We start from the raw sequence: 65,611 nt of genomic DNA, 5'->3' as shown, positions 1-65,611 counted from the left end.
TAATCAGGAAAGGTAAAGCAATGATGTTCAGGGTCAAAGAACTGGAACAGGACCCGTATCATGTCTTCTTCAAATTTTGAGGTAACCAAATGGAGTAGGTGACCATGCCTTTCGGTGAATTGAACATTCCTGGGGAATTCTGACACTAAGTTTTTTAGTTCAGATGGTACCGTTGAGATGTTGATTCGGATGTAATCTCGGGTGGCGGGAGCCATTACCTGCAAAACAAAGGTAAACTCTTTGATCCTTGAAGTGTTTTGTGAGAAAATGATATGCTTATGATGCAAACATGTGGCACACAAAAACAAATCAAACAATAGCCTTAGGTTTAAAGGCTTGCATGGAGCTGATAGGTGATACCCTCCCCACTGAAGTTGAGTTGGTTAAAACCTGTCCTAGAATAGTATTCGGGTTCTATGATCCTTGGAAGTAACATCTCAATACGGCGCTCGAGCGGCCGATGAAAATATTCCTCGAGGATAACTAACTTCGATCAATTTCAAAGCTAGCCACTTAATAGGCCATAAGTCAAGTTCAACTAAAAAGGTTCTAAGACAAATTAGTGTTTAATGACATTTCGGAAGCCTAATATACTCCTTGATCGTTTTCAAGGGACATCAGTATAAACCAAAGTATCGCACTAACGATGACTTCCAGATCAACCGTATCGGTACATGCCGTACAGTTTCCTTGGTCTATTGTCATATACTTAAGGTATCTCGAGATTCGGGTTAGAATCTTTCACACAAGCAAAATACCCAAACAAACCTTTGAAAAATAGAGCAATCAAGTCAAACAATTGAAAACATCGAAGTAATCTATTCTCTTAAGGTAACCCCTTTAGAAAACATTTTGTTTTTTGAAAGTGACTCCCCAGCAGAGTCGCCAGTTCTGTGGACCTCCGTTTTTCGGGCCATACCTCTGAGCGGGAGAGATACGTGAACTGACTCTTTTTTATCGCTTATGCTTTCGCATTTTTGAAAATTCACAGAGTCGCCACCGACCTTTTATTTTATCCAATTAAGGAAAGGTTTATAAAAGAAACAGAAAAAGACCTTTAAGAAATTCTGGGTAAGGGGGTAGGTTATACAAAGGGAAGGTGTTAGCACCCTTTGTATCCATGGTTATCCATGGGCTCTTAAGTTTGCTTAGCTCACTTGTTTTTCGATTACTTTTCAATTGCTTTAGAATGCTCATATGTGGTTTCAAATACCTTTGTAAATTGAATTTGTAATGATCCTTGTGCGGATGTATACAAAATGTTTGTTTATCTTTCGAAAGATGTTTTGAAAAGAACGTTAACTTTGTAATGATCCGTGTTTGGATGTATACAAAATATTGTCTTTTTGGAAAGTTTTGTTTTGAAAAACAACAGTGTATGAGAATTTTGTTTGTTTTGATTTGAGCAAGCAAACTAGGAGGTCTACCCTGAGTTGTAAGGTCTTTATCCTATTTCCTTTAAAAATCTATCCTTTCACCGGATACAAACAAAAGGTTCGATTTTGTACTCGAAACAGTAGAATTTTGACTTTGATTTTGAAAAGAATGAGAAGGGATTACCTTAAAAGGTGCAAGTGTGATTGTGATTGGATTCAGATATTTTATCTTTGAAGTTAGTGATCTAACGGTTCAATTTTATCTTTGACATACACACAGTTTATATTTGCTGGAAATTAAAATGCGGAAATGTAAAGTGCGGAAAGTAAATCTACGCTATTACATCGATTGTGCAGGAAATGTAAACTAGCCTATTTACATGAATTTGACATCCTATACATTTATCTAGGAATTTAAATTGCAATAAGATAAATAGAGAAATGCATGTTTTTGGATTTTTTATGATTGATTTTAATTATAATTAATGCATGATTAATTAAATTAAAAATGAAGAAAAAAGATGAAAATAGATTTAAACCTAGAAATTAAGTTTAAAATATGTACAAAATATTTGTCAATTAATTTTAAAACAAAACTAATTTTTTTGGAATTTTTTAAATTGATTTGAAATTGATTAAGCTAATTAATACATAATTATACAAATAATTATACAAATAATTAAAACTTAAAGAGAAAATTATTCAAAATATGTACAAAATTAGTCTATAATATATAAACAATATTTTATATAAAGAACAATTTTTTTTGATTTTTGATTGGTTAGAATAATTAAAAAGAAAATATATAAATATATACTAATTAATTATGCAAAATATTGAAATTATGAAGAAAAATAAAATATTTTTATTTCAGAAAATAATATATTATTTTAGAAACTTAAAAATATTTTTTGTGTATTTTTTGAATTTTTGAAACTATTTTTAATTAATTTTGCAAAGAAATTAAAACAGAAATAAAAAATAAAAGGATACTAATCAGATGTGGTTGATTATGAGGGAGTATGATGTTCATGCATGATCTGGCGCGTTGGATTAGATGGAAAGTGGATCAGAAGGCTCAGATTTTGAGGCGCATGGCAATCAGTATACCTGCAAAACACTCGATTAGAGGAAAATTTAAAAGAACGCGCGCGCTGGCTGGCCAATGGGGTGAGGACACGCATCATCTTCAACCTCCAGACACCACTTTTAACAGCGCTTTCTGGCTAGAAGCGCTGTAATAGATTAAACTCATCCCTGCAAAATAGCGAATAGGTGTAAACAAACATAGAAATCAGGCGCGATAGGACCATTAAATTCGTCTTGTTCCACTGAATGTAACCATGCCCTTAATTTGGTTTAATTTTGGCTCTAATGAAGAACCCTAAATTTGAGCTTAGAAACCCTAAAATGGTGGTTTTGTGCAAACGGTCATTAAAACTTAATTAAAGCTCCAGAAACGACCAGAGCACCAATCTAAACACAAATATATATCTACATCTTGTTAAATGTGCGTGTATGATCAGATATGAGTTGGTTTTTGTTTGAGCAAATCGTGACCTGTGTAGCTCGATTCAATGAGGTTTAAGACTTGCAATTGATTGGAATAGTTTCAGTGAAGCTCAGAGATGATGTTTGAATGTTTAGTTTGTATTGAAATTGACTGAAACTTAAAATTCGAATTTCAAGTTTCTTTGAATATTACAAGTTGTTACAAGAGTGATATATGCTTATGAATGCTTCTGAATTCGTCCTCCCTTTTGATTGCTGAAGTATGATAGCTCTTTTATAGGCCAAGAGCTGCTTGGAAGTGAAGCTAAGAAGCATCTTAGCTTTGTGGAATCTTGACTTTTTCAACATGAGTAGCTTTGCATTTAAGCCACCATGGCTTGATTTTCCACCCTCCTTCTGTTTGTACTTGGCTTGGGGCAGAGTTGAATGATTCTCTTGATGAGTCATGCTTGGTTTGTAAGCTATTCTTTATCCATCCATTTTTCCTTTTAATTTAATCTTATATGTGATAAAATTAAACCAAAAATGAATAAAAAATGTAGTGGGCCTTGTCTTGGTCGTGGGAGGCCCATAATATTATGGTAATGATGTTTGAACCATGAAAACTTGGCCCCATTTGGAAAAAATGCATTTTTGAGCAATGTTGTTTTTATGCATTTTCCAAAATTTAGCCAACTTCAACAAGGTGTAAATCCCTCAATTTTTGTCATATGAAGGAGTTCTTGCACTTTTTGGAAACCTCAAAGAGTCCTCTAACCAATGTCTTTGGTCTCATGTCAAAATGATTTTTGATGCTCCTTGTGTGTCCTTTTGAAAAAAGTGTCTTTTTGTTGACTTTGAAAATGACATGTAATGTCTTTGGTCATATTTTTCAAATGGTGAATGCAATGACCATGGGATCAATTGCATTTGAAAGATAATTGAATTTCCTTCAAAATGAGCTTTGGTTTGAATTTTTTGGATGAAGGATGAGAGAGTTATGACCAGTCAAAGTTGAGTTGACTTTTCAGGCAAAAACCCTAATTTTGAATCTTAGGGTTTTGTTGATTTTTGATCTTTCCTTGATGAATTATGATCATCCAATGATCAAATGATGAATCCTTTGACAAAATATGGACTTTGACAAAAAATTTCATTTTTGACTGTCTGTTGACTTTTTGGTCAAACGGGTCGTCTGTTGACTGTTTGAGCTGCTGACGGTGCGTCTGAGTGAATTGAAGTTTGAAAATTTGTATGATGGTACTTTGAGATATATGGATGTGCATGAAATCCATTTGAGGTCTCAAAAACTTGTTTCTCTTGTAAAAACAAGAAAACCCTAGTCAGGGATTGTTTGTGTAGGAGACAGTTAAGCGTACCTGATTTTTGTGCAGTGTTGAGTCTCTGCTAATCGCGTGATATTCAGAAGACTTCTAGAACAAAAATCTTGGAATTTTGAATTGTAAAAGATTGATTTGATTGATGGTACAAAACACTAAGAATTGTACTGCCAGCAGTTTGACTGTCGACTGACTGTTACCAGTACAGTCTGAGTTTCCTGATTCTGCGCCTGCAAAAAGATTTAACTCTGTACCAATTGTGTCAGTACTATTTATCTGTAAATAAATAAATAGCATGTGTGAAGTAATAAACAGTATTTGGCGTTTGCGTAAGAATAAATTCAACTGCAAACCAAATTATTGTATAAGAAAAATTCTAAAAACTAAGTATTTCATATGTCAGGATATTTGTTGAAATAAAAATCCATGATTATATGAGACTCTTAATTTTCAGATTGGAGTTTTCTTGAAAAAAGATGCGGGCAAATTTTGGGGTATAACATATCCAGTTTGGATCTTCTAGAGCTTGATCAACAGAAGTTGGCTCGATCAAAGAAACAAGACCTAATTGGCCCTTTGCATTGTTCTTAAGGAATGATCTGGCTCTGATAGGATCTTTTTTCTTTCCAAGAATGACATCTTCTGAGTGAGCAGAAGTTAGTCTTGAAGATCTTTTGATAGTTGGCTCTTCAGAAATTCTGAGATTCTCTAAAGACGCATCAACTTGATCTTCTGATCCATTCTGATACTTTGCTTCTTGGTTCTTCAGCTTCTGATATATCAATATCTAAATCTGCAAAATTCTCAAACTGCTTTGGCTTTTCAAGACCAAGCTTATCATCAAATCTGATATTAATTGATTCTTCTACAACCAATGTTTCAGTATTGTATACTCTATAGCCTTTAGAGCGTTCAGAGTATCCAAGAAGGAAACACTTATGTGCCTTAGAATCAAACTTACCAAGATGATCTTTAGTATTCAGAATGAAACAAACACATCCAAAAGGATGAAAATATGAAATGTTGGGCTTTCTATTCTTCCACAATTCATAAGGAGTCTTATTTAGAATAGGTCTTATAGAGATTCTATTTTGAATATAACATGCAGTATTTATTGCTTCTGCCCAGAAGTGCTTAGCCATATTGGTTTCATTGATCATGGTTCTGGCCATTTCTTGTAGAGTCCTATTCTTTCGCTCTACAACTCCATTTTGCTGTGGAGTTCTAGGGCAAGAGAAATCATGGGCAATACCATTTTCTTTGAAGAACTCCTCAAAGAATCTGTTCTCAAATTCGCCACCATGATCACTTCTGACCTTTATGATTTTGCACTCCTTCTTAGATTGAATCTGAGTGTAGAATTCAAAGAACACTGAATGAGACTCATCCTTGTGTTTTAAGAACTTTACCCATGTCCAACGGCTATAATCATCTACGATGACTAATCCATATTTCTTCCCTCTGACAGATGCTGTTTTGACTTGTCCAAACAGATTAATGCGCAGAAGTTCTAGCGGCCTAGAGGAAGAGAGAACATTCTTAGATTTGAATGCAGGTTTGAAAAACTTGCCCTTCTGACATGCTTCGCAAAGAGCATCTGATTTGTATTTCAGATTTGGGAGTCCTCTGACCAGATTTAGTTTGTTAATCTGAGAAATCTTTCTCAAACTAGCATGGCCTAATCTTCTGTGCCAGACCCATTGCTCTTCACTAACAGACATAAGACAAGTTACCTTCTGCTTCTTAAGATCAGAAAGATCAATCTTATAAATTTTGTTCTTTCTCTTGCCTGTAAATAGGATTGAGCCATCCTTCTGACTTACAGCCTTGCAAGACTTTTGATTGAAGATTATGTCATAACCATTGTCACTTAATTGACTTATGGACAATAAGTTATGTGCTAATCCTTCTACAAGAAGTACATTAGATATGGAAGGAGAGTTACCAGTACTTATGGTTCTAGAGCCAATAATCTTGCCCTTCCGATCTCCTCCAAACTTGACTTCTCCACCAGACTTAAGCACCAGGTCTTGGAACATAGACCTTTTTCCCATCATGTGTCGCGAGCACCCAGAGTCCAGGTACCATGATATGTTGTGCTTTGTCTTCTTTGCTGCCAAGGATATCTGCAACAGAAATTATCTTCTCCTTAGGTACCCACAACTTCTTGGGTCCTTTCTTGTTAGTTTTCCTCAAGTTCTGATTGAACTTGGGTTTAGCAAAATAAACAACAGGAGGTACAGCATGATATTCCTTAGGTTTAGCAGCATGATATTTTCTAGGTTGTGTCACATGCTTCTTAGTGTGTGTAACATGAAAGCTTTTGGCATGTGAAGTAAGCCTAATATCATGTGAGTGGCCAAACTTGAACTGATCATACAATGGCTTGTATGTGATTTTCATATCATCTACAGGTTCAAATTTGTGTGGGGTATCACCCTCATAGCCAACGCCAATCCTTTTGTTTCTAGAAACACCATATATCATAGAAGCAAGATGACTTCTGCCAATACTTCTAGATAAGAACTTTCTAAAGCTCGAGTCATATTCTTTCAGAATATGATTGAGACTAGGAATGGATTTTTCTGATTCAGAAGGAGATCCAATATCTTTGGATAATTTTAAAACTTTTTTCTTCAGTTCAGAATTTTCCACTTCCAGCTTCTTAGTTTCAGAATCAAATAGCTTTTTCAGCTTTTTGTATTTGATACTAAGATGAGCCTTGAGTTCCAGAAGTTCTGTTCAACTGGAAACTAACTCTTCTCTAGATAGTTCAGAAAATACCTCTTCAGAATCTGACTCTGATGTAGATTCTGATCCATCATCAATTGTGGCCATCAGTGCAATGTTTGCCTGCTCGCCTTCAGAGTCTGATTCTGATTCTAAATCTGAATCATCCCATGTTGCCATAAGACCTTTCTTCTTATGAAACTTCTTCTTGGGATTCTCCTTCTGAAGTTTTGGACACTCATTCTTGTAGTGACCAGGCTCATTGCATTCATAGCATGTGACATTCTTCTTGTCAGAACTTCTGCTTCCAGAAGATTCTCCTTTTTCAAGCTTCTTAGAACTTCTGAAGTTCTTGAACTTCCTATGCTTGCTTTTCCAGAGTTGGTTTACCCTTCTGGAGATCATGGACAATTCATCTTCTTCTTCTTCTTCTGATTCTGATTCTTCAGAATCTTGTTCTTCTGCCTGAAAAGCGCTAGTGCATTTCTTATAATTAGATTTTAATGTTATAGACTTACTTTTCTTCTGAGGTTCATTAGCATCCAGCTCTATTTCATGACTCCTCAGAGCACTGATCAATTCTTCAAGAGAGACTTCATTCAGATTCTTGGCAATTTTGAAAGCAGTCACCATAGGACCCCATCTTCTTGGCAAGCTTCTGATGATCTTCTTGACATGATCAGCCTTGGCGTATCCCTTGTCAAGAACTCTTAATCCAGCAGTTAGCATTTGAAATCTTGAGAACATTTTCTCAATGTTTTCATCATCCTCCATCTTGAAGGCTTCATATTTCTGGATCAAGGCAAGAACTTTGGTCTCCTTGACTTGGGCATTTCCTTCATGAGTCATTTTCAATGACTCATATATATCATAGGCAGTTTCCCTGTTAGATATCTTCTCATTTCAGCATGAGAGATAGCATTCAGCAAAACAGTCCTACACTTGTGATGATTTTTGAATTGCTTCTTTTGATCATCACTCATCTCTTGTCTTGAGAGCTTTACACCACTAGCTTTCACTGGATGTTTGTAACCATCCACCAGAAGATCCCATAAGTCACCATCTAAACCAAGAAAGTAACTTTCGAGTTTATCTTTCCAATATTCAAAGTTTTCACCATCGAATACTAGTGGTCTAGTGTAACCATTGTTACCATTTCCATTGTATTGCTCAGCAGAGCCAGATGTAGATGTAGGTGTTGGAGTTTCAACCATCTTGACTTAGCGTTTTTCTCTTCCTTAATCTTTTCTAAACACGGTTAAGTGCTTGCATCTTAGAACCGGCGCTCTGATGCCAATTGAAGGATAGAAAAACACTTAGAAAGGGGGGGTTTGAATAAGTGTGACTTTAAAAATTCTTAAGATAAAAACAATGAACACAATATTTTTATCCTGGTTCGTTGTTAACGAAACTACTCCAGTCCACCCCCTTAGAGTGATTTACCTCACCTGAGGATTTAATCCACTAATCACACAAGATTACAATGGTTTTCCACTTAGATACCCTCTAAGTCTTCTAGAGTATTATGATCACAACCTGATCACTCTAGGAACACAATGCTTAGATACCCTCTAAGACTTTCTAGAGAATCCGATCACAACTTGATCTCCTCTAGTTCTTTACAAATGAATGTAAACAAATTCTTACAAGAGTTATACAATGCTTCTTAAAAAGCTATAATCACAACTGTGATATTTCTCTTAAAGTTTAAGCTTAATCTCACCAAGATATTACAACAGTAATGAAGTGAGGTTGAAGATGAGGTTTGAGAGCTTTTGAATTTGACAGCGTTTTTGTATGTTTGCGCAAAAGTGTTGTATTCAGCTTCTTATCAGAACTTCTATTTATAGGCGTTTGAGAAGATGACCGTTGGGAGCATTTAATGCGCTGCATTATCCGTACAACATTGCATTTAATGTTTCACTCATTTGTCAACTACCTCGAGCTTTGCTTTTCCTGCTTTAACTGACTTTGCCTTTAATAGCTTCTAACGTTCCTTTTGTCAGTCAGCGTAGCCTGCCATCTTATACTTGCTTCTGATCTGATCTTTGTAGATACAACGTTTGAATGTATCAGAGTCATAACAGCTTGGTGCAGAGCATCTTCTTGTCTTCTGACCTTGAAGTGCTTCTAGCGTGATACCATGAGAACTTCAGTGCTTCTGCTTCTGATCTCAAGTTCTTTTGATGCTTCAATAGACCATGTCCTGATTCTGCTTGACCATCTTCTGATGTCTTGTGAGAGCATGTTTTGATGTTGCATACTTGAACCTTCTGAGTCAGTGCTTCTTGTGCTGATTTTGTGCATACTCTTTATATATTTCCTGAAATGGAAATTGCATAGGATTAAAGTACCACATTGTCTCAAGCAAAATTCATATACATTGTTATCATCAAAACTAAGAATATTGATCAGAACAAATCTTGTTCTAACAGAAGCCTTGAACAAGACTAACTCCTTAATCCTTCAGCAAATCAAAAGTATCGAGGCGTTGGAAGAAACACGCCAGACAAGGTCTCCCCTGTAGACACGCCAAAGGCATTCTCAGAGTCCTTCCCTGCGACCCAGAGAATGTCGTTCGAACCGAAGAAATGTAGAGGTTCCAGCAACCAAGTAGCGCGAGCGCAACTCTCCTCGCCAGAACCAAATGTCCCTGGCGCCTAAAAAGAATAAGGAGAATCCACGGGGAGAGACCCGACGAACACGTCCTAAAGATCTAACAAGAAGCTTTTGTATTTATTATCAATAATTATATGACATTATGAATTCATGCAATATAATTAATGTAAAAATTAAAATTAAAATAAACTCTAGTTTTCGTTGTCGAATTTTGTTAGTGATTATCTGGGTAAAAAATTTAGAGAATAATATTTTATTACAAAACAATATACACTCAAATATTAATGTAAAAAAAAACTAAAACGACATCTATTTTTAATATAATAAATTAATATACTACCAAAATCACCTAAAATGAATCACTAAATTAGTTTAACAAGCATTTTACATACCCCTAAACGTAATTTTATCTAACTAATTATTTTTAACCCTAATAGTTATTACAGTTAATATTTACGCCAAATATCCATTGTTTCTAGATTTTCCATATTCCTAATTGTCATTACAAACTGCTAATTAATTCTTACCATTTATTAAACCTACAATTAATTTTGACTGCAAAACCAATCATGAACTAACGTTTAGCTGTATTTTTGTTTTGAAAATTCTTTGTAAAGTTGCAAAATGTTTCTCATTCTACTTTTGATTTTCTCTATTGAAACAAATAAATTGAAACAAACCCTATTCTACTTCCAACGTGTTTTCTCAATTGACACAATTAAAGTATTGGAAAATTAAGTCAGACCTTTGTCATTCCTCTTCTATTCTTTCATTGAAACCAGATTATTCCATTTATTTAAGCAACCGTCTATATTCACGCGTGTTCTCATTCAATTTTCTTTCTTTCCATCTTCCACCCTCCTCTCCAAAAACAGATTCCTTCGATATCTCTTCCACCATTATCTCCAAAATAGGTTCCTTCCATCTCTATGTTCTTATTGATGTTTTGATTTTTTGTTTGTTCCATCTTCGTCTTCTGCATTTTGCCAAAAAATTGGATTCCTTCTTCGTCTTCTGTATACATTACATGTTTCTACCTTTAGGTTTTTTGGTCATTGTGTTTGCTAAATGGGATCTTATGTAGTTATTCAGAAATTATTTAAAAAAGTCCATCTTATTCACTTAACATTAAAAGTCTCTGCATTTTCATGTTTCTTGATGTTAGTTATTTGATAATAAACGATTTTTGTTTGATAAATTTATTTTTGTTGCAGTGACAATGAGTTGAAAATTTGACTGCATCAAGAACATTAACGACACCAAAGAAAGGCAATTGGAATCATTGATGCATGGAGTGTAATCAATAGTAAAGGAATTTAGCATATGGAGATGCTTTTAATGGATGCAGCTGTATGAAATTTCAATAATATCTTCTCACACCTGCAATGCAATGATCAAGAGTTCTCAAAATTTATATTTCTGACTTTTTACCACATTTATTTTATTACATTAACCTGAATGTTGATTCAATAATGTTGTTTGTCATTTACAATTTAAATCTTTTTACTACAAACGTATCTTATATTTTGTTTGTTTAATCACAATATTTATACTATGAAGTAGATATCTACGTCGCGCAATATCTTTTGGATTACCTCGTCATTTCTTTCCTTGAACGCCTTATTTTTTCAATATGCTTGTCATTCATGTTTGAAATAGTTATTAAAAACCTAATTAGTATTATTATTATTATTATTATTTATTATAAATCAATTAAAACAAATTTTTGAAAATGTGAGTGTAGGTTCAATATTTTTTTGGTAATGAGCATTAATTGAAAATGGGTGTATTAGATTTTTTTTAATGGAAAGTTATCAAAAATGAATTTTTGGAAACGTGTAGGTTAAATATTCTTTTTGTAATTAGAATTAATTGAAAAAATGTTTTAATTGGATACATTTAAAACATTAATTTTACCGAATACATTTAAAACATTAATTAATTCAATTTTATTTTGATTTTTCAAATTTGTTTTAGACTTAGAACGATTTTTTTGGCCACTTCTATAATAACTAATTCAATCTATTAAATATGATTTCTCTTATATTTTTCTAGATAAGCAAATATCATATGCTTAATAAAAAATGATATATGATATTATGACATGATACAATAAAAAATAAAATTAATTTGAAAAAATATTAGTTTTTTTTAGGATAAAATGTTAACATTTATACTAAAAAATGATGCAAATATTTGTTTTTATAAAAAAAACATGAAACAATTATGACTGATGAATACACAATTTAATTTTTTTATGAAAACATAAATTTGTTATTCTTTTAATATTTTACATATATTTTTAAACTTTACTATTTATAACGATATTGTGTGACCCATGTGAACGCACGAGTAGATGATTACTTAATTATTTTATTTATTTTTCTACTAAAAGATACATTTTCGACGGATCGGCACTACTTAATTTGTATATCTTTTATATACATTTCTTAACCATCATTATACTATATTTATTTACTATTTTTAACGATATTGCGCGATCCATGCGAACACACGGATAGATAATCAATCGATTTTATATATGTGTGTCAAGTGTAATACATCATATACTCATATATTTTTCAACATAATTTCTATATATACCGTGACAACTATTACAACTTGACAAATTTGTTATTGTTTTTATATTTTATATACATTTTTAAACATCACTATATTATATTTATTTACTATTTATAACGACATTGTACGACCCGTACGAACACACTGGTAGATGACTACTTAATTATTTCCTATATTTTTCAACTAAAATATACATTTCCGGTGGGTCAACACTACTTAATTTGCATATCTTTTATATACATTTCTTAACCTTCATTATACTATATCTATTTACTACTATTATCGATATTGCGCGATCCATACTAACACACGGGTAGATAATCAATTTTATACATGTGTATGTGTGAAGTGTACTATATCATATACTCATATATTTTTCAAAATAATTTCTATGTATATCCTGTCAATTATTACAATTTGATAAATTAAATTAATATTTATATGAAAATTATCATTGAAACCTTTTTTCTCTTCATTCGTATATATTTTTTATATATATTTCTTAACCATAACTATATAATATTTATTTATTTATATCGATTTTGCGCGACCCGTGCGAACGCACGGGTCCTTTACTAGTAAAGATAGAAAATAAAACAACAGACGTTGTTATTTGTGTACTGAATCAATATATTGATTGTTTGTATTGGCACAAGAATCATCAAAGGAGTAATAATATTATTCTAATATATTTGCTAGCATAAGAACCTTAAAAACAACACTTAGTAATCATGTAATAATAGCATACCTACCAGTAACTCTGGTCAGGGCTTTTTGGATGTATTTTTCTTTGTATAAATTAGCCAAAACTGCAGTAACAATCATATTATAACATTGTGGTAGAAATTTAGCCCATTCACAATAAATTTAGGATATAATACCTTATATCCTTAAATAGTTGAACCAAATAGCAACTAATTAATGGCGTAATACATAGTCTAACAACACTGTCAACATCGCTGTATAGTAACATATATCAAACATGGTTAAACCAAATCTAAGATGATAGAAAACATTGTAACATAAAATAAAATTTTTCGGTGAGAAACTTCGTCAGTACAAACAATTTCCAAGTTGATCATCAACTTAGCTATCAGGCAAAGACATGTTTATATCAGTATGGGACTTTTTGTGTCCGGCATGGCGTGCATGTTGTCCCAGTTGTCTTTTTAGAAGGCGGTGGAGAAGAGGTAGAATTTGAGTTAATGGTTCCATACTTTTGAAGTACATGTCCACATCATTTGGTCAAAGTAACATACCACATATAAACAGATATTCCCACTTAAAAAACAAAATATTGTATGAAAACCAAGTAATCAAATCACAATATGTATACTTAGTTATATCTTAAGACCAAACACAACTAAGTTAAGAAGATGGATTGTATCAGAGACTCTACTCATAGAAATTGATCATCTACAACGAAATATGATCAAAATTGTCCACAACGAAATCTGATTATGCTGAAACCACAACTCAAATTTCATTTTGAGGAAATCATATGAGAGAGGTTTAGTTTGACACAAACATGATAATGAAAATGAACAAGATTATAACCAAACAACGGAAATAAACAAACACTATTTGTAATAAAAGCTTCACACAAAATTTATACCATGCTAAAAAACACATCTAAAATTCTATTAATTGTATTGTCATTAGATATTCATCCTTGTTAGAAAACTGCTTGACAAAGAAAATGTATTGAAAAATCACAGTTGTAGATTGGTGGTCATGTGAAATACTATTGTTTGATCAAGCTTGAAAAATGAGAATGACAACAAATGTATGCAGGAAAAACATCATAGTGTACAACTATATGAAAAGTTAACTGGTAACACTTCGCTTTTTACACAATAGAAACAAAGAAAATAATAAAAAAGAGTTATAATGTTACACTATATGATCTCATCATATATGTGTATAAAAACAACCATACATAAATTCTATGTTAGTAAAAGCATATACACTTAAATCAACCAACAAAATCTAAATATGGTCAGAATTGTAAAATACCTTCGTTGTTGGGGTTGAGGTGGTGACACATTTACAGTCCTAGCTTCCTTAACTTTAAAGAGCTCATAAATCTTTGTAGTGTCCTTTGAGAAATTTCTCCCATTAATTGACACATCAAATGCACTTCAAAGTAAGAAAATGAAACACACGATTTAATTGATAATAATCTAAAATCATTGTGACATATCAATAAATAGTATAAAGTTTTAATAATGTCTAATGAGATATTACCATTTAGATATGTGATAAGCGTGATCATATTTTTCATAGTGAGAATAGTCATACAACATTAACTAAGATGATTAAGAAAAAGGTAACGATGGACATTGGTAAATATAGATGCAAAAAGTACCATATCAGTAATACGGATATACGTGCCATATCGATAAAGCAAAAAGTACCATATCAAAAATTTCCTAAAATAGGGATTTGTGGCGATTTGTGGCATGAGAAACTTCAACTTTACTGCAAACAAAAATAATTAAAAAAATCAAAACTTTCTTAATCAGAATCGTAATTCGAAGTATTTTTTTTTGCTTTTCGCACCGGTGTCGACCCACCACAGGTGGACCACTAATCCGGCTCGTGCGGAGAGGCATGCGCACTGACCAAGCAAGATTGTTCCGCCTGGGAATCGAACTCGGTATTCCCCGAGTACGTCCTTGGACGAGGCTCCTTGCCAATGGAGCTCAACCGCTTGGTTTAATTCGAAGTATTGATCGATCAAAGAAACTATTAGTGAGTAATGAATTGTGCACTTACCACGTCGAAATAAAAGTTGCTTCTCAAGCATAGTATGATTCGTATGAGATGAAGAAGAATAAAGTTTCGAAGTTGAAGAGATCCGAACGAATTTGAAAATATTGACTCATTCAACCGCCGTCGCCTCTATTCGATATACGTAACCACTTCTCTCGCCAGAGCACCACCGTGTTCCACCTCTTTCATGCACACTCAGACCTGACCGACTCATTGTCACTGTAACAAAGATACATGAAATAAATGACTAACAAAAACGGTTTAACATCAAATGACTAACATCAAGAAACGTGAAAACTCAGAGATATAAAACTCTTTGTGGAAGATGATCCTTTTTTAAAACAATTTCTGAATACTTTAAGCAAACCCATTAAACAAAACGAAGTCATCTAAAAACCCTAAAAGAAACAATCAAAACGCCAATACGAAGAGAGAGAGAGAGAGAGAGAGAGAGAGAGAGAGAGAGAGAGAGAGAGAGAGAGAGAGAGAGAGAGAGAGAGAGAGAGAGAGAGAGAGAGAGAGAGAGATGGAATGGAAGGGACCTATTTTGCAGGACCTGAAGGAAAAGGGAATGAAGGAAACTGTTGATGCAGTTGGTGGAAGATAGAATGAAAGGATGAAGAATGAGAGCATTCATGACTTCCATTTGCTTAAATAAATGGGAAAATCTGAATGATAGAAGAGAAACTCAAAAGATTTGTTTTCGTTTTCCAATGACTTATTCTCTCCACTTATTAGGGATATAAAATTATAATTAAGATTATTATATTTATAGTAGATAGGTTGCGGATTCAAATTATTCCCCCTATATTTTATAATTTAAATTTCAATTTACAAAAAATAAAAATACAAAAAACTTGTAAGAAAAGAGAGTAAAAAAACTCGTTTAAATGATATTTTTTAATAATGTAATTTTTTGAAGTATTTTAGTGAAATATTTCAAGGCTTTTTTATATGGCTAGCTCATTTGTTAAATTTTGATGATATAATATTTTGTGATTTTACTTACTTTTTTTAGCATTATTTATAATTTAAATTAAAAAAAGAATTTTTTGAATTTTTAAATTTGGTCTTACTAGATTCATTTTTAAAAATTACAACCTAATCTTCAAATTATTTAAAACGTCCCCGAACTTATATATTATTCAATGTTAACATAAACGTTTTAAAAGATAAAAGTTAATCAAATATCAAAATTCACCTCATTGCTTATTAACAAAATATACATTAAATAAAGAGAAATTAAAAAAATTCCACGTATAATTATTTTATTGGGAAACCTTATGAACACTACTAATATTGGTAATGTAATCAAGCTTTATCCCATTAATAAAAAAATAAAAACAAAGATTAATTGTTATGTATAAACTATTTTATATGGAATCCATTACAATCATTTACAAATAATATTTTAATCTAAATTTTTAGGTATAATTTATAGTATAAATTAATTAAAAAATTTAATTTATTTTTAAAATAAAATAATTTAAAGGGTAGCATGACAATTGACAAAGAATAATATTGTTTGATTGGATTGAGGCACCCGTACTCAACTAAATTCAAAGATACTAGAGTGTCCATCTTTATTTTATAGAAAATCTATTATTTTATTTTACAATGTGAAGCAATCACAATCATGTTAAATCATATTATTATTTTTAAATAAATTATGTGATATAAATAAATAATAAATTTTCATTTAATGATAATTTAAAACTATTTTACTCTCTCTCGGTGCACTATCTTAACTATGACCGGGGTATTTCAATTAAATTCGTAAAAATAAGTAAATACACTTTGATATAATTTCCGTGCTCACTCTTAATTTCATTTTCTGCTATAGTTCTCTCTCATACGATACGACTGCGTTTTCAGCACCAAAAACCTCTCTCTCATCTCAACCATGGTAACCTTACTTTTCTGCATTCTCTTTTTTCCTCTTCGTATTTTCAATTTAGGGTTTAGATCATGAACACTCCACCTTCAAATCAAGAGATCCACATTGTTATTCCGATTAATTCTTCGGATTTCGAACAACGATTCAACCGTAAAAATCATCGTGTTATTTTTGATCTACAATTTATCAGTATTAGTGTATTTTCATTTCAATCGGTTAATGTATTAGTGAATGTTTTGAATCATTCTAATTCTAATTGCGATTACGTATTAGGTTTTGCTTCAATTAGATCCGTTTCTCAATGAACTCACCAGCATGTTCGAGCGGAGCACTGATAAGGGTTCTGTTTGGGTTACTCTCAAACGATGTATGTATTGATTTTGTTGTGTTTGCTAGATTCAGTTAGGGTTTTGGGTTTTGTAGGTTCTGAAAATGACTTGTTTCTGTTGTCGCGTCTTTTTCTTTTTTATTTTGCAGCATCGTTGAAATCTAAAGTTCAGAAGAATAAATTGGCTACTGCTGGTGAACCAATTGAGTATAGATGTCTTATACGTGCCACTGATGGGAAAAAGACGATTTCTACTTCGGTATGTATCCTGTTTTGTTGTTGTTATTGACAGTTTCAGCTATGCTTTTCATAAAAACTTTGCTGTTAGATGAACTTTCGCGGTATTTAACTCGTTATTAAATTCTTAGGCACATTTTGATTGGCCTTTAGCTAATAGGAGTTTCTCGATTGAAACTAGCGGAAGCAGATACTAATGTGTGACCGTCTTTTTTTTGCTTTTCTATTGTGTGTTTTATGCATATTTTTTGCGTTTCATCAATGTTCATTGTTCGTTTTAATTTAACTCACTTGTTTCAGTTTCAAGATATATATTACCATCTGAATGTGAATTTATCTAAATTTCAGGTTTCATGTTGTATTTGTCTCATTCTAAAATGTGATTTTTTTTCTTTGTTGTTTGTGATGGTTAAAAGCCCTTGATAATAGACTGATTTTTCACTACAGAGGAATAAATGAAAGAGAAAAAAAGATTGATTGCATGGGTTGAGTCATTTGTTCATTAGGGAATATACTAGTGTTAGATGTTACCTTGTCTTGTCTGATATAATATATCTTGAGTGTGCTTTCCAAACTCCAAAAACACGATAAGTAGGTTACTGGTTGTGGTTTCAAGATCTTGTATGTTTGTCAGTTAACTACTCAAACTTGAAAATTCAGTTCTTTTTGGATCATTATTCACGGCAAAACGAGCTTAAATTTAAAGAAATCAATGTGTATGTATTTCTCTTCTTCCTATCTTTATACTAATTCTGAAGTCTAACATAGATTAACGTAGATTTACTAAACAATATTTGATATTGAAGTATTAAACTAGTTCTAAGACACATTTTATTATGAACTTCAATTCCCCAAAACAACTTTCATAGGGATTTACAAAACTGCTTTTAAGTTATAACATAAATATTGTACTTTAAATATGCCAAACATCTCCAACCAATCTTGATTTGTATATGTTAGAATTCATAACAAGATTATAATAATTCATATATTATAATAATACATCCTGCTTGTGTGGAAAACATTGCAGTTTGTTCATGCTGTGAAATGTGTTGTCCTCCTAGTATCTACCAATTTTTTAACTGCTACATCTTTTGGTTTGAGCTATACTGGTAATTCTTCACTTGAATGAATTTCCTGCCCCCCTTGTCTGATTTTCAATGTTGGTGAGGCTTATAAACATATGTAGCATGTGATTGAGCATTAAAAAGTTGCTTTTCAAAATATAAGTGACTGAGTATTATTTTTCATACACTATCAAGAATATTATCTCAAACTAATTTTAGATCAAGGCGTGAAATTAAAAAGGGCAATTGAAAGGATTGTCTCTTGACTCTCTCATTTTTCTGTTTGTTGAATAATGATCATAGGTGTTATGTATGTATAGTGTACATGGTTTATGCAAAGCCATTATTGGCTCTGCTTTTGTAAATGTTATTTGAGTTTATGAAATTAGGCTTGATCAATAGATTGAAGTTTGTTGTCTAGTTTGACACCTTACTTGGTTTTGGGCTTCTATAATTGTGTTGGTCAGTGTGTGTGACTTTGTGTTTTTGTCTAGCTAATTAACAAAAGGTAGAAAATAGCTGTTTGAGTGGAAGAGGTAGGTTTCTGAGCGACAAAATGGGAGTGTTTGTGGTTATTAGGAAATGTGAATGGTAGTGTTAATGGAAATGGCATTTATGTATGAAAATGAAGGGAGAGAGTTGGAGAAGAAAAAAATTAAAAAATGTGAATTATAGAATAAAGTCTTTCTGTTAATCTTTGACTCTGAAATGGCTTCCAATTTATTTGGTTAATGCATCCACCTTCACTCTTCATTTATTTTTTACTATATTCATTTAAAGTACTTTTAAACAGGTAAGGTCCTTAATTAAGTGTTTATAACATAAGTGTTTTTTCTATTTCTAATGTTTATTTTTACCGTATTCTCATTTGAAAGGTTGGACCAAAGGATCATCAACGCTTTCAAGCTTCTTATGCAACTATATTAAAGGCCCATATGACTGCTCTGAAGAAGAGAGAAAGGAAGGACAAGAAGAAGTCTGCAGAGATTGATAAAAGAGAAGGAACTTCTAAGAGGCCTAAGAAATCCTGAACTGATCTGCTTCTGCTGTTTGGTATTCTGCACAAACTTAGTTTCCAACTGAAGGATTGGTCGGCTCCACATACTTTTTTGAGTTGCGGGGGAGGAACCGAATGTAGGGGAAAAGACAACAAGGATACTTAAAAGATTCTCGCATTTCAAAGCAAGTAATGTAAAACTGTTATTGAATTGGCAATTTGTGAAAATTTTCCTTCAGTTCCTTCGGAGGTTATAAATTGAATCTTTAGGATAAATTCTTTTCCCCAATTGATAATTTGCTTGGTTAAACTCATTGAGTTCATCTTCTGATCCCAAAGATCTTGTTGAATCATTTTAAGATTTGTGCATGAGTACACAGATTTGCAGTTATTATCCTTTGTTAACAACTTTTGGCACACATAATTTTCCTAATTAGATAAATTCGGTTGATTCTTTGATGCCAATGACGAAGAGTGCAGTAGAGTAGGATTCAATCATCTGACAGTAGTCTTGTCGTCCTGGGATTATCACATTTTTCTTACTTTGAAAATGGATCGTCCTGGAATTATCACATTTTTCTTACTTTGAAAATGGATGGGAAGCTCACTGGCCTCTTTCATGCAATCTGCATAATATTTACAGCACTTCTGAGATGATGTGAAAGAGATCAGGAGGTTTATGTGCGAAACTTTTAGCTGAGAGGTAAGAAAAGTTTATGTATAGATTTATTAATAGAAAAAGATAGATAAGGGACTTGGATTAAACGAAGTGTATCAAAAATAAAGGTAAAATTTTGGTTTAGAAAAAAAGATATGGATTTCTATAATTTTATTTCATGAATGATATGAAATTTTATGGGACTCTAATAAGTTAGATCTTAGACAAGATGGTCGAAACTATAACTACTATTGACAGATACAAAAACAAGAGGTAAAAGAAACATTGAAAATGATGAGGAATAACAACATGGTTGGACCAAATAACATATATATTGAAGTGCGGAAAAGTCTTGGAGATAGAGGTATTGAGTGACTTATTAAATTATTTAGTGAATTAATGTGATCAAAGCAAATGTCATATGAATAGAGAAGAAACACTTGAATTCCGATTTATAAGAACAAATGAGACATAAAATTGTGTAAATTATAGAGATTAAAATTATGAGTCATACCATGAAGTAATGGAAAGAAAGTAATTGAACAAAGACTAAGAAAATGGACTTAAGTTACTGATAATCAAGTTGGTTTTATGTCTGAGAGATCAGGCATAAAAGCGACTATCTACTATGACATGTAGTGAATATGTATCAAATGGATCAACAAGACTTACACTCGATTTCCATTTATTTTGAAAAGACGTATGATAGTGTGCTTAGAGAAATTTTATGGAAATTGTTAGAGAAGAAAAATATTATGATTGTATCCAAGGGAGTCTCAATTAGTGTGATGACACATGCATAAGGTTTATAAAAATCTCAACTCCTCTTACTTATCGGCGGAGGCATAGAAATGATCCATATCAGATAAGGGAAGAGGTTAGGAGATTAACGACTATATTTTTCCTTGGGAAAATAAGCAAACTTGAGCGCACTTAAGTGCACCTATAAGCCTCTCCATGCCCTAACTAGTAACGTCGTCGCACATGTCACAAGAAGGATTTGAAATGTTTAAATGATGAGACTATCTTTATTGCGCCTGTTTCCCACTACTTTTTCAAACTAATTACAGGAGTTTCAGTTCTAAGCTCACATGAGACAACATTTTAAAGGTTGACCAACATCACTTAAGGCTTTTGTGAAGAAGATGTTCATCATCAATCATAGCTTGGTTTTGATGAAGACAAAAAGATTTCGTAAGAAGAAAAATCAAAGAAGAAAAAGAATGATTCAAGTTTCAAGTTTATATAAAGATTTGGATATCTATGATAATGGATCATAAACAAAGGTATATGCAATTCAATTCATATACACATCTTAAGTTCTCAAAAATCATTCATTCATTTCAAACCATTACATAAATTATTTGCATCTTTCAAACTCAACACAAGCAAAGATTTATCCTAGTGGTTGAGTAGATGTGTTAAAATACTCAATGGTTATGGGTTTGATTCTTGAGAATGTCAATTTTTACTTAGAAAATACTTTAAGAATTTTCATGTCCTAATTAATCGATTTATTATCGAATTGCCATGATGAATCAAAGGGTGCTTGTGTCATATAAATAGAAACCAAATTTTTAGATTTAAAATTCAACTCTTTCATTATTAATTTTTCACATCAACTCAAATAATTTTCTAAGTGTATCATTTAAACAAGTTTCATTCATATCATTTATGAGCACTTAAGTGTATATGTTTGTATTGTGATCAAAGAGAAAGAGAAGAGCCAAAACTTTCATATATCTTGTAATTCAAGCAAGTCAAAAGAGATACAAACTCAAGTGTTAAATCTATATTTTGGTGATCATCAAATTATTGGTGATTGTTGTAAAAAGGTCATTTGAATTGGTTTGATTCAAAGTTGTTGATGTTCTTGGAAATCAAAGAAGTGGTATGCTTCTTTGTTGTTGTTAGAAGATTGTAGGAGAAGTTTTGGCATGAGGTTTGTACAAAGATCTAACAATAGTGAAAATCTCTCATAGGGTGTGAGGGGACTAGATGTATCCTTGGTTGAAAAGGGGAGCTAGTATATATCTTTATGTCATTTACTTTGCCGCACTTTAATTTTCTACATAACTTTATTCTACTCAAGTTGCGACACTTAACTTATTTCTGGAAAAGTAAAAAAGAAAAGGAACTTGCATAAAAACAAGAAAAATCCAGCAAGTATAATTCACCCCCTAGATTACGCACTCTCAAAACTTACAAATTTCCCTGATTCCTTTAGTGTCCGAAAAAGCTTTAGGGACAATTTTCTAGGTCGCTCGGAGGCCAAATGAGCAAGGTTTAATTCACTTTAAGTCCACTCCACTTGATCCAAAATACATGATCTCATATTCACTTTTTAACACACTCATCTTGGATCTTGAACTTATTTGAGCGATGAAGTGCTAATCATGTAAGTCCATCCCGCGCAGCTGTGACGGAGATCTACACCACCGTTTAAAAATCATTAATTAATCAACTACATTCATTTTTGGTTCCTGAATGAAAAACACTCCCTCTCTCTCTATATTATATATATATATATATATATATATATATATATATATATATATATATATATATATATATATATATATATATATATATATATATATATATAGGGAGCATATCAAGTGAGAGCATTTTTAAGTGAGAGATGAGAGGAAGAAATATCAACCATTGGATTCATCAAGTGAGAGAAATTAATAACCTCATTAACGTAGTAACATTCTTTCTCTTGATGAATCCAATAGTTGATATTTCTTTCTCTCATCTCTCACTTAAAAATGCTCTCACTTGATATGCTTCATATATATATATATATATATATATATATATATATATATATATATATATATATATATATATATATATATATATATATAATTATTTAGTGGAACTTAAAGAATAATTGTGATTGAGAAAAAATATGAAATTAAAATTAAGTTTATTGACTTTTATGCCTCAAATAAATGTTATATTATATTTATTTAATAAATTAAACATATTATCAATTTTATATTTTATAATATTTCTTATAGCACTTATAACTTTGTCAAACGACTATGTTATCTTATAAGTTGATTTAATGGTTAAGATTAAAACAATACTGTTCTCTATCGCACCAAATCCATTTCCCTCAAACACAACAAATGAGTTTGAGTACCCCCTGTACTCTATATTAATATTATTTGCTTATCCAAAAAAAAAAACAACAAATGAGTTTGATATTTTGAGTAGGCAAATTTTGAGTAGGCAATTTTTCATTGCACCCTTATACAATGAGAGACATATCTAAAAATCTAAAAATGTTCTTAGGTAAATTCAGAGATACATTTCCGAATACACCAATTATTTTTTGTTTAAATTTGGTTCAGAAATGCATCTCCAAATTCATCCTAAGGTAAATTCGCAGATACATCTCCAAACTATGTGTGGAGTTAATTCAAAGATGCATCTCCGAATTATTGCCTATGTGTTTTTTCCAGAACTAGTTTACTAAGTTTATTTTATTTTCAATCCAAACTAATTCTAATTCGATTAAAATTGTTGTTATTTATTTCAAGTATTAATAAAAAGGAATATTATAAAACTGGGTAATGCGTTATTAAACCCGAATATTATTGAAATCGAATATAATAGTACAACAATTGTTCTCGTCGATGAAAAATAAACAAAATATAATCAAAAGCATAGTCTACTGAGTATGCCTAATCCTAACACCCCAACTCTTCCACTGTCTACGGTAACCTTAGGCATTCCGTGCCTCGGTAAGAATGGAACGTGCTAAGGAAACCGCTTCATTGCCACCTATCTCAAACAGTCCATACTCAATGCCCTTACATGTCATCTGCATAATATTCTGACAAATCGGCAAGACATCAATGACATGATCACCCATGGCCTGCTCATTCTCCAGGATCTCCTCATGAGCAGACCTAGGTGGACGTCCAGAAGCGTCTTTTGTCAAGTAAGGGTGTGACACGTTATAGAACCAAGTCATGTAACCCTCATCATAACTCCACTAAGATGTGGCTTCACGACTCTGATACTCCACCAGTACCAGACAGATCTTAAAATTCGCCAGGATGTCATCCAGATCTTTGCGGACAATATTGATAGGAACAACCTAGACGGGGGACCTCAGAATGATCTACACGTACCTAAACTTCCGCATGCACCATTTGGGCAGATACCTGCACATGATATTAGTCCCACATGCCAACCATCTAGAGTATAAGGAAATGTGGTCGAATGTAATTCTTTCCTGATGAGTATTGTATGGCATCTAGACTACGTCATCAGTCTGAATTTGGTCAATATACACACGAAATGACAAGATAGCATTATTTCCTTTGCTAGAGATAAATCGACAAGCAAATGGATAATCATCAGTATATAACGGGTCACGTATAAACCCATGAATACGGTGATAATGGGCAAAGATCCATCCCTGGAAACCAATAAGAAATAAAATTAGTAACAAGCGTGAAAAAAAGTTATTTGTAACTTAATAGTGGGATTTGGAAATTACCGTAAGCAGGGTGCATGAGCCTGTCATTTATTTTGTCGTCATTTATAACCTTCACTCAGATTGGAGTACCTTAGCAACTGGAACCTGCGGTGCGATTGAGGCATCCTCATCATGGTGCTGTTTACTGTGGAAATTGGTAAACAATTGCTGGTCCTCCCAAAGTCCTAAAACGAAGGGTTACTGATAAGTGTCAAATTGTAGTTATTTTGTGTATAGTTTTGCGGCACTTATCTTCTCTTTTTCCTCAATTTAGACGAGTTTTAGTGTATATTACATACAATACATATACTTTGTATTTAATCGAGTTTTTGATTAATTTATGTACCGACTAATAGTTTTTCATTCATTTTGTAGGTATTTGAGCATGTATGGAGCATTGAGTAATAAGGCTTCAAAGATGCATTTGTGGATCAATAAAGGAAGAAGCAAATGAAAAATAAAGTGCAGACTGGTGTGAGTCGCCCGACGGAGCAGTTGGCTCGCCGAGCGAGCGTTGGAAAATTATGTCTTGCTTCTGCCTTGGGCCGCCTCTTGGTCTCCGCGCGGAAGAAGAAGGAGTCGCCGGGCGAAGCAATCCCTTCGTCGGGCGAAAGTAGATATTTTTGCACACTTGTTGACGTGGCGCAGGCTGTGTGGACTGAATAAAAGGTTTCGCCGGGCGAAAGTCGCATAGAAGAATTTTGTTTATATTTCGTTTTCATTTCATTTTTTAGGTTATGGTTTTGGGAGAGGGTTTTTGTTCTCTCAACTACATCAACCTCATTTCTTTGTAGCTTAGTGTTAGAAAATAACGATGGATCTTGCAATTTGTGGATTGGGAGTGTATTCCTCATCAATTGGTGTTGACAAACCAAGAAATGTTTGCTTTCTCTTTCTCTCTTCTCTTTGTAATTTCCATTGTTGGGTGGTTTGTATGTATTTCCTTTGAACTCATGTATATTTGTTGACTATTATGTTATACAAAGCTTGCTTTCATATTTTTATGGATTATTGTCTTAGATTTTTGCTTTGTTGCTATGTGTTTGAGTTACTATAGAGATGTAGGGCTCTAATGCTTATCTAGGATGATTTTCTATTAACTTAATTGCAGAGATGGATTAGGTTGATAATCACTTAGTGTCAGTGCTTAATGCGTCTGAGTGGTCGTGTTTGTCTGAGAGATCGACATTTACGGGAAGCTCAGATTTCTCATGTGTTGTTTAGGTGTCTGAGATATCGTCACTTAGATAATGTTGTGGGTTGTGTTGTTGACATGTGGTAATATTGATAGGTTATAAGTTGAGTATATTCGGTCAATAAGTTTAAGTCTGCGAGAAGTTGATTATATTTCTACTTGATAATTCTATTCTATTGAGGAATGAATTCTTTTATGTTGATACATTTACTTTTATGGTTTTCTGCTTCACCAATTTAATCCAAACTCATAATTGCGGAAACTGTTGAATGGTAGTTCAATATCACTAATCTCTGTGGACACGATAATTTCCCTGATAAATACTTCCAAAAAATTTTGTTGCTTGCCGCTTTACCGCTCCAACAGTTACTCGCAAGATCGACCAGTTGATCTTAGGACAAGTGCTAAGATTTTGGGGTTGCACTAGCTTTGTCGAGGGAACGACCTGAGAAACAGTTTTCTAAGGCTGAGACCAATGCAACGGTTTTCCACACAATGTTAGGTTCGACTTCCAGGTGACTTGTGACCGACGGAAACAAACCTATGTTTAATAATACAAACGAATCTAGACGTTGAGATCTTGACTTACTGTGGTGACTCGTGACCGACAGGAAGCGTTGGATCCAAACTTTTTTCTAAACGAAATAAAGTGTGAATGACTCTTTTATGAACGTGAAAGTGTAGAATGAATGGTGATCAACAGGTAAAACATAAGTGAAAATATCAAGATAAATGACTGAAAAATAAAAATTATGCATTGAAATAATGGTGGTGATTCACGTACATCAAGCACTCATCAAATCTTTCTTTCTTACAGTCAGAAATTGGGCAGAGTATCAGCGAGTAATTTGAGTATACCAGCGAACACACTCAATTTTACATAAAAATGACTTATTTACAGTAGTACATAAGATAACTGCCTAAATTAATCTACGGCTGATAATGAAGCAAAATGGCAACTGCTGCTCCATGAGATTTTTCCATGTCTTTGGTGCCTGCAAGGCACGATTACTTGAAATAACCACCCTTAGCTTTTGAATTTTGAAACTTCCCGCCAGTTTCTTCAAGGCTCAACCGCTCTTGGTTTCGACGCTGGCGCTTGTTAGGGATGCAAACAGTAAAATAGAAGCCTTTGTGGTCGACAGGGACTCTTTCGACTATTTTATATAATCTCCACTTTAGTCGATTCGACCTGCATGTGTTTTCGACATCTCTTCCGTATATTTTCTATGTGAGCCTTAATTTCTTGAAAATGCCTCCATTCACAAGCCTCCTCCCTTAACTTCTAAAGTCACCAGCTGAGTATCCTTTTTATTTTTTGTCCATAAAAATCTTAGGGTAACAGGTGCACACGACTCTGGGATCCCGACCCCGTGATAGTTAACTTATAGAGGTCTATGCCTCCCTATCATGAGGCAGAAGGGGGACGACTCTAGCCTGTTCACACTGACAAGCCCTCTCGCGACGAGCAAACACAATTAAGGTGGGTCACCTGAGTCTTAACCTTTCGTTGTTTTTAGCCATACCCCTTGAAAAAAATAAACAAGCGAGATTAGTATACGAGGAAGGAAAGAGTTCGGAGATGTAACTCTGAAAACCTAAAACAGAACACTTCAGAGATACATCTTCGAAAAAAAGCTTTGTTCATCTTCAATGGCCGATTTTTTTTTGCAACTGCTCTAGCCATCCAAGTATAATCCAAACTCATCCATCATATAAACAAAATCTACACATAGTCTATTTCAAATGTTGATGCTATCTAATGCATTAAAACTAACCTACTTGAGCTAATACATTAATAAAAAATAATTAAAAAAAACAAAATGAGAAACGTACTCAAATGATGAGGGTGTAAAGTGATCTGATGTTGAATGCATTAGTTAGATAGAGTTTGGAATGGCAAGATACAAGTAAATGTTGCTTCAAAACTTAACCTTGAGTGGGAACTGGAAATGGGTAGAGAGAGGTAAAGAGAAGAGATAGTTTTGAGTTTTTGAAAAATAAAGGAAAATAGGGAGAGTCTGACGCGAGCTTTAAATATGCTCACCTAGTTCGGAGATGCATCTCTAAAATAGCTTTTTGAATTAAAAAAATGTTTATTCGAAGATGTATCTCCGGTCACACACTACAAAGTCCTTCGAAGATACATCTTCGAATTAACCAGTGTTAAAATGGAAAATTGGTGCGTTTGGAGATACTTCTCCAAAAATAGGGGATATTTTAAAATTTTGGGTTAAATATATTTTTGGTCCCTATAAAATAATAAATTTTGTTTTTGGTCCATATAAAAGCAAATGACATGTTTTGGTCCCTACAAAATTATTATGCACGTAACGTGTATTTTTGAATGATTATTTTGCATACATGTTTAGAACGTTTTAAAAAATTTCTTGAAAAAAAAGGAACTCAAAATTTGATTTCTAAGTTGAGATTTTCATTACTTTTATCATTATCTTTTAAAAATTTGAAAATTTATATTTAATTCTTATCATTACAATATTCTAAACATGTATAAAAAAATTATTAAAAAATTTAAAAATTAAAAAGTAATTAAACAGTTTTTAAAAATTTAAAAAATAACAGCATTAAAACTGTATGCATAAATTTTTTGAGAATTTCTCTACCCACCTCCCTATGGGGGGTCACCCCCAGCGAAATCCCCCTTTTGCCCCTGCTTCTGAGATGCATCTCCGAAGTAATTTTTTTTCCAGAATTTTTTAGGTTTCGGAAATGCATTTCCGAATTAACCACTTTTTTGGTGTTTTCGGAGATGCATTTCCGAAATGCATGAAAATTCAAAAAAAGAGAATATTTCGGAAGTTCATTTCCGAAAACATATCTGCATATACAATTTTCCCTCCTTCACTATTTCATCATTTTTCTCCAAAACTTCTCCAAACCCTCTCAAAAACTCAATTAATCTCCATCCATTTTTCGTCTCAAAATCAAGTTTCAAACCGTTGATCACGTTAAAGGGAGCATAGAAAGCTACAATTTGAGGTAAACATCTCTCATTTTATCCCCTATTTCACTACATTGATTGATAAATTTTTTTGCTGAAACCTGCGATGTTTCGGAAGTTCATTTCCGAAATATGTTACCTAACAAATTTCAGAAATGTACCTCCGAAATAAGCCCTGACAGTAAAAAAAAATTGTTTTGGCCAATTTTGCTAATTTTTGCATATGTTAGGTATGGTGCATCCGGACAACATTGTGCACGACGACGTAGTAGCTAAAGAGGAAGTTGTCAACGTTAGTAGCGATCCGGGTATCGACGTTAAATCGATGATCGATGCGGTTGATTTTTCGGCAACAATTTACAAATGATCGGAGCTTCGCTAGTCGCAAACAATTAATTGATTGGGTTCGTAACGAAGCTAGTAAACTTGGATTTGGAATTGTTATTTTAAAGGTCCGACAATGGAAATAGTAGGCGGAAAGCTTTCGTTGTTTTGAATTGCGAACGAGGTGGGAGTTATGTACAATTAAACCGGGTGTTAAAACACGAAGACACGGGTTCGAGAAAGTGCGGGTGTCCGTTTAAGTTGTGCGCGACTCGGAGGGTTGATGATTTGTGGCGTTTAAGCGTCATTTGTGGAATTCATAATCATGCCTTGGATGCCAAGTTACACGGGCATCCAATGGCGTGTCGTTTGTCCCGCGAAGAGAAGATTGTGATTTCGGATTTATCGATAGTTAAAGTGGCGCCTCGCAACATACTTGCCGATTTGAAACGGAAAAAACTGGATAACGTTTCAAATATCAAGCAAGTTTACAATGAACGACACAATCTTAAAGTTTTGAAAATGGGCCCTCGGTCGGAAATGCAACAACTTTTGAAACTATTAGGCGATAACCAATACGTGTCAAGCTTCCGAACGTCCGAGGACAAAGTTACGGTGCGTGATATTTTTTGGACTCATCCCGAAAGTATCAAATTGTTCAACACATTTCCAACCGTTCTTGTCATGGATTCGACTTACAAGACAAACAAATATAAGCTTCCTCTTCTAGAGATAGTCGGTGTGACCTCGACGGACAAGACTTATTCGGTCGGGTTTGCTTTTTTGGAGTGTGAAAAAGGAGAAATCTTTACATGGGCATTGAGAATATGCAAGTCTTTGTTAGTTGATCAAAAGGTTATGCCAAACGTCATTGTTACCGACCAGAACAATGCTTTGATGAATGCGGTCGATACCGTCTTCCTGACATCGACCGCGTTACTTTGCCGGTATCACATAACTTGCAACGTGAGAAGTAAGTTGAAACCCGCGGTTGGGACAAAAGATAGGCCGGATGAAAACGGTAAAGTTATCAAAGCCGGTGTTGTTGTGGAGAGGATAATGGCGGCATGGAGGGAGATTTTAGATGCACACTCCGAAGAGGTGTATACCGAGAAATTGGTACACTTTAGGTCTTTGTGCGGTTCCATTAAGACTTTTTGTCATTACGTCGAATCCACCATTCTTGACAAAGTCAAGGAAAAAGTTGTGTGCGCTTGGACGAATCGAGTTAGACATCTTGGTTGCACCACGACTAACCGAGTTGAATCCGCACATGCGGTCTTGAAAAGGTGGTTGGGTGATAGCAAGGGAGATTTGTGTCGGGGATGGGACACCGTGAACCAAATGCTCCAAAATCAACAATGAAATTCAAACATCGTTCGGTCGGAGCAAGACGGTTATGGAACATCGTTTTAAGGTCCAAATTATATTCTCCCAATTGATTTACAACATATCCCGTTCGGGTTTGAATTTTATGTTTCATGAGGCGAAGCGGGCGGAGACCACGGGTCCGGATAGTTCTTTATGTGGGTGCACCATTAGAAAGACATACGGCCTTCCATGTGCTTGTATACTTTCAAAAAAAATGAAGTTAAATTCACCGATACGCATGGATGAGGTAATTGACCATTGGAAGAAGCTTCGTTTTGATGATTTTGACCCGCCGAAAGTAAATGACTCCAAAATCACCATCTCTGACGAGTTGGAAGTGATAATGGAGAAGTTTGCTAATGCGGATGACACAATGAAGATGCACATAAAAAGTTTGCATTTCCGGAGACCACCGATTTGAAACCGCCATCCCAACCGGTTAAAACTAAAGGTGCACCGAAAAAGTCCAAAAATACACAAGAAGACACATCAACAAAAAGATCTCCTTCCTACTTTGAACATGTTGATGCATTGTTCCCGGATTCACCGAACCCAAAATCCAAAGGTAGTGCTAACAAAGGAGCCCGTATTTCGAAGCCACCTCGCACACCACCGATCCAAAAATCACCCGTTATATACATTGATGAGATGCCACGTTTTATGCACAAATATATCGATAACATAATTGATGTTGGAGGCGACGACAATTGTGGATATCGGGCCGTTGCGGGTTTGCTCGGTAAAGGGGAAGAAAATCACATTTTAGTTCGACGGGAACTTCTTTCGGAGTTGACTTCGCATCGGGACATCTACGCCTGACTATATGAAAATCAAGAAAAGTTTGCGAAACTTCATGATTCACTTGTTCCATCACTTACCGGTATCGCTCCGGTTTCGAAGTGGATGTCATTCCCCGATATGGGCCATCTAATAGCAAGTGCATATGATCGGGTGTGTGTCAATTTGACGGGATTTGGACTATGTGAGACATTCTTCCCACTTCATAGTCGACCGCAATTGGACGCGTCGAGCTGCATCATATGCATCGGGTATCTAAGATCGCGACACTTCGTGCAAGTGTTTTTGAAACCGGGGTGTCCTATACAGGCTACTTCTTGTCAATGGACGACACATCATTCAAATGAGGCGGAGACTTGGCCGGATCCTTTCATTTCAAGAATGGCGGAGTTTGAAGAAATGATGAGCCAAGAGCGCGAGCAAAATACAGAGCGGTCGAAGAACATACCTATTTTAGATTTAGGAGCCACCGATTGGTTCGGTGAATTTTAGTTTGTACCGGACCGTTTTTTGTTTGTAAGGACCGTTTTTGTATGTATTGTCGTTTACCATGTAAAATCAGACCGATTCAATACATATATAATATAAGTATGTTTTATGTCATCATTGTCCAATTTATGTCTATTTTGAATGCTTTTGTTATTTTTTACACAAAACACTAAGCAATCAACAAAATGTAAATTTCACCTCTGTTTCTGCATAATTCGGAAATGTATTTCCGAAATATACTTGTTTTCAGCCAATTTTCGGAAGTTCATTTCCGAAAAGACCACTGAATGTAGGATAAGGTTTGTTGGGCCATCATTGCTCCAATAAGTCTATAAATACAACACACTCTTCTTCATTCTCTTCACACCAGAAAACACAAATGACACAAACCTACCCCCACCTAGCATTCGTCTACTTCACCACTGGCTACCCGATGCCGTTCCAATTTCGCTTCTCGCGCGACACGCCGTTTGCGGAGTTGATAACGTCGCTCAACACGCTATTGCAATATCCGGAAAATCGAAAGGTTGTCAAGCTCGAGTACCGTTCGCCATCGCTTAACGACGACAGAGACGTTGAGTTCACACCTTTTGAGATCAAGAACGACGAAGATTTAGCAGTTTTGTGGACAACTTTCGACCGATTTTCTTCGAAGGGTCCGATCGAGTTAGACGCGAAGCTTCAAAGATTGGGGGACGACGTTATCAAAATGTTGACTCATCCTCACCTACCCGTGTTTAACAATATGTAACTTTAATCTTATGTAATGTGATCGATGTAATCTTCATCCGATAATAAAGCAAATCGTTGTTGTTTGTTATTTTTATTTTGTTCAGAGCTTATTTCGGAAGTACATTTCCGAATTCTTCAAAGGGGGGTGAATTCGGAGATGCACTTCCGAATTCATCAATTTTCTGGAAAACAACTTTATTTCGGAAATACATTTTCGAAATCAGTGTTTTTCATAAAAAAAAACACGTTTTCGGAAATACATTTCCGAAAACACCTTTTTTTCCAATAAAAGCACTTTTTCGGAGATGTATTTTCGAAACAGGGGGTATTTTGGTAAATTCACCAGAGGTGACCAAAAAGATTATGAGGTGGGTAAAGAAATTCTCAAATTTTTTTAGAGATTAAAATTGAATTTTAATTTATTTATAGAAAAAAAATATATATATATATAGTCTAAAATTTCCACACAGAACTTGAGAGAGTGTACAAAGGTAAAATGAGTAACTTCCTTTTGAGTATCATACGAATCTCTCGTTTCTCTTATTAACCTGCTTTTTTTCCCATATCTTCTTACACAAAGGTACACACATGCAACATCTCCTCCTATGCAGTTTCAACTACCTTTACCATTGAGTCGATATGCAAAAGCAATGAAAACATATGCAAGAAAAAGACAATAAAACACGGTAGGGGAAGGAAGCAATTAGAAGGAGGCAATAGGGTTATTTCTTCCTTTCCTTATTTCATTTTCTAACATAACATTTCTGCGTTGTCTATTTGGTATCTCTGTCGATTATTTTCTTTATTACATGTACCAGAAGAGATTAGAGATACAAAAATGAAGTTTTTTTAAGGCAATTATAAATATAGAAATCAACACCCACCCCATTATTATACGATTATAATGCCTTTTTTTCAATTTTTAAACTTTTTATTATTGAAACACACATTATATCTCGCTGTGTATATTTGTATTCACAAAGCCGATTTCTTTTTTCATATTAGTTTTTTAGTTTGATAATGTATTTGTATATTTAGGCTGTCAAAATATCTGTTTGAAGTTACCAAAGTTTAAGAAGTGTTTTTGAGATAACCTCCTTTCATATACATTTAATTTATTAAAATCTTTAAAAAACTTTTAGCCTTTAGTACTTCTAAAAAGATAAAATACTATTACGGTAAAAATCTAATTCAACTTTTAAAATAATAAAATATTAATATCTTGTTCATTCAACATTTAAAATAATAAAATACTAGTATCCCGTTCCGTTATTAGATTCATGTTTATGATACCTAATTATTTAATTATAAATATATCTAGAATAAAAATGTTCTACCTTGAATGCTCTAATCTACTTAATATAAATTCAAGGTTGTCATGATGATAATTTTGAACACAACTCTAACCCTAAATCGAATGTGACGTCATATTAGAAATCTTTTAAAAATTTGAATTTTTATGACTCTATTTTTTTTCCACATCAAATCATTACATTTATCCAATCTATTATCCCAATTTTATTATAATAAATAAATAATTTTTAATCAAACATGAAAAATAACTAAAATAATAATATTTTTACAAGGACAATTTTTTAAGGATATTTTGATAATATTTGTAGCTACAGTGTGTCGGTCTTTCAATTTAAAAAATTTATCAACTTCTACGAATAACAATCTTAGAATAAATATTAAAATATACGACTTTTACAATCATTTAGATAGCCATATTTATAGAACTATAATACATATATTACCGTACCAATTAGGTTATTATTATTATTATTATTTTTAATCCTTCTAACTTTTCTTTTTTTATTAATAATTAATATTTTAATTTTATGGATTAAAAATCATTTTAATAAAAATAATATTAAATTGAAAACTCTCCATTGAACCATCATTAAAAACGGTTTAATTGAGCCATCAATGCTTCAAATATAATGATAATAATAAATAGAATATTTTACTTAATTCACATTTCTTAATGATTAGTTGTCTTTTTTTCTGATTTATAGATTATGTATCACTTTTTTTTCATAATATAATGCTACAACACTATTGATTTATAAATTTAAATATTAGAATTTTTAATTTGATTACTGGCCTTTAAAATTGTTTAAAGATGCAAAAAAATAATTATGGAGCACTATTATTCTATAATTTTAAAATTATTATATAATATTTCATTTAAAAAAAGGTCTTACAATATATGAACCTTATAGTTTAACAAAAAAAATAAAAAATATTACGTGTTTTAGGTCTCATTTTTTCAATTATTAATTTATTTATTTTATAAACTTAAATATTAGCATTTTTAAGTTAATATCATTACATTATTATAAAACTCTAGAACTGAACCCTCATTACTTCAAAATTAATAATAATAAAAAATATATTTTTAAAATATTTGATAGTAATAATAATGAAATAAATTCAATAAATAAAATTAATGAATAATTTAAAATTTATGAAAAATATAAAAAACTAATAGTTTAGAGAATAGTGAAAGATTACAAAATTAGAGTAAATACAATATATATAAATATAATATCAAAAATATTTTTAAATTACAATTTCAAAAGTTTATAATTTAAAAATGTCATTGATTGAAAAATATATGAATATAACTACTAAAATTTTCAACTTTTTATTTATTATGTGACTCCTATCATTTATTTATATTTATTAAGTCACTTACTGTTTTAATACAAATTTTAATTAACAATTAAATCAATTAACTAATTATTTTTATTATTATATTCATAATCATTTGTATATAAATGTGTGACATTGATTTATATCATCATTTAATATATATTTTTTGTAGATTTTATAGTCATTATAATAAATGTATATTAACAAAATTTTGAAGTTTAAAATATTATATACAATAACAATAATATATTATAGGTCTACCGGCACAACGCGCGAAAAATGACAAAAAAAAAAAAAAAATAGTAGTCCCATTGCAATCAGTAGAATTTGGGTAAACCTCTATTTTCTGATAAACATATAAAGATTTCTATTCAAAACAAAAAAGCAACATACATTTTTTAATCGAGGCAAGTTACATTAATACTAAAATGATATTAACATTAGTAATCATATGAATGTAGCGTTAGTACAAAATATGTCCACAATGTTTTCTATCGAAAATCCACCTATTTGAAAATTCTTGTTTGAAGAAATTTACAAACTTCTTTAAATATATCAGGAACCAGATGGATTGGAGTCATCGGGCGATTCTTTGTTCTTGTACACCACATCATAATTGATAGTGACTAGTTGAGACAAATTCTGTAATAAAAAAATAACAATTCAAATGAAAAAGTACAAACAAATTAAGGACAACGGCAAGTAACCAACAAAAAAATTGTAATGAAAAGGATAAAAGAGACATTTCCTACAATAATAAATAACAACAAATTTTGGTATCTCAAAATAATATAATGTTGACCTAATATATCTAACTTATATTTAGACAAGATGACATCAAGAATGATAAATATTACCTTAAATGAAAAGTTACTAAATGAATACTGCGACACAGGATGGTTTGAATCTGAATGAGCGAACCCCGCTAAACTACCACATTCATCTTCCTGCTTAGCCAATATATAGTAAGAAAATTATTAAGAGAGAACTTACAGAAAAATAACATCAAATGAAATCTTTGAAAACTAAATTAGAAATTCAAATTCAAAGAAAAAAATAAAATTGATAAGAACAAAATTGTCGCATGTGGCTTAAAAGCAAACTAATTCTTTCACGAATAATCTTCCACTTGCAAAATATAGGTTTAGAGTTTTTGTTCATACGAAGTGAAACACATAATCGTCTACTTAAAATTAAACACCTATCTTATAATATCTTTTATATCAATTTAGAGTATCTTATGTTGATACAAAATGGTATTCTCTTACTCATCAAAGACACCAGGCCCTTTTAAGTTATAAAGGCAAATGACCAATACAAGGGACAAGGTCCAAAAGACTAATATGGCCCAAAATAATTCAAAAGCAAAATTACTTACAAACCTTCCCTTACATTGAACTCTATAACAAAAGATTAATTTAAAATAGGCAAACCATTCATCCCTAAGCCTCCCTTAATCTGCAAAAGCAGTCAAGCTTCAATGGCTAAGTAAGTATATAACCTAGTTGATTTATAGTGCTACAACGCTTAAGCTCAATTATTTTATCCATAGTGAGATATCTAAGAGAGAAATCTAAAATCAATATGTTTGCATTTTCCATGCATAATAGGATTCTTTGATAGCTTGATGGAGGAATTATTGTCACAAAGAAGAACTGAACCATTCTTCTAATTTACCTTCAAATGACTTAGAATATTTCTCAACCAAATTCCTTAACAGGCTGAAGATGTTGCAACTACAAATTCTACCTATGTGGTGGGTAAAGTGACTATGGGTTGCTTCTTAAATGACCATGAGATTGCACCAGAGCCAAGCTTGAAGACATAATTTGATGTGCTCTTTCTATCATCATTATCACCAGCATAATCGGAGTTTGTCCAACCTTGCATTTGAGGCCTCTTCACTGTTATACAAAATGCCAAGGCTCAAGGGACCTTTCAAGTATCTCAAGATCCTTTTAATTGCTGCAACGTTGATATCAGTGGGTCATTCCATGTACCTAGCCATCAAGCATACTGAGAATGCAAGATCAGGTTTTGTAGCTCATAAATACATTAAGCACCATAACATTTGTTTGTAAGAAGTAGCATCTGAAGTCTTTCCATTTTCATCTTTCATTAGTTTGCATCCCGAAACAATTGGACTGCATACTTTGTTGCACCCTTCCATTCCAAATCTTGACAGAATAGTTCTTATGTATCCTATCTAGCAAGAGGTGCAAGCACTTCATTGTAGTCAATACCATATTTTTGCGAGTACCCCTTTTGCCACTAATATGACCTTGTGCTTATCAACTTCTCCTCTTTAATTATATTTTGTATTATAGATCCATTTAACTCCAATGGTCTTCAAGCGTGCAACGGTAGTGAGCTCCCAAGTGCCATTTCTTTATTCGGTCTATATCTCAAGGTCCATAGCTTTTCTCAAAATTTCTGATTTGAGAGCTTCTTTAGAAGTGCTAGGATCTTCACTTATACTGAAGACAACAAGATTGTGCAATTGATCTTCTTTCTCAGTTTATGTACCAATAACATAATCAGTAAGATAACTCATCAAAATCACCACCATCACTAGAATCACCTTGATTACTCATTTCTTCTGGACTTTATTCATTCATAATATTTTCTGCTAAATCATTATATTCAATCACATAAGACATCTCTGGTGGGACAATATCACTTTCATCATCAGTATTGCTATCAGGTTCTTCTCGTCGTGCATGTTCCTTCTTGTTGCAATTCCAACTTTTTGATTCATGAAACATAATGTCCATAATGATAACCTTCCTTTCAACAGGATAATACAGTTTATATGTCTTGGATTCTTCACTAACACCAAGGGTAACACACTTAATACTTTTGCCATCAAGTTTCTTTCTATGTGCATCAGAGACATACACATGAGCTAGACAGTCAAAAACTCTAAAGTGATGCTGTTGGTTTTGATCCACTCCAAGCTTCTTTAGGAGTCAAGTTTTTCATTAAAAGAGTAGGACTTGTACTCATGAAATAAGTGGCCCATTTCACTCTATCAGGCCAGAAATGTTTTGGTACATTTCTGCAGGGCAACATGCTTCTGACCATATTCATAAGTGTTCTATTTTTCCTCAAATACTCCATTTTGTTGTGGAGTATATGATGCAGTTAGTTGTCTTTTGATGCCTTGTAAACTACATGAATGTAAATTCATGTCCCCTATCAGGTTCTGAGACATTTAATCAATCAACTAGATTCTCTTTTAACCAATGCTTTAAATCTTTTGAAAACATCAAAGGCACTAGACTTTTCTTTCAAAAAATAAATCCATATTTTCCTACTAAAATCATCTGTAAAGGTGATAAAGTACATGTTTCCTCTAACAGATTCAAGCTTAATTGAACCATATATATCTCACTACACAGGCTCTAGCTTCATAGTAGCTGAAGGAGAAGATCGGAGGAAGAAGGTTCAAGAATGGTGTTCAACGACTTCAACGGAGCAAACAGTTTCTACAGTTGTAACTGAAAACAACAATTTTTAGTTTTGGGTCCCGGGTCACAGGCTTTCTAATACCACTTGTTGGTATAAAATGGTATTCTCTTATTCATCATAATGATAGAAGGCCTTATAGAGACAAATAACCAATATAATGGACAAGGCCCAAAACAATTCAAAAGCAAAACTACTCAACATCTTAGAGTATCTCTTAGTATTAGATTAGATCTTAGTTATTATTATGACGATTTGTCCTTGATTTATGATTGACTCTATGTATCTCTATAAATAGGGATTAAGACCGAGTCTTTTGTATTAAGTCAATAGCTATTATCAATAATATTTTTCTCTCATCTTTTACACATAATCATAAATTCAATCCTTCTTGAACTACCAATCGCTTCTCTTATTGAATTCCCAAAAGTTTGAGAATGTGTGTTGTGTTGTCTTTTGTTAATGATAGGTTCTATTGAAGAAAAAAAATCATCTTGTTGAATCAACAAATTGTTCTTGGCATGTCGTCTACCACTTTATATGGTTTCGGTTGATTCTCTCACCGTTGGTTTTAATATTGGTCATATATACCCTTTGTTGCCTCTCTTTCTCTCCATTGGTTTGGTCTCTCACTGGATGCTCCTTCTGTTGGTTTATCACTCCGGCTTCACTTCTGACGTCATCTCCGGATTTGTCTCCATCATCAGCGAAACAACCCCATCCCTCTTTGGTTTTTGTTCCTCTCTACGATGGTTCTTCTTATTATTTTCTTTCTACATTGGTTATGATATTAGTTTGTTTGGTTTGATCTCGTATTTTTAGGGTTAATTTGTATCAAGTTGAAAGCTTAGTAAGCTTCAACTTGAAGGGGAGTGTTAGAATATTAAAAATATCTTATAATATTGTTTATATTAATTTAGAGTATCTTAGAATATAGCTTAGTATCAGATTAGATATTAGTTATTATTATCATGATTTGTTCTTGATTTAGAATTGACTACGTGTCCCTATAAATAGTGATTAGTATTGAGTCTTTTGTATCAAGTACTAGCTATTATCAATAATATTCTACACATTATCACAAATTCAAAAAGTAGTACCACATTTAAGTACTAAAGTTCAAAAGTATTCTTACATCTTCATATGAATCGCTTCCTGAACCACTGGTGTAAGATTCAGTAATGTCATCAAAATCACTACCTCCAGCACAGTGTTCATCCTCTGGATTCCAAATGTAGCGGCTCATAAAATAACTTGTATCAAGAGCTTCAGTCGATGGTATGAACATAGCCTGTAAAGATTTGGGTGCATCCCGAGCGTGAGAAATCAAGACATATGGCACAAACATATCAAGCTCAAATGAAATTTAAAATGATTACCTTCTGCCTGGCTAGCGTATCCCAATTAATGTCCTTGAAGAAAGCATGGCTTTTAACCTGCCAAAAAAATATTGTATTGTTTCCTTTTGTGTAAAGATAATACCATAATTTTCTGAGTATTCCATTTTCAAAAGAAGTAAATAACTCACTTCTGAAGCTCCTGTTGTACCTAACCTTTGTACTGGGTTTTCGATTAATAATCTGAAAGAGAACTTTATTATCAGCCATAACCAACATCACAGAAATCTTAATGTATAACGTTAAAGGAGGGCTATTTTTACCAACAAATGACATAACTCGTGTAATATCCATTTAGAGGTATCATAGGAATACACAATACTTGTAGAAGCTACTTATACTATTTAATAACAGCGTGTTCTCTCAAATTGTTCTGACAATAGTGTTTGTTATGTAAGCCACTGCTAACCACATCTTTACTGTGTGTAAGATTTCTGTGGATAAATTACTGAAAATCGTCAATTTGACTTCTCACAGTCTTATACTTCCATTCCATCCTATCCACATGCCTATTGTTATGCAAAGCTGGTGAGTGTGTATGCAAGCTCCCACGCACAACTATCTATTTTCCTCATACACATTCTTGTGTTTCTTTTTTCTCTTATATACACTATAACAACAATCAAACCTTGTACCGCTAAATAGGGCCAGATCAGCTAAATGGATAAAATGAAGTCATAATGTTTTGCCATATATCATATATCTATCCAAATCATTAATTTCTAAAGTCTTTCTTAATAGTTTCTCATCTTTTTTTTCTTCTATACAATGACTTATTTTACAGGTAAAAGATATATAGAGCATATTAAATGTTGTGTAGATTAATTGTTTTTCAGCATTTATTTACTTTTGCAGTTAAATTGTATAATCTCTTTTAAAGATCAATAAAATACATATTAACTTTGATAATGCTTACTTATTCATCAAATCATATGCTTCATAGCTTATCTCCTCGGGATACTTCGGCCATTGTATGTCTCTGTTAATTATGTTATCAAAAATTTGCTGCAAGCAAAAAACAATGAACCTAAATAAAAATTATTTCGCATGGATCCAATAAAACAAAAATTCAGTAACCGCTTTTAGATCCAAGAAGTCACCTACCTGTGGATGTTCTGCATTAAAAGGTGGAACACCCACAAGAAGCTCATAAAGTATGACACCTACCGACCACCAATCTGCCGTTGCACCTACATGAGTACAAGCATATATAAGAATATATTTAAAATAAAATGAATTTGAAAGAAAAAAAATTAAATAAAACTAGTTATTTATTCATTTAAAAATGAACTGGCTAACTAAAAGCACTAGTCTATGATAACATGCACTATTTAATAAAAGCAGGAAACTGCAAACCATGTCCCATGCCCAGAAGTATTTCGGGTGCCAAATAATCTGGAGTGCCAACCACTGATTGTTGTTGACGTTCTTCCCTTTTTGAAACATGTCGAGATTTTGGTTTATCGTCGCCTAAAAAGCCACTAGCGAAAGATGTGGGTGCTGATAAATCGTCGGTGCTGTTGATGAGACCAACTTTTGAGAGTCCAAAGTCCGTTAACTGTAATGAAAAAGGATTAAACACTTTTGAGTTGAATTAGGAACTGTACATACCTAATGTTAGTAATTTAGGCTACTCCACTATGAATATTGTCATTTAAAAAAGATAATTTTGTTGTTGATATAAAAAAGTTACAAGAAAAGAGGTATATTAAATAATTAAATCCATGATTTTGACCTTAATGTGACCATCTTGACCAATCAATAAGTTATCTGGCTTCAAGTCTCTGTGAATTATATGTTGGGTATGCAAATACTCCAACGCAAGAACCTGTGGAGCGACCAAGAACAAGATAAAAATAAGACAAAAAAGTAAAGATAATTTTTAACCAACGAATTACAAAAGCCAATGTGCTTACAACTTCTGCAATATATACACGAGCCATATCTTCATCTAAGCAACCAAGGTTTCTCAACATAGAATAGAGATCCCCACCATTTAAATACTCCATAACTAAATAAAGATTTTCTCTACATGTGAAAGAATAGAAAAAACGGACCTGTTCATCATAATTACCCGAAAATTAGATATGTTAACAATGTGCATCAACTTCGCAAATGAAGTAATGAAAGACATGGTATGGCCTACTTACCACAAAAGGATTTCGAATAGATATAAGGATGTCTCGCTCAGCCAAAATATCTTGAACTGAATTTTTACGAATCATATCTGCCTTTTTTAGAACCTACAAAAAGATTAAAGAATAGTTTAAACTTTTTTCTAATTATTACTCAGAATTTCAAATGGTTTCTATAGGCTTTATAGCCAGCCATAACCAACTGACAATGCTGGACTGAACAATAGTCATATCAGACTGGAGAATATTGTTTTAAAACTTCATGAATGGACATATCCATTTTGTAAGCACTGTTTAATAACATAGTTCGTAGAATCAATTTATCTCAACTTTTTTTGTGCAAGGTAATCGTTTGACTCATTTCAGTTTAAGGAAGTCTACCTTAATAGCAAATAAATCACCAGTTGCTCTTTTTCTGGCAAGAAAAACTCGTCCAAACGCACCCCTGCTTATTGGTTTTATTATTTCAAAGTCTTCAATAGAGGTTCTGTCCTTAGAACAAGGATTAATCGGGCTTGCACGAAGGCTGCGGACTGTATCATCTTCTACAGAACTCTCTTCATCAGCCATGCTATTTGATGAGTCTACCTTTTCATCTTCTATTTGCCCACAAAGGGTAGCATATTTCTCCCTATGAAGGTGTAGCATATTTCAAGGTATGATTTTCAGCATTATTATGATAGCATAAGGGAAAAATAAATTAGGAACGACACATTTTTCAGCTTATACTGAAAATAGTGGTTCTACAGAAATGCTGGAAAAATCATATAAATACTTTAAAAATCACCAAAATATATGGTTGTCCTGAAACCAGACGAAAAATTGACAAATGCTCACAGCAAAAGTTTCTCTATTCGTCGACCAAAAGTCTCCACAATAAGTGCATCTTCTTTTCTGTCTTGAATTGCGTATTTCAGGTCTTCCACACGTTCAAGCATATATTCCAAAGAACTGTAGTCACAGGTGTTCACATTTGCTACAGCACGAGCAATTTCAACTAGCTTGTTTATCTGTCATATGACATTCTAATTATCAATGAAAATATTCCGGAGGGAATGCTAGCACTCATTCTATGAACCCACTGCATTCATTTTTTTTTAAAAAGGTGGTGATTTTAGGAGAAAACTAACGATTTTTTTTAAAATAGACCAATTACAAAGAATGGATTCAAGTGTGTATTCAAAAGAATGTATCTATAGCATTTCTCATATTCAGAAAAATTAATCTGAAAACAATGACAGATGAATATCATGGGTGATACTGTATACAATTTGATAATATACTTACATTTAGTGTAATATTTTTCTGCATGTAGTCATTTATAATGAAGGATAAATAGAAGGTAGTGTATACCTGGTCATAACTCTCAAGTTCTGATATATGCCTTCTTCCGCCTAGTAACATTTCTATCTGACTTGTTCTTGGTGTAATCAACGGTGATCGCGGTGTCAAGCTTCCAGGTGAAGATACCTTGGCGCTATGATCAGGTTTTGAGCATATTTGAGTATCACATGTTATTTCAGGTGAAAGGTTTAGATCATCTGCAACAAAACTAATATCAGGTTCAGGAGCAGGGTCAACCATGTCTTCAGAGCATCTACTAGACAAGTTATTTCTTTCTAGAGACAACTCATTGAACTCGTCATGTAAACTCGATGTTGACACTCTTGCAAACTCAAAGCTTTCTCCATGAGTATCAGTGCTTTTAGGTGTGCTTTTTGGTGTCCAAGATTCAAGTAACCTTTCAATAGTTTCTGAAACTCTCTCCAGCCGTTCATTTACAGTTAAGCCTTTCAAATCACATTTATCAGCAATTGTGCATATTCGAGAGTGCTCCTCCACACTTACAATTGGTATTTCAACCTCACAAATCCTGCAGATGATCATTGAATAATCATATGGTAGATTTTGCTGATCTCCCCAGAATCCCCAAGAGTCCTTTCGCGTTCTAGATGACGTTTGTGAATGTTCAGGTTGACATGATGAAGTATCCAAGGTTTCGGCGTGTTCATCTTTCACTGCTGCATCTGAACATACGCGTTTTTTCTCAGCAGCTGATGGAAGCTTTCTCCAAGAAGCCATTTTATAGCTACTGGCAGTTGACTCAACACTTTTAGCTGTAGTAACTTCCACGCTGTCAGTCGCAGCACTTGCATGTTCGTCAGCTTGATTTTGTTTTGTTACCAATTTGTCTTGTTCTTTTCCATGTGACTTTGGTAACTGCTTCTCAGCCATCTCATGTCCACTAGGTGGGACGCTGCAATTCTCTGCAGCCTTCAAAATTTGCTCTGAATATACTCCAAGATCACTGAGTTGGTGAAGACTAAGAACATGATCTTGTTCTTTTTGATCACTTTCCTTCTGGAATTGCACAAGACGAGTGCACCTAGAGAGAATAAATAGCAGGCGTGTGTGAGCTTGTTTAAGGATCCCCACTGGTATTTCTTGGCGTTTATCGTCTAGTTTTTGAACAATAGTTTCACATTTGATCCAAAACTCAGCAGCTGTCATCGTTGCACATTCTCGAGCAACAACCAATAAATCTTCCAGCCCCTCTTTCCATTCACAAGGAGATCCAGATATTTTTTCAAGAGTACCCACCAAATCACCAGCAAAACCACCCAAATCAGAATCAACTTCTTCCTTTAGTTTTTCAAACTTAGTTCTAATCTCCACCATGACTTCCTGCAACATTTCATTTTAATGTAAAACCAAAAAAGCGGGTTTGACAAATTTATGGTCTGTAAGAATTTTCTTGTTTGAGAATATCTCCTCGCATAAACACTTATGAGACAGTTTGGTAGAGTTTATGACATGTTTATAAGATGTTTTAAGCTGATTTTTGTAAACTCTCCAAGATAACTTGGGAAAACAGTTTTAGTTTTATAAGGAAACACTGCTATAAGCATTTAATTGAATAGTTAATCCAAATAGGGCTTATGGTTTTAAAAATTGGTCAGTTAGCATGAAAGTTGCTGCGACAAAATGGTATGGAAAGTGCCGATACAGCAATACCGTTATTCACCGTTTTTAAGATAAAGATTAAATTGTGGTTAATTTACACTGCGAAGACCGTAATCAGTGTCGCAACACCTATACCACACGACACTGCAACCGTTATTTAAAACCTAAAATGAAACTAAAAGAAATTTAAAACTAAAAGAGTACCTCGACGTGCCAAGAGGCACGATGTTTCCAGGTTGGATAAGGCCTAACTCCTTTGGAGTTGAGTTCATGGGAAAAGCTTTTAATATCAGGGTTTCTCTTATGCCTGCGACTTGTAAGTCTAAGGATTTCCTGAAAACGTGGGGATTGTATTTCCGCGAAAGCTGCATGATTGGCCTGAACAAAAAAAACACGCCATGAACCTGATCTACCTACATTTATCCAACTATTTAACACACAAAATTACTAAACTAAAATTATATATAAAAATATAATATATCACCTCCGGCACAGGGAGAAGATGTGAATGATGAGCTTTCAACGATTTGGATTGATTCCAATGAACTTTTTCCCCTAACGAAGAACAACATTGAAAAATTCATAACCAATTCACTCCAAAATTAAACTAATTTAAAAAAATAAAAAAAAAATAAATATGCATGCAAGATTGATTCAATTCAACAATAAAATCAAGTTTCGGTTCATAATTCATATTATTAGAGAATCTATAGCTAGAGAAATGTGTATACCTAGGTCTCTCGGATGTGAAGATTTGGATCTAGATTTGACGACATTGTTGATACTGACCGGAATAGCAGCTTCTTTTATGGCGAAGGCGGGAGCACCAGCGGAAGAAGAATGACGAAGAGGCGATAATCGCGTTCGGATGCTATTGAGACCTAGAGAAGACGCGAGCAAAATGGAGGAAGAAGATGAAGACGACGATGATTCGCCGCGTTCGAAATGACGTTGAGGAACAACGCATTCTTCTTCGAGTATTTTATTCTCTTCGTCTTCGAATTCGGCGAAATCCGTGACTTCATCGGCGACTTCATCCACGGATGAAGCCGCCGTGCGTCGGCTTAGAATGTGAGGGGTTTTCTGAAGTTTGTTGCCTCTAGAGGATACCGGAGACGGTGTCGCGGGAGGTGGATCATTTTCTGGCGGCGGAGGGTTCGACGACATGGATCGATGATGAGGTTGGGATTCTTCATAGCATTGTGTGGGTGATTGAGAGTGGAAGGAAGAGAGAAGATTTGAATCGAGAAAAAAATGAAAGAAAGAGATAGAGAGAGAGTTTTTCGGGTGGCGGAGGCAAGAAAATGGAGACAGAAAAGCGGGATTTGATTTTCTGTTTGGGAAGGGACGAGCTTCCCGCGAAACAAGTTGGTTATTCAATATTTATTTCATTATTATTACTGTTATATAAGTTAGAGTACGTGTCTGCGCGTGTGAATGAGTCTAAACTCTTGGGTGAATTATGAATTAGCATGGGTCCAATCAATTTTTTTCTTGTGAATTTTACCAAGTCTTTTGGTGCTTTCCAAAGTTTCAATGTCCCTACGATCAAAATAGTTATATAAGTAAATAAATATATTTTATATAAAATTATATACTTTAGCATGAGAGTAAATGATTGTTTTGATTTTTGAAAGTTGGAATTTAATATATGGAGTGAACCTTGCTAACCATGTTTTATGACTCAGGTTCTAGTTGTTTGAGGTGATGATGTCTATAGATAATATTTAAGTTTTGTCACTAGTGATGCGGTAAATAGAGGGGGAAATCATCCTCTATCTTTTGAGAAGGAAATGTAGAGTACATATTAGCTAAAAAATGGTATAAAACAAAGAAGATAATATTTATTTGAAACAAAAAAGATGTGAGGGAAAATAAATTAAAAGTGAAATGGAGAAAAAGTTAAAGAAAGAAAAAGAGTTGAAAGTCGGAGAAACTAAAACCTTGAGCAAAACTAAGTATAGTATTACATTTTATTTCTTGTGTATTATATTGATGAAGAGGCATGAAATGTGTATGATTGCCATGCGGTTGTAAGATGAGAATTTTATGTATTTGAAGTATTGTCTACAAAATTGCAAGATTAATCCACAGTAAATGGTGGTGAATAGACAACATTAATTTCTTTTCTTTCACTTATAATCTTCACCAGCAAAATCTCAAAATTAAAAAAAACATCAATCTTAGTACTCTATGAAGTATTATATAAAAAGGATCAAAGTAGTTCATAGTATCACTAAGCTGAAATTGATCTTATCCTATCATAATCCTTAAGTGCTACACCAAAATCACCTAATGGTGCTCTTTACATCTTCCAACATCTCTCTGCATCATCTAGCTTCCAGCATCTCTTTGCAGCATCTATTATATCTACAAAATACACTACTAAAAATAAGACATTTGGTTAAAGCATTTTACATCAGGTGTTAAGATATATGATGTGAAAAATATTTGTCAAAGAATTTTACATCAGACATTTATTTCCAATGATGTAAAAAATATTTGATATAAGAAAAAATATAACACGGTGACAGTTTGATAAATAAAATGAAATTTTGTTATAAAGGATTTCATATTGGGCTTAGATTTGCCCCGATGTAAAAAGTGAAAAAATAAAACACGGTGGCAATTTGGTAAATAGGAGAAGTTTTGTTATATCTGACCTTTCAATCGGGCCATTTACTCAACCGATGGGAATTCCTTCCCCCTTTTAAACGAAAACCCTAAATAATTTTTTCACATGATGTTTCCAAACAGCAGAATAAACGTTGCGCCGCTCAGTTACAAACAAACACTGCGCCGCTCAGTTCCAAACAAACGTTGTCCCTCATTGAACCGCGTCCGATTCTGTTTCAGACCACAGTCCTGACGACGGACCTGCCACTGCCAAACGCTACGCTGGCCACCCTCGTCGTCGATTTCACCTGCCGGCACAGACACCGCTGCGAACCCTTCCGGGATCTCCATGCCTAGCTGCGACCCTCTCTGTCCCTTTCCGACGACGTGAAATCTACCATCACTGGCGGCGGAAACCACCACCAGCCTTCGTCTCTTTCTTTCCTTCTCACGTGATACTATTATCTCGCCAAACTGCACCGTACTCTCTCCTTCTCTCAATTGCGATTTCATGTTCTACGTCGCGATTGGTTCCCGCACTAGAGTCGATTTACAAGATTTCTCTTCAACATCAAAGCCACTAAGGTAAGATATCTTGACTTTATGGTTTTTGTTAATTTAGGGTTTTTGAAATTAGATAGAACCAAATCAGTAACAGAATAAGAAAAAAGAAGAATGATAATACTGTTTTTTTGATAATACTATTTTTTTCATATAAATGTAGAATAGAAACCATGGAAGATAAGTCAATTTTTGACTTGGAGAAAGAAATTTTTAACAGATTCATAGATTTCATGACAAGATAATATCTAAATGTTTTCCAATTTTACTTTTTTATTTATATTTTATTGTTTCCTGAATATTTCCTTCAGATAATTTCGTACTTGTTTTTTTTAAGAATATATATGTATAATTTCACATTTCTCAACAGTTACCTTAAATATAGGTTTACAAAGATTGATGAGTTGGGAACTGATGGAAGCTTTTTTTCCTGAATAAACATTATCTATAGTCACCCTCTCTATGTTTTAAAGAACATAATATTAGGGTTTTGAACTTTACTGAGTTACCATTTTTTTTCTTGTTCTCTTTGTCTTTTCTACTGTTTTGATCATGGATATAATGTAGGTATTTTCCTTTTCAAGTGCATTTTTTAGAGGGGTAACCGATCTTATATCGCCATCCTAGTTGAATTTAAATTGCAGGTATGTTTAAAAAATGTATGTTCTGTTTAGAAGGTTTCTGCTGTGATTTGAAATTTCAGCATTTTATTGATTTCTAATTTCTAATTTAGAAAATGTATGTTCTGTTTAGAAGTATTGTTTGCTCTATTAGGATCCAACCTTGATTTTAATTTAAGTGTTATGGTTGGAATCTAATAACAGTTCTTCCTAGCAGAGAGGTGTTCATGTTTTTTCATTGAAATTAAACTAATGCAAGATCATGTTCACATGTCAAGCACCATGCCATGTCCAATTATTTGAAATTGTAGAAATCATGTTTGAAAAGAATGTTCCCAATACTATAAACCATAGCTTCTGTGATTGTCAAATTACTTATTCTTAATTTTCCTCAGATTGGTAATTCATATAACCATCTTCATTTCACATAGAAAATAGATTGTGGCATTGGAAAGGTTGTAACTCAAATAATAGGAGATTAAAAGTTGGTTTTAATTGTATGCAAAATGATTTTGAATATGATTTCAAATTGATTTTTAAACTCTTTTATGTGGGCTTGGTAATGTATGAAGTATGAATTAGGATTTTGTGTTATTTGATTAGTAGTGTGTAGAATTCAAATAACACTAGTAGTGTCCTAGGTTAAAAATTAAATAATGTTGGGAGTGATAGATGTTATGTTAAAAATTAAATATTCACTCTTGTACACTAGAGAAAGTAACTCTTACTTATCTTATTAAAGGACACATATGGGTTAAATTAAAATCCATTTGAATTTGATGCTGTAGAATTTCATTTTTATCAGAACTGTTTGATCTGCCACTTGAACATGCTGGAATCAACATTAACTCAATGATATTTGTTGATATTTTGATATGATTGATTATTATCAAACAAGTTAGATTCAGTTTGTGAGGCTTAGAAAAATTATAACGCTAGTTCACTAAAGCTAAGTGATACATTAGTTTTAATGATTTAAAGTCTATTTCTGTTAATCAACATTTATACATTTTAATGAATTGGGTATAATTTATTAGTTTTTACCTTATGCTCATAAATGTTGAATTTGGTTTTAAATTGCACGTTAGATGAGAGGAGAATACATGTTGTAGAACTAGTAAGAGAGCTCAAGCTTCCATTGGACATGATCAAGTCGGATCTTTTATTTTTATATTATTTTGTTATGGGTATGTTAAGCATTTACTTATGATTTAAACTAAAATATGTTCATAATGACAGGTTGTCTGAAAAAGCTCTTGAAGATGATGGTCTGGTAGACTCCATCATATATGACTTCCATTACAAACTAGCTTATTATTTTCTGTCACTGAAACAATTTAGATGAGGACCATGCTAGTATAGAGCAAGAACTAATAATGATATTGGTGTTGATTTATTTTGATTCATAGGTTGATGTAGATATTTTCTGGATCGATTAATCTATTATATGGTTAAAAGCCGTCTGAATCTTGTTTGTTGACTAAGTTAATGAACATCAATGATAGTAAGTCTAAGTTAAAAACTATCATCTATTTATTTTTTTTCAATTCCATTGTGGTCTGTATGATGTTGAAAAAAATATGAAAAATAGCGACTTAAATATGGTTTGTGTGGTGTTGGAAAAATATAAAAAAATTAGGTACAAAAAAAAATTACAGAACTTTTAATGAAAGATAGCAAACATATTACATCTGGCCAATGTAAAAACCGATGTAAAAACTTATATTTTACATCGGGCCAATGTAACAACCGATGTAAAAATCTATATTTACATCGTGCTAATAAAGAAACAGATGTTAAATATTGCAATTATTTTAGAAAAAATATAATTAATACCATATTTCACATCAGACGTAACAGTCAACCGATGTGGTAGGTGTATTTTTCACATCGGACTGCAACCCGATGTAAAATGTATTTGATTTACTACATCACTTGACTTTACATCGGACCTAGACCCGATGTAAAATGTGTTTTTCGCCCGATGTAAAAAGTCTTTTCTGCACTTGTGATAAAAAATTTCTTTGACATAACATTCAACAATGATTCTGATTATGTGGATTCTTGTCCATCAAAAATCCATACTAGACAATAGTGTACATGTAACTAACTCCTTAACTTTCTTTGACATAACATTCAACACATATTCTGATTCTGTGGATTCTAATCCATCAAAAATTCATACTAGACAACAATGTAAATGGAGGTTTTGGATAATTTACTTACTTAGAAAGCTCCTAAAACATTAGCAATAATGTGAAAATTATAAGTAGCTATGACATTTACAATATAATGTGAACACTAGTAGTGACATTGGCAACAATAATATATGAAAGAAAAGTGAACATTTTAATAATAAGATATCAAAAACTTCAAACTAGTTTCCAATCGACAAGTCTTCTAAATTCATTGGAGGCATGGAAGACAACTTAAAATATATTTGTTGTCATGTCTTTGTTTGGAGATTTAGGCATTCCTCAACCTATATATTGTAGAAGCTTTTGAGCTTGAATGGCTCTTGTCTATAAATAAAAGTAAAATACATTTTTTTTCCTTTTAATTTATACAATCTGTAATGAAATAGTATATTATTTGTATGATTTATAATCACAAATAGATAGAAAAAAAAAGTAATCTAATATAACTTGAAAAGTATTTTAGAAGAGTCTAAACACATACAAACAAAATAGTGGAACACAAAATTTATTGATGTATTTGTCTAACTAGTTCAGAGAGTTGTCTCCAAAATCACGGCGGAGAGAGTGCGCCTTTTCTATTGGCAAAATATAATGTGCGACTCTCTGGAGCCATTATCTTCGACGATGGGATTTAATTTTTCAGTATTATGGTCATCGACTTTTGAAAAGACTTGGGAGTACAAATAAAATTTGTGTCCGTTGTACACCTTCAAGCCAACAGTCAAGCCGAGTCAGTAAACAAAGTTGAAGGGACTCAAGAAGAAGCTTGACGATGTCAATGGCTAATGGAAGGAACTACTCCCCGAGATATTATGTTCGTACCAAACCACTCCTCATTCCACCACTGAAGAAACCTTGTTTTCCATTGTCTACAGAGTGGACGTCATGCTACCTGTGGAGGATGACACGCCCTCGTGGCAAAGACCATAGTTTAATGAAGAAGCAAATGAGACAGGATTGAAGTGTGCGACAAACCTGATCGACAAAATAAGGGAGGTCGCCCATGTCCGAGAGTTTCCTTCCAAATACAGCGCCGCCAGAAGATATAATTCAAGAATCAAGCCGAGATAAATGCAAGAAGGCAACCTGATCTTGAAAAAATGGTTTTACCCACCCCGGAGGGAAAGTTACAACCTAACTGGGAGGGACTGCACCACATATTTTAGAAACTTTCTCATAGAGCATACAAGTTACAAGAACTAGAAGGACCGCTATTACCCATGACCTGGAATGCTCTCCACTTAAGATATTATTACAGTTAAATTATTTGTAATTCTCTAATAAACATCATGTTTGTGTATCTATGAAAAATTCTTGAGCGATTTATTTCCCAGAGGGATGTTTTCTTCTGACTGTTTTATATGTTGGACTTCATGACGAAGATCATTGTCGTCCCTCGAGGAAACATTTTTTATGCTACACTTCATGGCGAAGATCCTTGCCGCTCCTCGAGGAAATATTTCTTATGTTGGACTTCATGGCGAAGATCCTTGTTGCTCTTCAAGGCATCATTTCTTATGCTGAACTTCATGAAAAAAATCTTTTCAGTCCCTAGAGAAAATACTTTATATGATGGACTTCATGACGAATATCATTACTGTCCCTTGAGGCAATACTTTATATGTTGTAATTCATGATGAATATCCTTGCCACCATATATGGCAATATGAATAAGCTATCAAAATCTCGCCTAGGGGACTTAGTGTTTCCTCGGGTGGGACCAGACTCAAGAATCACGCCTAAGAGGCGTAACACATATCATGTTCGAAAGATATGATCACAAGTCTTGTCTGAGGGCTCGAAGGAAGTCCCGCCTGTCGCACGCTCGCGAAAAATGAAAAGAGTCGCCACTAATATATTTATTCCAAAAGGGAAAGGAATATCAGAAAACTTAACAAAGAATAAGAGCAAGGTCTTTCGACCAGAGATCAGGGTACGGGAGTCGGTTACGCAAGAGGAAGGTACTAGCACCCCTCGCGCCCATCGTACTCGATGGTATCCACCTATGTTTGTTTCTATCTAAAGGGTGTAATCTATATCTAAGCCTACATGCGGATGAATGCAAAATAAATACAAGGAAAAGAAAGAATATTTATAATTGTGCTCGTTCAAGCCCCGCGACTTGATGCCTACGTATCCTTTTCAGGTCACAATCCACGATGCTCGACCTTGGGAGACTTACACGCCTAAGTATGGAATGGACTTAACTTGTTCTTAGAAGAGAAGGAACATTGGTTTGTGTCTTTTAATTGTAGAAGGATGATGAACGATTCCCACTACGGGGTCACTCATCATCTTTCTACTTTGTTTTAATTTTGAACCATTATTAGGTATTTTAAGTGTTTTGATTGGGTATTTTTTTAAGGGGAATTGTTTTGCGAGTTGAATCACATAAGAGTGTATAATGGTAGAGAAACAGATTAGGGAATGGATTCCACTCATTTCTCCCATTATATAGTGATTGAGAAATAGATTAGGGAATAAATCTCACTCATTTCTCTTCGACTAAGTGATTGAGAAACAGATTAGGGAATAAATCCCACTCATTTCTCCCATTATATAGTGATTGAGAAATAGATTAGGGAATAAATCTCACTCATTTCTCTTCCACTAAGTGATTGAGAAACAGATTAGAGAATAAATCCCACTCATTTCTCTCCCACTATTAGTAAAGTGTGATTCGCCTCTTTATTAATTAAGTGTTTTAATGTTGAAAAGAAAAAGAAATGAAATGGGGGAGACTAGCCTAAGTATAGCCTAATGATTATTTGCAAGTCTAAATCCTAATTAAGAACTAAACTAAGATCTAAAGGGAATTAACAAAGCAAAAGGAATGGGAAAAAGTCATTTAAGTTGACTAAAGTCAACTTTAACAACTAGGGGTATTTTAGACATTTCACAAAATATTGAAGATATTCACAAAAATAAGGAAAATAAAATCTAAACTATTAAGGAAATATTTACAATCACAAAGGTATTTTTTTATTCATGTTTAAGACTATTTTCTAGAATTAAAGCTAAAAACTATGTATTTTATTATTATTGACTAATCAAAATTGAAGGAAAATATAACCAAAACAAATCAATTAAAAGAACCTAAAAATATTCATGGGTTCCTAAAAACTAATTGGTCAGAAATTATATTTTTTATTATTTATTGGAGGGAAAATTGGACTATCAAACTAAAATTGAAAAAAAAAACAATTTATGAACAAAAAACTAAAAAAACTGCCTCAGGGAGGGTGTGTTAGTATTAGGAAAATGAACTAGAATTAGGTATATGGTGCACTGAGCTCTCTACATGAGGGTGTAAAACATAAAACGCTTGGCCCAATTACTACAATGTGTGTTATCACCAGCAAAAATGAATGTGTATTCCAGTAAAAGAACCATGCCCACTTATTCACGGCCCAACACCAAACCCTCACCATCGTTTCAAATTATTATTTCATCCTTCATTATTAATCATCATTATGCATTTATTTACATTATGGTTGGCGTATTAAAACGTGACATGAAAAATACAATGCACTAACATCAATTGGTCAAGTGGGTTTTAAGTCACTAAAGGACAAAAGTTCCAGGGCCCAATCCCCCATTGTCACCTAAATGAAACGTTATTCCCAAAAATCAAATAATTGCAGAATTAATAAAAAGAAAAAAAGATGATTGGCCTACGGTTGATAACATGAGCCAATGGCCGCATGGCACGCCCAGGGCTTGCATACAGGGCTGCCGGAGCCATCTCCGATCATCCCTTCCGATCACACTCCGCCAGAGAGTGACGTGCACAGTCTAGAAAAAATAAAACTCAACCACTCTCTCACTCAAAAATTCACGAGGAGTTCGAATCGATGGTTACTTTTAACATACAAATGCTCTATCATCAAGAACCATTGCAACAAAAATTCGGAACCGGAAATAGAAAATCAAGAATGCAGCATACAAACATTCGGTGTTAATCACTACTTGCCCTAGTCATAGTATCTAACATGCTGAGACAAGGATTCAGGAGAATTTACCCGACGAAGAACCGCAAGCGTGTCTTCGGAAAACTTCAACAAGCTCTTGAATCTTGGAACTCGATTGCGAAGCCAATATGGTTCTTTGAGAAATAAACTCAGAGAATATCCTCTCTTTGAAGCAACATGAAGGTGGTGGAGACGGGAAATTGAGATTCGAAGGTTTAGTGATGATGATTAAGTAGTGAAGATGATTGTTGGAATTAGACTCTCAAACCTTTGAGTAATTCCTTATCGTTAAAGATGACAATGAAGAAAAATAAGAACAAAAGTAGGATTAGGGTTTGCGGAAATTAAGAGAGAAGAAGAAAGTATTTTCTGCAGAGTTTCTCTCTGTCCACAAACTGTGAAAATTCTGTTATTCAGTTGCAACTGCAACTTCTGTGAATACAGGTTAATGACTTGATTACAAATAATAAGGGTTACTCCCTATTTATAGATTTAGGTTAGCTTTCTCCCTAAGCCAAAACCCAAAACTATAAAAGCCCAAAATACCCTATTTTGGAACTAAATCAAATCTAATCTATTTTAAATCTAAATCAAATCTATCTAGATTTAAAAACAAACTTATGTGTAACAAACTGTTACACACTTCGACACAAAATCAAATCTTTTTTTGTTTGACACAAGGAATTATAATTTAACACACCACCTAATTCATTGTGTCTATGCTGTCTATGTTCATCATAGCTCTTAGTCTTCTGAATATTTCAACCAGCACTCCCTTCGTCATGATATCTGTAATCTGATTCTCAGTTCTGCAGTGTTCCAAATTCATCTTCCCTTTAGCTACTTGCTCTCGAAGATAGTGGAACCTCATTTCGATGTGCTTGCTTCGACCATGTGCTATCGGGTTCTTCGCCAGATTGATAGCTGACATGCTGTCGATCTTCATGGTAATTGCTCCATGATCTTTACCTGTTATCTCTTCGACCAAGTTCACCATCCATGTTGCTTGACATGCACAAAGAGAAGCAGCTATATACTCTGCTTCGCATGATGATAATGCCACTACTTGTTCCTTTCTCGAACTCCAAGCAACCGGTGCACCACCTAACATAAACACATAACCAGCTGTGGATTTTCTATCCTCAGAATCACTACACCAACTCGAGTGGGTGTAGCCCACTAATTTGCATTCTTTTCCCTCATCAGCTGCAGGAAACATAATGCCATAGTCGAGAGTTCCTTTCAGATACCTCAGTATCCTCTTCGCCGCTGCTAGGTGTGATACCTTTGGCTTCTGCATGAATGTACTTATCATTGTTATACCCCAAAATTTGCCTGATCATTTCTTTAAGGGAATACCAAATTTGGAGCCGTGGGGTTTAACATTCATATTTGTTAGACGCTGGCCTTAGGATCTAGAGGGGGGGTGAATAGATCGTTCACAGTTTTACGGATTTAAACGACTTTTCAGCGGAAGTGATTCTGAATCGACTCGCGTCTATTCCGAACCACTATCGAAACGATTATATATGTGTTTAAAAACCAGTCAAAGACTTGAGTTGAATGATAAGAGTATATGTTGCAGAATCAAAGCGTTTCTCTTATTGAAAATCAGATTAACTTTTTGTATGATGGACAATGTTTGCAATGCAGTAAGAGTGATAGAAACAAATATACAAACACTTGGTGATAATGATCAAATTGAAGGTAATTCAATGTGTGGTAGATTGTGATGTTTATGTAAGTACTTAATTCACAATCTTAACACTCGAATCGTTGATCAATTTGCTATTATAACCAATTATGAACAGAAAGTAAGTGAAAAGGTAAAAGCGACAAGAACACGATATTTGTTTAGGCAGTTCGTCGATCGTCCTCGCTACGACTAGGTCTGCCCCCAATTCCAAATTGAAATTGGGTAATCTTTCATTAATGTTGAAAGTAGTATATACAAAGAAGATAACAAAGCGATAAACGATAAACCAATTATGTCGATCCTTTGAATCTTCTTCCCCCGTAATCTTGAGCAAGATCAAGGTTATCCAAGAGCTTCACTTTGATTCCCTTCTGCAGTGTCTTGATTCCTTGAACTCCCCGTTCCTCAATCGTTACACTCAGCCGAATCCTCAATGAACGCCTCTTGATAAAAACCCCCAAGAACCACCCGTCGTGGAGGACAAAACCCGCAGATTTTATTCACCAACAAACCCCACAAACCTTCACCCACTAGGAATCTTCAATTCCGTTCCATGGACGTTATCGAACTCATCACTAACCCGCAATGCAAGAATGATTATGTGTAATTGTGTTGGAGATGATGAAGAACGAAGATGAGAAGCGTTTGTGTATCTTTCAGTCGTTGGTGTTGTTGAATAATTAACCCTTGCATAATATATATGATTGCATAACAGTTGGAACCAAGAATAACTGAATTTTGGACTTTCTTGACCAGTTAGGTCGACCTCTTGTAGAGGTTAGGTCGACCTAGCAGTGCTTGCTGAAGTTTGCTCCCAATTAGGTCGACCTGTTGAAGAGGTAGGTCGACCAGAATCCTCTTCTGATGCGTTCTGGGACCATTTCCTTAGATTAGGTCGACCTAGTTGTTATGTAGGTCGACCTGGCAGCAGTATATGTATTTTTCTTCATTTTAGGTCGACCTGGGTTGACAGTAGGTCGACCTAACTGCTGATTTTCTGCATTTTTCTTGTTCAGCTTGTGTTGAGTCGACCTATATGCATAGTAGATCATCCTGTGCTTTGTTTGGATGCTCATTTGAGTTTGCCATAAATCAAAAACATCTTTGAGTGTAATCTTGTATTCACATACTCCCCCTTTTTGATGATGGCAAACCAATAGTCAAAAAGTAAGTGATGAAGACTCAACAAGGCTCCCCCGTACATCCAGCATCTATCTCTCAACCAAGCAATCTCTTCACAAAGCTCCCCCGTACACTCAGCATCTCTTGCATCCATCTCCCCCTTTGACAACATCAAAAAGAGAAACAAGGAAACAAAGTAGGAGAGTAACAAGAAAAATATAAAGAAGATATCGACATTCATAGTAATAGATAATATGTAGATATTGAACCAATAAGAGCCAATCATGTTTTAAGGAAACACCACAACATACATAGTGGTCCAAGAGAATTATAGAAAATAACACAAAAAAAAGTACTACATCATATAGAATTTTAACATAATGCTTAATGAAATGAAATGCAATGAAATGATGATATGATGAAGAATCCATCCTAACGCCTGCCCCTTCTTCCTCTTCCTCTTTGAAATGTATGAGGCCGATCTTCTTCAACTTGTTCCAACAGATCCATCACAGACATGTTAAGAGTATTGAAGCTTTGACTTATGTTTGCATGACGATGCAATGCCGTTTCCTCAAACTGATTCTGTCTTAGAGTAGAGTTGGAAGCAAAAGTCTCAAAATCGTTTTTGTGGTCTTGAACCAAACTATATAGCGATTGATATTGACGTTGTTGTTCATCATACCTATCTTGTTGAAGCTGCTGCATGGTTTGGAACTGAAGTTGCTGTGTTTCAAAATTCTGCTGTTGTTGAAGTTGCATAGCTTCAAGCATAGACACTATGTTGGATTGATCAGGAGGAGGTGGAGCAGTGTATCCCCAAGGAATTTCTTCCTCTTGAGATGGAACATATTGCCAATTTGGATCCGTGTCATGAGCTATGTCTTCCATGGTTTGATCCTCATCATTTGCTATTTCTTGATCATTTCCCTCTTCCTCATTTCCTACATTGTTTCCAAACTCCGTGGGATCATCATAGTTGTAGATAACCTTCCCTGTTCCCTTTTGAATGAGGTAATAGGTTTTCCTAACAGGATTCCAATGATATCCCATAAGAGTCAAGGTGGTTTGTGAGAATTCTTGAGATTGATGTATGCGAGTGTAGTGTAAGTGATCAAGTCGCATACCGAAGTGATTGACAATTGTTTGAATGATTGATCCATAACACAGGGCTGTAGTTTTCTGTTTGACCTCATGAAACTTAGCAGCTAGGAAGTGAGGCCAGTGTAAACGTGTTCTATTTTGCAGCAGATACATGAGCACCACTTCATTCCTTTCAATTCGCGAATATCCTCCTGCCCTTGGTCGAATGATTCTTGAGATTACCCAATTCAAGAGCCTAGGATCTCGCTTCAGATGACCGGCTGTTATTGTTTCATTAGATCTGTCAAATACGGAAGGGTCTTTGAGAATAGTCTTCATGTAGGCCTCATGGTCATAGTTTCCCGGTACATCCCCGTCTACCATACAGAGTTCATCACCTACAATTTTCAGACCAAAAATACTAATCCAAACCCGTTTGTCAACAACATGCGACCTAGAGCCCATTTTGAAGCGGAAATTGCAACCATCCCCTTTTGTAAATCCTGCATAGAAAGCCCTAACGGTATTTTCACAGTACGGAGTATCACATTGCACTAAGGGATGAATATTTTGATGTTCAATCAAAGCAGCGACATCAGGGATATGCATGTTTTCGACAAGATTTGGATCATAGGTATATTGCTTAACAATTTTTCTTTTCATCTGCCACTTCTCAAAATTTTCTCTACAATCAGGATGAACAAGAGCACTTACCGGTTGAGATGATGAACTAGAAGCAATTTCCTTTCCTTTTCTTGATTTTGGAGGCATGGTTGGAGATGCTTTGTGTGAGAGGGATGATTTTTGAACAATTTTGAGTTTGAGAAACTAGGGTTAGCCGTACCAAATGTGATGAGAATGAGAGGGAATGCAAGAATGGAATGTTTTGAATGAATGGGAGTGGGTCGGGTCGACCTAACAGACCCAAATTTGGAAAACTTAACGCAGTAGGTCGACCTAAAGTGTGGCTGGGTCGACCTAACAGAAGTAACATGAAAACCGACCAATTTAGGTCGACCTAAATTATGAGTAGGTCGACGCAACTGGGCCTTTTCAGTTTCAAAAAAAGAAGATTCTTCTGTAGGTCGACTCAAGAACAGAGTAGGTCGACCTAAGTTCCCTTAGATAATGAAAAAAGCCTTAGAAATGTTTCTATATGATGTATTTTTGCTTTGTTCTTTGCTTGTATGCCCAAACTATGATATGTTATGAATGAGAATGATGAATACATATATTAAATCGAGATATATGAATAAACATACATGAAGTCACTATAAGCATGTTAATTGATAGCATATTATAGAATCAATGAAATTTTTGGAAGTGAACAATGTGCATGTTACCGCTTTCTCAATATGTAGGTGTTTTGTCATCATTGTGTGGAGTCTTCTTGTTAGTGAGCCATACCCCTAGTTTTGATGATGAATTGTTTTGATGGAATGTTTCACAGCTTGATTTGCTTGATTTTTGCGAAAAACTCATCTAGTATCGATTACTTGATGTTCTCCCGGATGCGGGACATAGTCCCAAACAATATTCTGCTAAGAATAGGTTTAAATTCTCTCTGCAATGCAGCTTGCCAATTTTCACATCAAGTAATGCGTCCTATGTGTTTTTCGGGATAACTGTATTTGTGATGTATCTCATACATTTGTGATGGCCAGGTCACCTACATTCCTCTGCCAAGTATGGTTCTTCAATCTGTCTTTATAGATGACATACCAAGAGAGGTATGTCTTCCTTTATGTGTCTTGAGCACCAGCTGTCAAGGAACCACCACCTTTCGGCGATGTCAAGACACTTTTCCTGCAAAATTAAATTAGAGTGGAAGGTCCCCAATCTTCATTGGGTCCTGGACAGTGAGTACACAAATTGTTGCACTTAGGCAACCATTGAAACACTCCTTTAGGAACTAAAATTCTCCTAAATTTGCATTTTTCAATGGTATGTCCCTTTTTGCAACAATAATGACAGGTAATATGATGAGAATATGGAGTTTTGCTAGTTGATACTTTTGGTACAAAAGTGTATTTGCTATATAAAGGAGTATACGATCTTTTGAACTTGTTTGGATCAACCGCAAAAGTCACTTTTGGTTGTAGAGCCTTGTCTAACTTGGCTTTTAGATCTCTTACTTCTTTTTGCCAAATATGACATGTCTCACAACCAAACCATGATGTAGGATCTATTTCAACTTTGTCCTTTTGAATGTCTAGCATAGATTGTTTTAAAGCTTCCATATCCTTTTCGGTTTTCTCAACTTTTGATTCAAGATATGAAAATATTTTCTTATTTGAGGCCAAAAGTTTGAAAGCTTTAATTGCATCTCTATGTAATTCTTCAAAAGCAAGTTTTAGTTGAGAATGAGATACCTTATCTACGAGTTCAGGTTTAAGATGACTTACAGCTTTCTTTTTCTTGTTTTGATGAGCCATGAAACATAGGTTTGCTGATTCTTCTTCATTGCTTGATGAGCTTTCACTAGATGAATCACTTTCCCATGCTATGTAAGCTCTTTTAGATTTGTTATGACCTTTGCTTTGGTTCTTCTCCTTTTCTTTCTTAAGGTATGGACAATCCGGTTTGTAGTGACCGACTTTCCCACAATTGAAGCAAAGACCTTTGATCTTTCCTTTGTTGTCGTCATCTTGTTTGAACATGTTTGATTGCTTTCTATAGTTGATCAAGCCTTTGTCGGAATGTTTTGCTCCATTTTTCTTTAGATATTTGTTGTATCTTCGCACAAACAGTCCCATTTCCTCATCATCGGAGTCTTCGTCATCACTTGTGTCACTATCCTTTGGCTCTCGTTTTGAGGTCTTGGAGCTCGAAGCTTTTAGAGCTATTGACTTCTTCTCTACCTCTTTCTCCATGTTCTTTTCTTTCTTTGTCCTTTCTCATGCATGTCAAGGCATTTAAGGTGTTGTTCATGTTCCTCTAGTTTACCAAATAGAGTTGTGATGTCTAAAGTGTTTAGATCATTTGCTTCCTTTATTGCTGTAACTTTGGGTTGCCATTCCCTGTTCAAGCATCTTAAGATTTTGTTAGTAGCAACTGCATTGGAAACAGGTCTATCAAGTGAGTTTAACCGATTTTTCAGATGAACGAATCTCTTCTGCATGTTTTCGATGGATTCACCATCTTCCATGTGGAAGAGTTCGAACTCTTGAGTTAACGTATTGATCCTAGCTAGTTTGACATCATCCGTTCCCTCGTGGGCAACTTGCAATGTGTCCCACATAGCTTTAGCTGATCTACAATGGGAAACGCGATAGTATTCATCAACTCCTAGAGCTGAGATTAGAATGTTTCTCGCTTTCCAATCGTATGCATATCTCTTTTCATCTTCAGCATCCCAAGTATTTTCTGGTTTTGGAACAACTGCACCAGCTGCATTTGTCATGGTGATCTGAAAGGGACCATTGACAATAGCTGTCCAGATGTTCCTATCAATTGCATTGATGTGGACACACATACAATCCTTCCAATAGCCATAGTTTTCACCGTTGAAAACTGGAGCTCTATTATGAGCCCCTTTAGGTCCGGAAGCCATCTTTCCAATAAGTGTTTCACGTAGCACGGAATAAACCAGAGCTCTTGATGCCACTTGTTAGACGCTGGCCTTAGGATCTAGAGGGGGGGGGGGTGAATAGATCGTTCACAGTTTTACGGATTTAAACGACTTTTCAGCGGAAGTGATTCTGAATCGACTCGCGTCTATTCCGAACCACTATCGAAACGATTATATATGTGTTTAAAAACCAGTCAAAGACTTGAGTTGAATGATAAGAGTATATGTTGCAGAATCAAAGCGTTTCTCTTATTGAAAATCAGATTAACTTTTTGTATGATGGACAATGTTTGCAATGCAGTAAGAGTGATAGAAACAAATATACAAACACTTGGTGATAATGATCAAATTGAAGGTAATTCAATGTGTGGTAGATTGTGATGTTTATGTAAGTACTTAATTCACAATCTTAACACTCGAATCGTTGATCAATTTGCTATTATAACCAATTATGAACAGAAAGTAAGTGAAAAGGTAAAAGCGACAAGAACACGATATTTGTTTAGGCAGTTCGTCGATCGTCCTCGCTACGACTACGTCTGCCCCCAATTCCAAATTGAAATTGGGTAATCTTTCATTAATGTTGAAAGTAGTATATACAAAGAAGATAACAAAGCGATAAACGATAAACCAATTATGTCGATCCTTTGAATCTTCTTCCCCCGTAATCTTGAGCAAGATCAAGGTTATCCAAGAGCTTCACTTTGATTCCCTTCTGCAGTGTCTTGATTCCTTGAACTCCCCGTTCCTCAATCGTTACACTCAGCCGAATCCTCAATGAACGCCTCTTGATAAAAACCCCCAAGAACCACCCGTCGTGGAGGACAAAACCCGCAGATTTTATTCACCAACAAACCCCACAAACCTTCACCCACTAGGAATCTTCAATTCCGTTCCATGGACGTTATCGAACTCATCACTAACCCGCAACGCAAGAATGATTATGTGTAATTGTGTTGGAGATGATGAAGAACGAAGATGAGAAGCGTTTGTGTATCTTTCAGTCGTTGGTGTTGTTGAATAATTAACCCTTGCACAATATATATGATTGCATAACAGTTGGAACCAAGAATAACTGAATTTTGGACTTTCTTGACCAGTTAGGTCGACCTCTTGTAGAGGTTAGGTCGACCTAGCAGTGCTTGCTGAAGTTTGCTCCCAGTTAGGTCGACCTGTTGAAGAGGTAGGTCGACCAGAATCCTCTTCTGATGCGTTCTGGGACCATTTCCTTAGATTAGGTCGACCTAGTTGTTATATAGGTCGACCTGGCAGCAGTATATGTATTTTTCTTCATTTTAGGTCGACCTGGGTTGACAGTAGGTCGACCTAACTGCTGATTTTCTGCATTTTTCTTGTTCAGCTTGTGTTGAGTCGACCTATATGTATAGTAGATCATCCTGTGCTTTGTTTGGATGCTCATTTGAGTTTGCCATAAATCAAAAACATCTTTGAGTGTAATCTTGTATTCACAATATTGTTAAACTCATTCTCTAATAAACAGGTCAAAATGGGGTGTGCAATCAGCAGGTATCTTAGGGCCCAAACAGTTGGTCCAATTATCGTATCATAAGGATTCTATAATTCTCTTTGAGATATTTTATCATAAATTGGTTTCACTATTTAATTCTTTCATTTTGCACTTTTATTGAATTTTTATTTGCAATCTTATTTTATTATTAGTATTATTGTGTTTTACTAACTACTAATATATATTAGGATTATATATTACTTTTATTTTCAGGATTTATTTCAAGGTTAATATTACAGTAAAATTATTATCAATTTTAATTTAACTTATTTTTAGCTATTAGGTTAATTGGGCACTAGGCCCATTAGGAAAGAAAACCTAATTTACTAATATAAATAAGACTAATTTTAACAAATTAGGAGAGGCCAACTCCACTTACCACTAACCCTTCCAAATTTCTCTCACGTAAACCTAAATACACACAGATAAACAGCCACTCCCGGGTACACAATTTCCAATTTCTAACCTATTCTCACATCTGCAATACTAATCTTTCCTCATATTAACATTAACCTCCATGTTCATATTACCGTAACATCATCAATCACTTTTTTCCTTATTATTCAACCAAACCAAAATATTACAACCTGCCAAATTCTTCAAAATCAACAACAACCTGTCACAATAAACTTATTTTCAAACATTCACTAACAACAAAACAATACATCAGCCTCTACATACTAATTTCAAACCCAATTTGTATTAACCTCCAATTCATACCCAACCTGTAAAGATATAACCATAATTCATGTTACAAAAACTCCAAAAACTATAGAGTAAAACAAAAGGAAGGCGTTCAAGAAGACAACAGCCATTCGAATCACAAGCAGAGAAACAATCTTGAAATACTCACGCACAGTCCTCTTCTGACCGGCGGACGTACAACGCCTTCAACCATTGACGAATCTTCCAGATTGCCAAGACGAGCAGCCCATAGCGCCATTGCCGCTCCTTCTTCTGCTTTGAATCAAGCTACGGTACCTGCAACAACAACGGCGACAACAGAAAATCATCGACATCACATATTTTTTTTGGTTTTCTTTCTGGTGTTGCTTATTTTTTCCTTTTGCAGAAACATTGTTGTTCCTTTTTGCAGAAACCAAGATGGGAATTGAAGTTAGTCGAAATGACCGACCGCCATGTACAACCCTCTCGGCTTCCTCCTCGACGGCTCACGACACACTCACCGCGATGGCAACAGCACCGTCAACGGCCAACACAACGTATGGCCACCGATCCTTCCAACATCCGCCCTCCAATCGTTCCGATCTCGACCACAAACGACCACCGAACACCTCCGATGCACAACATTGCCGCATCGGATCCGCCGCATGCCGTCGCGTTGCCGCCGTCTCGCTTCAACCTACCGCCGGCTCAAACCACCGCGACACTCCCTCTGGATCCGCCACACGCAGATTCGCGGACACCGCCGCACGAAGCTCTTCGCCAAGCATTCTCTCAACCGCGAGAGGACCTCGCCGTCGATGGCACATCGTTACAGATGGATGCTTTATTTTTTTCTTCTTCTGTAGAGAAAAACAAAGAGAAAAAAAGCG

General features: G+C 34.3%; 2 protein-coding genes and 1 long non-coding RNA gene across 3 annotated transcripts; 2 read left to right on the top strand and 1 right to left on the bottom strand.

Moving 5' to 3' along the window:
- The first annotated feature begins 16,678 nt into the window (after positions 1–16,678).
- LOC131638720 (signal recognition particle 14 kDa protein-like) lies at positions 16,679–19,750 on the top strand. The gene is made up of 4 exons (XM_058909279.1): positions 16,679–16,820; positions 17,085–17,178; positions 17,289–17,398; positions 19,319–19,750. Exons 1-4 carry the CDS (start codon positions 16,818–16,820, stop codon positions 19,472–19,474), a joined length of 363 nt encoding a protein of 120 aa, XP_058765262.1. The 5' UTR covers positions 16,679–16,817; the 3' UTR covers positions 19,475–19,750.
- A 15,723-nt stretch (positions 19,751–35,473) lies between these two features.
- Positions 35,474–46,480, bottom strand: LOC131638722 (probable serine/threonine protein kinase IRE). Its single transcript, XM_058909280.1, has 17 exons — positions 45,821–46,480; positions 45,574–45,644; positions 45,294–45,467; positions 43,479–44,810; positions 42,963–43,135; positions 42,507–42,756; positions 42,141–42,233; positions 41,907–42,047; positions 41,726–41,818; positions 41,347–41,548; positions 41,095–41,180; positions 40,907–40,995; positions 40,122–40,173; positions 39,973–40,029; positions 39,729–39,884; positions 35,983–36,072; positions 35,474–35,767 (listed from the first exon to the last, which is right to left on the bottom strand). The coding sequence occupies exons 1-17, from the start codon at positions 46,254–46,256 to the stop codon at positions 35,681–35,683; spliced, it is 3,582 nt and encodes a 1,193-aa protein (XP_058765263.1). The 5' UTR covers positions 46,257–46,480; the 3' UTR covers positions 35,474–35,680.
- A 1,299-nt stretch (positions 46,481–47,779) lies between these two features.
- On the top strand, positions 47,780–50,370 carry LOC131638723 (uncharacterized). Its single transcript, XR_009294750.1, has 3 exons — positions 47,780–48,290; positions 48,834–48,910; positions 50,126–50,370. It is a non-coding gene; the product is annotated as an uncharacterized LOC131638723 (long non-coding RNA).
- The last annotated feature ends 15,241 nt before the right edge of the window (positions 50,371–65,611 follow it).

This window comes from Vicia villosa, unplaced genomic scaffold (assembly GCF_029867415.1).
Source record: "Vicia villosa cultivar HV-30 ecotype Madison, WI unplaced genomic scaffold, Vvil1.0 ctg.002395F_1_1, whole genome shotgun sequence".
Lineage (NCBI taxonomy): Eukaryota > Viridiplantae > Streptophyta > Magnoliopsida > Fabales > Fabaceae > Vicia > Vicia villosa.
This window is presented reverse-complemented; position numbering and strand designations above follow the sequence as displayed.

What these genes read in the sequence shown, in the direction of transcription:
- LOC131638720 (XM_058909279.1), top strand. An exon ending in TTGGGTTACTCTCAAACGAT is followed by an intron (nt 17,179 to 17,288) that starts GTATGTATTGAT and finishes TTTATTTTGCAG; the next exon opens with CATCGTTGAAATCTAAAGTT. An exon ending in AAAAGACGATTTCTACTTCG is followed by an intron (nt 17,399 to 19,318) that starts GTATGTATCCTG and finishes CTCATTTGAAAG; the next exon opens with GTTGGACCAAAGGATCATCA.
- LOC131638722 (XM_058909280.1), bottom strand. Translation starts at nt 46,256, where the DNA reads ATGTCGTCGAACCCTCCGCCGCCAGAAAATGATCCACCTCCCGCGACA. An exon ending in GTACAACAGGAGCTTCAGAA is followed by an intron (nt 40,030 to 40,121) that starts GTGAGTTATTTA and finishes TTTTTTTGGCAG; the next exon opens with GTTAAAAGCCATGCTTTCTT. An exon ending in ATACGCTAGCCAGGCAGAAG is followed by an intron (nt 39,885 to 39,972) that starts GTAATCATTTTA and finishes AAATCTTTACAG; the next exon opens with GCTATGTTCATACCATCGAC.